The 72,089-nt window shown below is 38.7% G+C and overlaps 1 pseudogene; it reads left to right on the forward strand.

Moving 5' to 3' along the window:
• The first annotated feature begins 23,411 nt into the window (after positions 1-23,411).
• LOC100816679 (uncharacterized) lies at positions 23,412-23,996 on the forward strand (annotated as a pseudogene).
• The last annotated feature ends 48,093 nt before the right edge of the window (positions 23,997-72,089 follow it).

Genomic DNA, 72,089 nt, shown 5'->3' on the forward strand with positions numbered 1-72,089 from the left:
ATCCACTTGGTTGTTCAAAGAGAACAAGGGAGGGTACATCCCTTGTGGATCTTTGGCTTGTAAAGGATTTTACAAGGTTGAAAGAAATCTCAAGAACCATTGGGTTCTTGGGGACTGGATGTAGGCACGGGTTGTTGCCGAACCAGTATAAATCTTGTGTTTGTCTTCTTCTTCCCTACACTCTTTAATTTCCGCTGTGTACTTTTATTTGTCCCTTTTACTTTTGGTTAAGTTATTGTTTTTGTTCTTTACTTTCTTAACTTAGTAGTAAAAGCCTAGTTGAATCTAGTAACATTAAGAAGGATAATTGTTTAATTAGTCAAGACCGTTGATAACTTATTTATCCCCCCCTTCTAAATTATTCCGAGGCCACTTGATCCAACACTTTATAGGTCCTTTCAAAATTCTTAAAATAGTCAATCCTATGGCATACCAAATTGTATTACCCACGTCACTTTCTAATCTTCACAATGTCTTTCATGTGTCTCAACTCCGTAAGTATAGCCATGATCCATCTCATGTGATCGAATTGGATGACGTACAAGTGAAGGAGAACTTGACATATGAAACATTGACTTTGAGGATCGAGGATAGACGAACAAAGCACCTAAGAGGGAATGAGATTCGATTGGTCAAGGTGATCTGGGGAGGTGCATCAAGAGAAGATGCCACGTGGGAATTAGAGAGTCAGATGCGAGCAGCCTATCCATCCTTGTTTGAGTCAGGTAAATTTCGGGGACAAAATTTCTAAAGGGTGGGAGAGTTGTAACAACCTAAAATATTACTAGTTATAAATTTATGTTTAATTGTATTTATCGTGTTATATAACTGTATGGTTGACTTGAACGAGTTGAGGTATGGCTTGAATTAGTCATGTGTGAATTTCTTGATGTGGATGCTGAGTTATGTGGAGTTCTATTGAACTAAGTTGAAATTGAGATTTCAGATTTTATCCAAACCTATTTTAGTAAAATCACAATCCCATATTTGTTAACCGTTGGATCATCCTAAAATGTTGTGCGGAGCTTCCTAAGACATTATTCCATATCCTAACTGTTAGGAATGAGAAAATAAAAACTTTTGATGTCTCACTAAGCGCGAAGGGCGCTGAGCAAGAATTGGCCACTGTGCGAGCCATAATGCAGAGGAAGTTACGCTGAGCTAGAATTTGCATGCAGAGCGGGAAAAGTGGACTGCCACCTAAACCCTAACACCTCCTTCTCCACCACCCATGACCACCAGTGGCCGCCATGAGCCGCCGTTGCTTGCCTTCGAACCCCCACACCAAGAGGAACATTTTAATTAGAGTGGAATCCTCAAAATCCTCCGCAAGGATTTGGTGGAAAAAGTTTCCCCAATCCTCCATTTCAAAGCTTCTCTGAGGTAATCTTGATTTCTAAGCCATTCTCCTAGTTAGTTAGAGTTCCTCTCGGTGTCTCTTGTGTGTTGGGTACTGTAATAGGGTGTTTTTACACTTCCTTTGAAAAACCCTTGAAAATGAGACATTGTAAAAGTTATCTTTTTATAACATTGATGTTACTTTCGTGACCTTCACTGAACCCCGGTCACATTGGCGTGAGCGGAATTTCAAAATGATGTCTCCTTTTAGTAGAATCTGAAACACCCCTTAGCCCTTTATGTTTTGATAGGGTATTTGACTCCAAATGTTGTTATTAACCTTGTTTAAAAAATCTATATTAAATTTCCTTCAATTTGGCATATAGAACCTTGTGTTTGGACTAACGAGCGTGAATGAGAGAGACCTTTCAACGATGCAAAGAGGAACTAAAGGAGAGCTCATAATAGGTGAGGGGAGTTTATTATAGTTTACATCTTTTAATGTCAAAGTTGGGGTCAGGGAACCTAACTATGGGGATGTATGCATGTCCCTGTTGTATGCTGGTTTTCAAAAAAACAATGTTTTTGATTAATGGAATGCGATATATCTATTATTGATTAATAACATTACTATTAGACTTGTGTGGTCTGAAGACCTGGGAAGTATGAATCTAAGGCATGAACTAGGGATGTATGTATATGCAGAATGTGACTTATTGTTGATGTTGCTATTGATGACAATAATTGATATAAGGTGAGGGATGCTTATGATGATATTGATATGAGATGATGTTGTTATTGATGATTATGTCAATATGAGTTGATGATGTTATTGATGATTATGTTAATATGAGATGATGTTGTTGTTGTTGATAATGTCATTGAGATGAGATGATGTTGATGTTGAGAGTGTTATTGAGATGAAATGTTCATGATGTTGAAAATACACTATGATGATGTATGTTATGTATGTACATGGGGGGTGCATTGACCTTGTTGGATGTCCTTGGTGGGGGAAATAGAGTGGTTAAAGAGTTTTAAGCAACTTTGGAGGGGGATGGCTTAGAATCTTTAATTATCCACAGTCAATGATTGATGGTGTCCATGTTTCATACGTTGTGTGATGTGTTTGTACATGGGGGGTGCAGTGACCTTGTTGGATATCCTTGGTGGGGGAAAAAGAGTGGTTAAAGAGTTTTAAGCATCTTCGGAGGGGGATGGCTTAGAATCTTTATTTATTCACGGTCAGTGCATTGATGGTGCCCATGTTTCATACGTTGTATGTTGTGTATGTACATGGGGGGGTGGAGTGACCTTGTTGGATGTTCCTGGTGGGGGAAATAAAGTGGTTAAAGAGTTTTAAGCATCTCTAGAGGGGGATGACTTAGAATCTTTAATTATCCACGGTCAATGCATTTGATGGTGCCCATGTTTCATACTTCATATCACATGGAATAGTATAAACTTTGTCAGTAAGTACTTGTAGTTTCTCATAAGGAGGAATACTTATACTTGGGGGCATGTCACTCGATTTGGAACTCCCTTGAGACTCAGGCTGATCACCATGGGGGGGAGTTGCCTGTGCACGACAGGGTGACCTCGACACTTACTGTCTAGTTTTCCTAAGTGATAGTGTCGTGTGGACACGCTTAGGCTATTTCCTTGGGGATGGTACCACATTGCATTTGAGAGTTGAGGTCAGGTGCATGCATCATACTGAGCATGATTGGTTGGAACTATGAATTGATGATGACTATTTGTTGAGTGTGTGTTGGACTAGTGAATGTTTGTGTAAGCTTATGATATTTGTTAATGTTTTCTTACTAATTGTGGTTATTTGATTTTTTTTATTAATTTCTTTTATAATAAACTCACCCCTTGCAATTTTTGTACCGTGTGGTTGGTACCTATGATGATTGCAAACCTTTGTTCGTGGGAGTAGAATGACAACAGTAAAGTATGAGAAGTGAGATTCTTTTGTAGAGCCACCGAGCCGACGTGATGACGTTGGGATTATTTTGGGAGAGAGTTGTGTTTTGTTAATCAACTCCTCCATAGTTGGTTCCATGATTCTTTTTGTTGAATTAAAGATGTAAATCACAAATTTAATTATTTGTATGAACAAATTTACTTTCTGTTATGTGAATGGTGTGTATCGAGTTACTATTCCTATATATATGTGTATTCACTTAAGTAATGGTGTATTGTTTGGTGAAAAAATTACGTTCATTTTTCTTAAGAAAAATTAACGGAGTTTTCATTTAAAAATTGAAATTCTCGTGGTTTAGATTGGTGATATCTTAGCGATGAGGCAAGTCGTTACACACTACATAGGTTGCAAATAGGTAAACTATATTTATTCAACAAATAGACCTTCTCCTCCTATCCCTTAACTTTGCAACCCTCAGGCTACGTAGGTCTGAATGCCTTAAATGACTTTTGTTCGCAATTAAAATCAATCTTTCAAAAAACATAAAATCAATTTAACACACAAACTTTTAGACTTAAAGAACTACGTAGGTCTGAATTCCTCATCGCACCTAAGGATACGTAGGAGCAAGGGAAACACCCTTGTCGATCCCAAAAAATAAAGAAACATAAAAAGGGAAAATAAATAACATTGAAGTCATGTTTTTGCACGCTTGATTAAAGGCTGCCATCCTTGGTGATGGGCGCGTGGGGTGCTAACACCTTCCCCATGCGTAAACAATTCCTGAACCCTTATTTTCAAAATTTGCAGACCTCTTTTTGGTTTTTCTAACGTTTCCCTCGAATAAACGTTGGTGGCAACTCCGCTCATTTTCTCCCTTGGAGGCGAACGCTTTGGCTTATCTATTTTGCCTTCGTTGTCCCGTCGTAGGGTAGGTTGCGATAACTAGTAAACTGATATAGATCATAGATAGAAGTGTGAAATTGTAATTTCCTTAGTGAAAATCCCTTATGGAAGGAGAAATTTGTCTCTGCATAGTCAATCAAAGAAACCTTGTTACCAAAGCCCAACAAGTGGCCAACAAAGGTTGAAACTAGCAGTGTTGTTGATCTAGCAGTGGCTAGGTGTAAAGTACAATGGGGTTGTTGGCAAGTTGTTGAAATCCAATGGTTGACTAGTCCAACAGTAGCTGGTTGTGTTAGTGAAATCTTAACTTAACTTGAAGTGTGAGGATTGGACGTATCCCAAGGTTGGGGTGAACCAGTATAAAAATCATTGTGCATCTTCTTCTTCCTTTCTCAATATTGATTTTAAATTGTTGATTTGTTAACTAGTTTTTGGAAATTTTTAAGTCATAAAACTCTTTTATAAAGGGATTTAAAACTAAACCTTTTCATCAAAGTCTTTACAACTAAACAACTCTTTTTGAAATAGAGCTTTGAATTGTAAAAACCTTTTTTTTCCAAAAATTGCTTGCATTTTTGTTCTGAGCTCAGAACAGTTCTTCATTCTGAACTATATCTTTTTGAACTTATATCATAATACACTTTGTTTTTAAAAAGCAAGTAAAAGTTTGTGAAAACATAATTAAACCACCCCTTCCTGTGGTATTTTTGTCACTTCATAAAAAGGGTAGGTAGCTTATCTTATGATTACTAGTAAGGCTTGAGTCCCACATGTTGAATCCATGTGAATAAAATTACCAATTGAAGCACTAATTATGTAAGTTTTTTGAAAGCTATGTTGTTGTTGTTGAGTTATGAATTTGATGAACATTTGGTGGTTTAGATATCTTATTAATAAAAGGTGAAAGTTGAAACTTAAGAGACTTTAAGATATTGAAGGGATATGGGTTTTTGTAAACTCCTATGTGAGGACCTTGTCTTATGAGAGGACAAGTCACCCTTGAGAAATCCATTTGGGGATTTTGTAGAGTCTTGCTAAGAGGACATTATCATGTGAGAGGACATGCCTCCCTTTAAAATTCTTATTGACATTTCGTAGAGTCCTGTTAAGTAGACCTTTTTTTGTGAAAGAACATTTCGCCCTCCAAAGATACCGGTGAGATGACCTTGTATTGTGAGAGGACATGTCACCCTATAGATGAAACTGTACAATATTGCCTATTGACCTTGTGAGAGGGTAACCCTGTTTTGTGTACCTATAAAGGTTATAATGAAATATGATTTATAGGTCCTTGTGAAAGGGGAAAAGGTTAAAATATTTTATCTTAATATGTTATAATGATTTAAGTCCCTGTGAGAGGAAAAAGTTAAGAATGATTAAAAGATTGTTAGATTGTTTGATTGAGGTCATGATTGATGCGATTGAGTGATATTTATGCATTTTCTCATTTCTTTCATATGAAAATATATACTTGATACATAAGTTACATAGGATACTGTCATATACATGTGTTATTTGTTCTTTTTAGTTTGTCCTTGCATTTTTTTGTGTGTGTGATTGCAATGTTTGTGATGTTCGCTTTCATGATGGGAGCAAATGGCAGGACCTCGACCTTATGACCTTTTCTCTGTGGAGTTGCACCTTACCATCTAAGGCCTTGAGCAAGGATGGACCTTTATAGGTGATATACCTATATTTTGTTATGATAAACTATTGCTGATTCAATATGTACCTAATGAATCTATAGTAATAACCTATCATATAGAAATTACTATCACTATTGTTGATCTCTTACTTAATGTTGGACATACCCCTTTCTCAATTCCTCGTGGGATGGGAAACTCGTGAATATAAGGGTTTATATCATAGTGTTGCTGGTGGGCGTGGTTACGATTGTGGTCATGATGGTTTTGGTGGCTCTTCCTGCAATGGTGACCCATCATTTTCACCTTATTGCCCTTTGAAGGCGGTGATTATTAGTATTTTTTGTCAATAGGCCAGCTTACAGATTGAGTCTTTGTATCCCCCTCCCCTTTTGTATGTATTATAATGGTAAAGGATACACTAGTACTTGTAGCACACACTCCACTTGTCCTTTTGAAATACTTATACATTTTGGCCTGTATGTATATATTTAGATAGGCATGAGGTAGATACACTCTCAGTCAATACACTATAGGACATGGATGTATGATAATGATACAATAGACATGTGTATGATATGTTTGTGTTAATTTTGGGTGGTCGTAGGATTTCAATATATTTCATTAGACACCACAACACAAAAAATTAACTCACATTTTTCGTAATTATGTAAATAAAGTTTTAATTGAAACTAAAATGAAGTAGTAATATTTATAGCACAACAAGGTGTTACATTTGGTCATATTAAATCCTGGTTGAGTCTATTTGGGAACAAATGTATGGGAAATAGGTCTGTTGCATCTTTTGTAGTGATTGATGTGAAATCATTTCTTTATAGAAATAATTATTGTTTGCCTAAGTTAATGGATTGGAATCTTTGTATTCTATTTACGCAAAGAAATAATTGATGATGTTGTCTACTTTTGTAGGAGTTTAGATGATGATACCTTATAGAGGTAGAACTCCTCCTACAAGTGATTTTTCTCTGATTAATCATACCTTGGAGACCAATGTGAATGTCGTGACTCAATAACAAGCAGTGTTGGCTCAAAAACACCAAGAGGCTATGCTTAGGTGTGAGGAGATGGCTGTTAGGCAAGAAATGATTCCACCTAAATTTTAAGAGTTAGTGAAGTTTAAGAAGAATAATCCCCTACAGTGTAAGGGAGACTAATTCTGATACAACTGACCTTTGGATTCAGGAGCTAGAGAAAATCTTTAAAGCTATGAATTGTTCTGATAATCACGAGGTGACTTATGTTGCGTATATGCTAGTTGGAGAAGTAGAGTATTGGTGGCAAGGAGCCATAGTATTTTAGGGACACATGAGAGGTTGTTACTTGGGCTATTTTCTGGCTAGTGCTTGACATCAAAAGGAGTCATAGTTTGTGAGATAACGATGAGGATTGATGTTTGTAGCAGAGTATGCTATGAAGTTTGAGTATATCTTAAGGTTTAATGCTCAAGATGGAGATGATGCATGCAGATCCAAGAGATTTAAGGATGGGCGACTGAGACTTGAATTGCAAAGATTCATAGTTCCTCTATACATTACAGTGTTCCACTTGCTTGTAGAGAACAGTAAGATTATGGAGTTGGATCATCTATATTCAAGAAAGGACATCCAAAGCAATTTCCTTATGGTAGACCTCAAGATCGAGACAAAAGTTGATTATCTCACATTGGAAAAAAAAAAACAAATAACAAATTTTCATGTAGTTTTAAATGACAAAAAACAATAAGAGATTCAAAGAAGAAAATGTCATTCATTTTTAAAAAAATAGAATAATCCATGGACAATTTATGTTAGAATCATTAATTAGATTTGCCTTTTTATATGTAGATTTCATTTGCTATAGGTGATTCATGTAATAATTTGTAAGGCTTAAATATGAATTTAGTTCCTATAAGTTCATGTTTTTTTCTATTTTAGTTCTTGTAAGTTTTTCTGTTTATTTTTTAAGTCCATGTAAGTTTGTACTTTTTCAATTTTTAGTGCCTATAAGATTCTAAATTTTTCAGGAACGAAAAATTGAAAAAAGCATAAATTTACAGGAAATAAAAATGAACAAGATAATTATAAAGATCAAAACTGAAAAAAATGTAAACTTGCAATTACTAATTCATATATTTTCTTTTACAACTACTAGATTCATATTTACGCCTAGTTATATTTACAATTCTCTTATACTATATGTATGTTACTATTTTTTTTTATATAATTATGAATGTGCCAGTAAAGTGATCCAAATGTTGAGTCCCCATCCTCTATTTTAATTATGACAAACCAATAACAATGCAAATTATAAGGATGATGGAATATGTATGATGACTAACAAATCTGCTAAGTATTTTAGTGTTATATATACATGAAAAGCATATATGAGCAAGCATATTGATGAGTTCAAAACAAGCTTAGAAAGGGTGTATATACATGAAAAACATGTTGGATCAAGTGGCCTCAGAATAATTAAAAGGGGGGGGGGGTTGAATTAATTATTCCTAAACCTTTACAAATTAAAAATTTACTCTTCTAAGGCTTTTACTATGTTGTTAAGAGAATAAGGAGTAGAAGAGAAACTTAACCAAAAGTAAAAGCGGAAATTAAAATGCACAGCGGAAAGTAAAAGAGTAGGGAAGAAGGAGACAAACACACAAGAGTTTTTATACTGGTTCGGCAACAACCGGTGCCTACATCTAGTCCCCAAGTGACCTGCGGTCCTTGAGATGTCTTTTCAACCTTGTAAAAATCCTTTTACAAGCAAAGATCCACAAGGGATGTACCCTCCCTTGTTCTTTTTGAACCTAGTGGATGTACCCTCCACTAGAACTGATCCACAAGGGATGTACCCTCTCTTGTTCTCAGTCAACAACCCAAGTAGATGTACCCTCTACTTGTACCACAAAGGATGTACCCTCCAATGTGTTAAGACAAAGATCTCAGGCGGTTAAACCTTTGATACTTTGTGAATGGGGATACAAAAGAATTCTCAGACTGTGTCATTTTGAATTCTTTGACAAGGGAGATGGGAGACACGAAAGAATTCAGGTGGTTAGTCCTTTGTTCTTTGACAAGGGAGATGGGAGACACGAAAGAATTCAGGTGGTTAGTCCTTTGTTCTTTTGGAAAAGGGAGAAGAGAGACAAAAAAAGAATTCAGGCGGTTAGTCCTTGGCAAATTCTTTTTGGCAAAAGGAGAAGAGATGAAAAGAATGAATAGCACAAGTTTTCAAGGTTTAGAAAACCAGAAAAGTTTGGAAAGCTTTTGGCTCAAAGAAGAAGAAGAAGTTCAAAGAGATTCAAGGCTTGTAAAGGATTGTATAAGATTGATTGGATTGATATAAAATGTAAAACAAAGCCTTGCTTTTATAGACTCTTCATGTCTGGTCAAGAGGACCATTTAGAAGAGTTATGACTTTTAGAAAAACTTAAAACCAATTTGAAAAAGTCAAAAATCATTTGAAGAGTTACATCTTTTGATTTATTCAGAAACAATCACTGGTAATCGATTACCAAATCAGTGTAATCGATTACACAAGGCTTTTATGTGAAAGGATGTGACTCTTCACATTTGAATTTGAATTTCAAAGTTCAAAGGCACTGGTAATCGATTACCAAAACATTGTAATCGATTACAACTTTTTTGAAATCAATTGGAACGTTGTAAATTCATTTGAAAACTTTTTCAAATTCATTTTGCTACTGGTAATCGATTACAACAATCTGGTAATCGATTATCAGAGAGTAAAAACTCTTTGGTAAACATGTTTTGAGAAAAATCCATGTACTACTCAGTTTTTGAAAAAACCTTTTCATACTTATCTTGATTAAGTTTTCTCTTGATTCTTGGATCTTGAATCTTGATTAAGTCTTCTCTTGATCTTGATTCTTGAAAGCTTGATCCTTGAATCTTGAAGTGTTCTTGATTCTATCTTGAACATCTTGAACTCATTCTTTGATTGACCTTTGAGCTTTTTGTCATCACCTTTGTTATCATCAAAACATCTTTGAATCGTTCTTGATTCATCATGATGCTTTGCTTCTACAAAACATATATGAGCAAGCATTATGATGAGTTCAAAACAAGCTTAGAAAGGGTGTCTTAGAAGCCTCAAACGAAATGGTGCTAACTCTCATTGAAACATATTCACATCTAGAAGGATTAAAGCTCAAGTTGGTCAACTAAATAAAGAAACTTGAGGAATGAAGATGACAAAATGATTTGGATGATGACCCATGAAGATATAATATCTAGTTTTATTTTATATTAATAAAGATGTAATTAGATGTTTGGGTTGTTGGTGTGTTGAGTCCCTTGAGTGGCTTATAAGTTAATTAATAAAGCCACTATCTTGACATAATTACCACCATTAGTAGTGCATTATGACTGGGGAATTTTGGTATGCTATGGCCAACTATATGCATCTCATATTTGATGATGAAAGGAAGAACAAGGAAATTGAAATTTGGGATTATTCCAATTGGAGAGTAATGAGCCTCTTGGTTCTTGGATTAAAACCTTATTATTCTTATCAAAGAATCTTTCTTTGTGGTGAAACCTCCTTAACATATCAATCAAGCTTAGATTGTGGCATCATTTTCCATTTTCTATTTTTCTTCTCTTTTTGTTATGAATTCAAGAGTTCATGATGTTGAAATTATAATCCAATTTGGGTTCTCATAAGAAACTATCTAAAGAGAGAAAACTCAAGCTGCACCTCTGTTTGAGAAATTTGTCATTGTTGCTTCAACACTTCTCAGTGAGAGAGATACCTATTTCTGCATTTGTGTTTTGATTTGTAAACTTACATAGATAGAAGTGAGACTTGCTTATTTACTTATAGGAAATCCCTTCTTTGGTAAAGGAGAATTTTTCTTTGTGAAGTAATACACAAAACTTTATTGTAAAGTCCAACAAGTGGTTAGCAAGGTGAAAATCCAGTGTGTTATTGGTCTAGTTGTTAGCTAGTATGGAAGTCCAGTTGGTTGTTGATAGGTTGTGGAAATCCAGTGGTTGACTGGTCTGGAAAGTGGGTTGTTGTGTTAGTGGAGAATCTCATCCAGAAGGGTGAGGACTGGATGTAATCCAAGGTTGGGGTGAACCAATATAAAGATCCTTTGTGCATCTTCTTCTTCCCCTTTTCGTCTATACTATGTTGATTTTGCATCCACATCACATAATTGTTTTTAAAATATAAAGCCAGACCCCTCTTTTTAAAAGGAACCAAAAACTCAATTCCTTTATTTAAAACTTTTGCAATTAAACAATCTTTTTGGAACACAGTTCTAAGCTATTAGAAATATCTTTTCTAGAAATTATTGAACTTTCATTCTGAGCTTAGAACAATTATTATTCATTCTGAACAAATACTTTCAGAATTAACATCAAAATCATCAGTTGATTTCAAAAAGAATTATAACTTTGTGAAAACACAATTCAACCTCCCTTCTTGTGTTATTTTTTTCATTTCACCAATTTGATGGTTTTTTTTAATTTTATATGGATTCATGTTTTATTTGAATACTTAAATAATTTCCAGAAAAACATAATCGTATATCAAATCTTTTTAAACTAGGTATTGAAATTTGTTATATGTTGTTATATATAAATTAAAAATTTATTTTATCCCTCACTAAAATATTTGTCATGTATTCCACACATGCCAACACACTAATAATTATTTTAAAGTAAGACGTAGAGTGATAATTTAAGAAAATGAAAATCTTGTGAATTTTTTTTTCAACTACATTTTCAGGTTCTCTTTGTGCAAGTGAGGATGCTCTCTTGAATTTAGTGTTTTATTCATATTCTTTAACCATGCACATAATGATCATATATATATATATACACACATAAAATTTTCTTCAACATCAAGTAATTAAGTGATTTGTGTTTATAAATTTTGTATAATTCCAAAGAGATGATAATTGGTAGGGTTTTGGATAAGGTATTATAACTACAAAAAATTCGCTACTTAGCGGCAGTTCAAAATGCAACTTACCAGTGGTTATAACCACCACTATTTCTTCTTCCATTGATTAAATAATCGTCGTTGAATCTGGCAATGGAAAAGCATCTGAAAGGCGATTTTTGACCAACCCCAAAAATAACCGCGACCAAGCTTACCAACATCGGTTACAAATGGCCTTATGTTGATTCCAAGAACTAGCTAGTAAATACTTAACGGTGGTTTTAAACTCTTAGTAACATTATTTTTCAAATTTTACCTAATATGCGGCAACGGTTAATAATCGCTGCTATACTTACCAATTAAATATGTGTGTGTGTGGCTAACGTATATACCCTTATTTTTTTAGCATGAACGCATTAGCCATCTACTACTATAGAATATCTTAAAATACACAATGGTGTAACTTGCTAACACACTTATACTAAAAAATAAGGATGTGTATGTTATAAACCCTATTCATTGTGTATTTTAAGATATTCTCTAGTTATAGATTGCTAACGCACTTATACTAAAAAAAAACAAGGATGTGTACGTTAGCAAAATCCAAACTTATTTCACATGTAATTTTTATAAATTGGTTGTGGCAAATTACGTCAACATCAACTTGTAAATTAACCATACAATTGCAGCTGCAAATGCTAATCATATGCTATGAACCTATATATTTGTCTCATTTTATTCTCTCAAAAATTGCATGTGCAAGTGGCTTAGGGAACAAACGGGTAAACAAAATCCTTCTCATTTTCTTAACACTCAATTTCAATGAAAGACATTTTTTTGGGTTAACTTTTCTTTTCTAGTTTTCTTTCTATCCACTTTTGTTGTCATTCCTAAACAATAGAACTATTGATTTTCATTCTATATCTCATTCCTCTTTCACTTTTCATTGGTTTCTAAATATCAACAAATAAACAAAGTGATAATTAAATCGTTTAAGTTGCAAAGCTTAATTTTGCTACTCTATATTCAATTTTCTGCCTTGTCCCTCCCTAAATACAATTTTCCAATTATTGTGTCATTTATCTTGGTAAATCAATAGTTCAATGCCCCGTATTCATAGGCTAGTGAACTCTAAATTCTAGAAAAATAATGCCTATAATTAGCAGGAAAAATAGTAACAAGTGGGAAAAAAGAGAGCCTTGAGAGAGAAAAGAAATGGTGGGAGATAGGACTAGAAAACAAAGGGTTAGGAGAGATAGGTGGACGTTTAGCACTAATAGGACACAACTAACAACTTTTTTCTTCACTAATTTCCCGAAGGATCAGAATGAGGAAAACTTGTGGGGTACTTTTTGAAGGTGGGGAAAAGTGGGTGATTTTTTTATTTCACCTAGGAAGAACAGGTATGGGCAACAATATTGCTTTGTCAACATTGCTGAAGTAGAAGATTAACTATGATTGGAAAAAGAGTTGAGTCATATAACAATATGGAAGATATGATGTTACCAAAGGGATTACTAGACCAGGGGTGAAGGGGGGTGGGGTAAAACATCTCAGAGGAACAATGAATGATCCACAGGCAAGGAGGGGCGTGTCATACGCACAAATGGTGAGCAAGGGGAAGCCAATATGGGTGACCAAAGACAAAGGGAGCATAGGACAATAGGCTGTTAAGGAGACATGTGCCAAAATGGAGGAGACAAAGGTAGAATGACTTTATAAAAGCATGGTAGGATGGATGATAAAGGTGCATTCCCACTCAATGACAATCATTAGAGAAGCATTTTTCCTCAATGGGTTCTCAATAGTAAGGTTAAGATATCTTGGGGACAATATGATGTTGCTTTTAGGAGGGGAAGAGGATGTCATGGAAGATATTATGATGGAAACAATGATGTTAGTATAGAAAAATAAAAGAAGAGAAAGAAAAAAAGGGAAGAGAGAAAAGACACAAAGTTTAACATGGTTCAGCACACAATGTATGTGCCTACGTCCACGGCTACACTAGGAGAACTTTTATTACTTGCATATATAAAAGCTTACAAGGTGTCTCTATATATAACACTAATGAGACACAAGTTTTTACAAACCAAGCGATGTGGGACTAAGACTACAAAACTCTAACAATCCAAGCGATGTGGGACTAAGACCACAAAACTCTAACAATTCTCCCACTTGGGGTCTAAGTTCCAAACTCTAGCAGCTCCTTGTAAGCGATGAGTTCATCGACTCTTTACCTAGTGTAGCGCCTTCATCTTCAATTATCCTTGAAGGCCAACTGAGGCAATGCAAAGCCTCAGCTTGTCAATTGTAACAGCTTTAGTCAACATATCTGCTAGATTTTCTGATCCTAAAATCTTCAACAAAGATAAGTCTCCATCTTTTATCAACTCCTTGATAAAATGGTATCTTAATTGAATATGCTTGTATCTAGAATGGAAGACTGGATTCTTAGCAAGACTTATAGCAATTTGATTGTCACTAAACATTGAAGCATTATCTTGTTCTTTCCCTAATTCATTGAGAAAATTCTTTAGCCAAATCATCTCCTTAGCTGCTTCTGAGATAGCTATGTACTCGACTTTTGTGGTTGAGAGAGCAACTCTATTTTGAAGTTTAGACTTCCAACTCACAGCAATACCTCCCAAAGTAAAAATGTAGCCTGTGGTGCTTTTCTTGGTATCAAAATCTTCTCCTATGTTTGCATCTGAAAATCCCTGTAAAGTGAGATTGTTTTTTCGGAAGCACAAACACATCTCTGAAGTACCCTTCAGATATCTGAGTATCCACTTTACGCTTTCCCAATGCTCCTTTGCTGGATTTGATAGGAACCTACTAACAACTCCCACTGCATGTGCTATGTCAGGTCTGATACACACCATAGCATACATCAAACTCCCAACTGTTGATGCATATGGTACTCTTGACATGTAACACTTTTCTTCATCTGTCTACAGAGATTGCTTCTTTGAAAACTTCAAATGAGATACCAAAGGGGTATTCCTAGTCTTAGAATCTTCAAGGTAAAACCTATCAAGCAACTTGTGTATATATTTCTCCTAAGACAGTTTCAAAATTCCTTCTGATCTGTTTCTAAGAATTCTCATACCAAGGATTTGTTTAGTTGGACCAAGATCCTTCATTTCAAAGTTTTCTGCCAACTGTTGCTTCAACCTATTAATTTCTGCCATACTAGATCCTGCAATCAACATGTCATCAACATACACGACAAGGATAACATAACTATTAGTATATTTCTTAACATAGCAGCAATGGCCCATGTCACATCTGTTGAATCCTGAGTTGCTCATAAACTCATTAAACTTCTTGTACCACTGCCTCGGTGCTTGTTTCAAGCCATATAAAATTTTGTGAAGCTTGCACACAAGATTCTCCTTGCCTGGCACCTCAAAACCTTCAGGTTGGGTCATATTGATGTCTTCCTCTAAATCCCCATGCAAGAATGCAGTTTTAACATCTAACTACTCCAAGTGAAGATTCTCTGCAGCTACAATACTCAGAATAACTCTGATGGTAGTCATCTTTACAACTGGAGAGAAGATTTCTGTGAAATCAATTCCTTGTTTCTGCTGAAACCTTTTCACCACAAGTCTCTCCTTGTATCTTCTTCTATCGTCGGATTTTTCCTTTAGCCTATAGACTCACCTATTCTGTAACGCTTTCTTTCCTTCTAGAAATTTAGTTAAAGACCACGTCTTATTCTTTTGAAGGGGTGTCATCTCATCTTTCATCGCTAGCTCCCACTCAATAGTGCCATTCCCCTACGTAGCCTCACTGAAACATTCTGGCTCACCAGCATCCGTTAACAACAAATAATGCAATGAAGGGGAATACCTATTTGGTGGTACTGAAATTCTACTAGATTTTCTTAGAGGAGTTGATGGTTCTGACTCAACCTCTACGCCTGTACTCTAGTTTCTATTGGCTACATCACTTTCTAAAATTTCTTCAAGTGTTGCTTTCTCAGAAATTTCTGATAGTTTACCTGCACATGTAGATTCTGCAGAAAATTTGTCCTTATAAAATAAGTTATCATTAAAAGTAACGTTCCTGCTTCTGATAACTTTCTTGGTTTGGTCATCCCAAAACCTGTAGCCATACATGTCAGATATATATCTCTACTATTAGAGTCTGTCAGTATATATGAAACACAATAAAAAATTCTCAAATGTGAAAGTTTTACCTCCTTTCCAGACCATACTTCTTTGGGCAACTAGTAATTCAAAGGAACTGATGGTCCTCTATTGATGAAATATGCTATTGTGTTTATTGCTTCTACCTAGAATGCTTTAGGCAAGCCAGATTGGATCCGTATACACCTTGCTCTCTCGTTCAAGGTTCTATTCATCCTTTCTGCAACACCGTTTTACTCAGGTGTTCCTGGTATTGTCTTGATCATTCCGATCCCATGTTTTGAATAGAAGTCTTTAAACTCCTGACTATCATACTCCCTGCCATTGTCAGATTTCATACTTTTAAATTTTAGACCTGTCTGATTTTCAACTTCTGTTTTCCACCTTTTAAACACAGAAAACACATCAGATCTATTTTTATGAAAATAAACCCATACCTTCTGGTAGAGTCGTCGATAAAGGTGACATAATAGCGTGAATTTCCAATAGATTTCACTGGGGCTGGTCCCCAAACATCTGTGTGCACCAATTCTAGCCTTTCAACTTTAGGAGTCTTCCCTACCCTTGAGAAGCTGACCTTTTTCTGCTTTCCAAGGATACAGTGTTCACAAACACCAACATCAACATGTTTCAAGCTTGATAGCTTACCCTTTGCCCCCATAAGCTTCATTCCTTTTTCACTCATGTGTCCAAGTCTTTGATGCCACATGGTTGAATTATTGACAGCCTCAGTAACTCCTACCATATCCTCATCTGCAATCATGTAAAGAGATCCTCGCTTCTTTCCACGAGCCACAATGAGATTGCCTTTTGTTACCTTCCAAGCTCCATCTCCATAAGTGGTGTGATGCCCTTCATTATCCAACTGCCCTATGGATATTAAGTTTCTCTTTAAGGTAGGAATATGTCTGACATTGTGCAATGTCCATAGGGATCCACCAGAGGTCTTTATGTCAATATCACCTCTTCCGATAATGTCCAGAGATTTTCCATCTGCAAGGTAAACTTTCCCAAATCTTCCAAAATATAGTTAGACAATAAATCTTTAGAAGGAGTTGTGTGGAACGACGCACCTGAGTCCATGATCCATGAATCAACAGGACTATCCAAATTGCAAATTAATGCATCATCAAGTTCATCAGTTGCTGCATTTGTGGATTCATCATCATCGCGCTTCTTGTTTTTGTGCGACTTGTTCTTCTTTGGTGTCTTGCACTGATTGCTAAAGTGACCTCTCTTGTCACAATTCCAGCAAGTAATGTCACTTTGAAATTTTCTCTGACCTTTCCCTCTTGACATTGATCTGCCTCGACCATTCTGGCCCTTCTGGGTAGTCCTTCCCCTGCCTTCGGTATTCAATGCTGAATTAGAAACATGACTGGAAGATTCTCCTGAATCTCTCTTGCGAACATCTTTGCTTAAGATCAAGTTACGGATGTCACTAAGCTTTAATGTGTTCTCCCTTGTAGAACTACTAACTGCAGTAACAATTGTAGCCCAACTATCCAGTAGTGATGACAATAGAATCAATGCCTTCACCTCATCCTCAAATTTAATATGCACTGATTCCAACTGGGCAAGAATAGTATTAAATTCATTAATATGATCAGTTACAGAGATACCTTCTCCCATCTTGAGGTTGAACAACCGGCGCATCAAGTATACTTTGTTGGCTGCCGACCCCTGATAAGCAAGTTCCATTCTTCTTGCTTCATGTCGTCTGGCTTAACCCCTGATAAGGGCTGATACAACTTCTTTTGATATACATAATCCTCTATCTACATCTTTCAAAAGCTGAAATTTCTACCATCAAACTTCTCGATCTTCACCTTCCCCTCTTCTAATGCCATTGCTCCCACTGCCTTCACTAAACTGAGAAGACTCCCACTAGTTCCTTTAAACTAAGGAAATCCCATGGAGTAACCAAAAGCTCTTGATACAAAGTTTAACGTGGTTCTACACACAATGTATGTGCCTACGTCCACGGCTACACTAGGAGAACTTTCATTACTTGCACATATAAAAGCTTACAAGGTGTCTCTATATATAACACTAATGAGACACAAGTTTTTACAAACCAAGCGATGTGGGACTAAGACTACAAAACTCTAACAATCCAAGCGATGTGGGACTAAGACCAGAAAACTCTAACAAGTGAATGGTTGAGTAGTTGGTTCGAGACCTTTGCACCATGGCAGTCCCACTTGATACATGGTAACAATTTAATTTGGGTCCATCTAGTGGGGGTGCCCCTAAATATGTGGAATGAAGATGCTTTCACAAAGTTCATAGCCACGGTGGGAAGTATGAAGGAGATGCATAGAATCTGTACTCCCCAACCACAAGAACAACAAAAAGGAAGAAGATGAACTGTTCCAACAAACGCAAAGATGAAATTTCACAAAAAAAATTGCTCAAATTAAAGAGTACCAATAGTGACCGTGAATGGAGTATGAATAGTGATTGTGACTGCAACGATGTCGTTTCGACCAACTTCAAACATCATGGGTTGCATATGCCGGTATTGGACGTGATGAGGCGTTGAGGGGACGAGACGATGAGGGGACGCAAGTGGTGTTACGCGTGACTGGTTGGGGTCTGGGTTTGGTGGTGGTGCGATGAGGGGACGTGTCGATGTTGGAGGATGGGGTGGGTTGGGTGGTGGTGCGATGAGGGGAGGCGCCGATGTTGAAGGATGGGGTGGGTTGGTGGTGGTGCGATTAAGGAAAGTGAAGAGATGGTGGGGTGGCATTGGAACTCAAAGGAGTGGGTGGGAGGGGAAGGTTCTGGTGAAAAGATAGAGTGAAAAGCCAGGTAGGTGGAGAAGGTTCCAGAAAAAGCACTTTTTGAAGGAAGAAAACAGTAGTGGAAAAGGAAGAAAAAAAAGACTAAAGTGAAACCTTTTATCACATTTTTTAATTGTGGATTTTACCGTTGATTGTGAAATTTGGCATTTGTACCGTTATATGTTACCGTTGAATTTGTAGATGACCATTGTGTAGTTTTTATTTTCACTGTGTTGCATTGTTCACTATAAATTTGTGCATCGTTGAGCATGTTTTGTACAATTCATTTGTACTGCGTATTTTTTTTTTGTTGCTATCAAGTGTCAAATTTTTATTCTTTATAAATGGATCCCATTCAGTATAATTATCAATGTTACTATGGTTATTTGCAAAACCAATCACTCCCTACTAGTGAAAATTCTCAAAATCCACAGCAATATGTTATGTATCCACCACCCCCACACATGTGGTATATGCATCCTTCATCCAATGTAGAGCCACCTACCAGTGGTAGTTCTCAAAATCCACAAATTTATAGTCAACCATCAACTTTCACCAACTCAAACATGTGTTATAGGCCTTCTTTATCCAATTTGTGCCCCCTATCAATGAAATTGAATCACCTATCGGTGTAAACAATATTCAACTAGATGAAGGATATAAAAATTCAGGTGGAAAAAAAAGTCATATCACAATCTCAACGATAGAAGATGCCATTCTCGTGCGATAGTGGCTCAATATGTCAAAGGATTCAATTATAGGGGTCGACCAAACATCAAAGCAATATTGGGCAAGGATAAAAAATGTGTACAACAATGATGATGAGCGTCAAGGCAGACAATTTTGTGAAAGAAGTTGGACTCAATTAAAATCTCATTGGAACAGGATCCATCCTCCAGTTTAAAAGTTTAACGGGTGCTACAAACAAGAAAATAAACATAGGAGAAGTGGAAGTTCAAAGAAGGATGTTTTGGCGGATGCTCATATGATTTACTCACAAGATTGATGTAAAATTTATGTTAAAGTGTTAAAAAAGAACAAAGGTTTTTGCTTCTAGAAATTACTCGTTGTCTTCTAACCCAGAGATACCCATTGAAGTCAAAGAATATGATACGCCATCGCCAATATCTCACCCAATTAGACAAAAAGATGCAAAAAGGAAGAGCAAAGGAAAAGAATCTTCTAACACTCTCAATTTATCTGGCATAGAAAGTGTAATGAAGGACAAAAATATGAACATGTCAAAACTGATTCAGTTAAAGGAGGCACAGGAGAGGCGTTTGCAAGAACAGGAACGACGTATGGAGTATGAAATCTTCATGAAGGATACATCCAACATGTCCGAACAACAATGCAAAAACCATGAAAAGTTTTGTGACCATACTTGTAACACCCCATTTTTCGTAAATAAATTAAAAAGGTTTCTTATTCAAAAATAGTTTTAGAAAAATGATGAGGTTTTTATAATTAAATAAATAAGGAGAAATACAATTATTAAGTAAAATAATGATTTGAAGGAAAAAAATATTTTATTTATTCATTTGATAGGAAATAAAATAAAGTTCTTGTTTATAAAATAATAATAATAATAAAACAGAGTAAATAATAGGCTAATAGTACCCTAGCTATAAATAGAGACACGTTAGGTCAGTTTTCAGACTAACAATATGTCTCTACGCTTCCTCTTCCTCTCAATTTCGTTTTCCCTTCTTCCTTTTCCAAAACCCTCTCTTTTTCCCGCATACACCTAAACATGTCTCAGTAAAATGACTATCTCAGACTTGTTAACCATTAGATCTTCGTGAAGTTTGAGCACTGAATTCGAAACCCATTTACAAATATTCTAACCGTTGGAATTTGCTAAATAGTATCTGAGGTGAGAGAAATGCCCTTCGCATTGTAGCTTTCTCTTTTCCCGCGGAGACCCAAACCTGTTCCAGTAAACTCACGATCATGGACTCTTTAACCATTGGATCTTCCTGAAATTTTGACACCAAATTCACAATTCATTTCCTCACATCTTCACTATTGGTTTCTAAAATTAATATCTAGGGAGGTATAAATACTCATCGCACGCGGACAGTGAAATGAAGGCTTCAATCTTTTTTCCTTCTCTCTAACGCTTGGAAACCTTAGTAGAGCAACCAGAGGAAAAGCCTGAGGAATCTTAGGAAACCTTTAGAGATACCGCTATCACTGCCGGAATACACACGTGAGCCCTCTTAGAGGTAAGGGGTGAGTTTATCGCAATTGAGGGTTAGAATGAACATGTGTAGGGATCCTTAGACGATTAAATTAGGGTTTATTTTGAGATGTTTATTGAATTAAAATTTTCCTTTACGATTATAAATATGATATTTTTGTGTATGACATACCAATTGATGTCCTGATATGAATTGGTTGATAAAATTGAGTGCTCTTAGTGTTTTTGTGTTTTGTACAGTTCATAGATAGAGTTTGCATGCTAAAATATTTTCTGGGTTGGACCGAAATCAGGAGGGAGAGGCTTTGACAGACTCTTCAGACCTTGGGGGTAAATGCACTCGATTTGAGTGCTCCTTTAAGCCTGTGCTGATCCCACATGGTTGGAGCATTCTCGCAAAACAACATGACCCTGACTGGTCTTCCTATGATTTTACCTAGTGAGAGTGACCTGACTTACTAGTGCGTGGTTTGTCTTGTCATGTACTCCTAGGCGTCCGACGAGGTTTTTCACTGACATGATACCACATGGCATATAGGATTTAGTCTTAAGTGTATTTGTTGCATAACTCTTGTGTATTGATAAATATTGATTGATTTAGTGATATTGTGTTTCAATCCTTGAGTACATGAATGATGTGAAAATGAATGAGATGTGTTGTGTTGTGATGTGATGTTACGCGACAAAGTGGTGGAATGACATGAACCATGTTTAAGTAAGTCGTATTTTGTTTATATAATATGTATATCTACATGTTGTCTTGTTTCTCTCTATTAGTTAGGAATGTGATAGCTTGCTCCCTGTGTGTTGTTTGTGTTCTTGGGAGTAGATGACTAGGTGAATTGCTTTAAGGAACCTTGTGCTGAAGGACGTCAGGACATAATGCTCTGTTAGAATGTGACATTGGGGCATAGGTTTCTATATTAATTGCATGAAGTCTTGAACGACCTTGTTTTGAGTTGAGATGATTTTATCATTTATTGGACAAGTTATATTATGATGTTAGAAAAGTGAAGGTGAACGTTGTACCCTTTTGAAATGTTTTTATTTAAATGTGTTTTAATTAATTATAATTTCTTATTCCTTTTATTATTAGTACATATATGTGTAGGGTAGAAGGTGTCACAATATTAGGAAAAAACTAGGATATTAAATTTTTAGTTCTCATGCTAATGTTATGTTTGATATTTAATTTTAGCAGTGTAGGTATTTGTTGTGTCTTAAATTCAGAATTTATGTTGTAAAACTAGTCGTTATGAAAGTAGCCTTTATAAAATTGGCCGTTGCAAAACTTGTTGTTATGAAAGTAGCCATTGAAAAACTAGTTGTTATAAATGAAGCTATATAAATGTCCAATGTTGCATCATCTGGCATATTCTCATACAACATATTTTGTCTTATTTTAAACACTTTGGTTACCATATAATGAATCCAAACAACAATTTAGATGAAGTTTTAGATCAAATGATAGATGAGGAATTGGAAGACAACACTGATGAAGAAATCATTAGGTTGATACTTGAGAGCCAACAACAACTACATAGCAACACCACCAGGCATAGCTGATGCAATCCTCCCTAGGAAGGGACCAGTCACTAGAGCCATGAGCAAGAGGCTCCAAGAGAATTGGGTTAGAGCTGCTGAAGAAGGCCCTAGGATTCTCATGAACCTTAGGGTAGATTTCTGAGCCTGTGGGCCAAGGTTGGGTCAAATTATCTTTGTACATACTAGACAAGGATGTCATTATATTTGATCCTTGTATTTAGGGCTCCATAATGTAGGTAGGGTACCCTAGAAATATAGGATTTTTCAGCCCTTGTATTTTAGGGCACCTAGACTAGTTTTTGTATTATGGGTAGTTTTGTAATTTCACATTTACTAAGTGAATATTTGATGTGTGTGTTGGGAAATAAAATTTAATTGAATTGGTAGAAGCCCAATCCAATTAAATTTTAGAGGGGGAGGTGAGTATTTGCTTACTACAACCCATTGCCACATCATATAGTCACACTTTGTGCATGTCCTTCATGCTTTACATGACTCATGACACCTAAGCACACTTAGTGGAGAATCTTGGAATTGATCTTGGATTAGTGGGCTGAACCATAACTAAAATTCACTAATCATAATTAGTGAAATTTTGGCTCCAAAGTTTGGCTCCACAAATTCAATTTCAAATTCAAGTGAAATTTGAATTGAAATTCAAATTTCCCTCCAATTTTGTGTGACACTTAGGCTATAAATAGAGGTCATGTGTATGCATTTTTTTGAACTTTGATCATTGGAATATTAAACTTCAGATTTCAGAGCTCTTTTAGAGCACAAAATTTTGTGCTCTTCTCTTCCTCTCCCTTCATTCATCTCCTTCTTCCTCCAAGTTCTTATCCATGGCCTCCTATGGTGGTGAGCTTCTTCTAGACTCATCTTCTCCTTGAAGCGGCGTCTCCTCTCTCTCTTCCTTCTCCATTCCGCTGCCCTTCATCTTCCAAGAAGCAAAGGAAGCCATTGATGAAGAAGATCCTAGGTCTACAAGCTCCAATGGAGCTTACATCAATACCCAAAGAAGAAGTGGTACATCGTAATCGTGAAAAAGGTCATGATCGATTGTTCAATGACTATTTTCTAGAAAATCCTGTGTACACAGACATTTAGTTCCAAAGAAGGTTTTGTATGCGAAGGAATTTTTTTCTCCGAATTGTAGACGCGCTCAATAACCATGATGAATAATTTCAAATGAGGGTCGATGCACTACGTTGAAAAGGCTTATCTCCATTGCAAAAGTGCACAATTGCTATTCGTATATTGGCTTATGGATCACCTGCTGACAGTGTGGATAAATACGTTCAAATTGGTGAAACAACTGTAGTGGAATGCTTAGAGCGATTTGTATCAGGCATCTGTACCATATTTGGGAATGAATACTTGAGGAGACCAAATAACAAAGACACCAAACGAATACTACAAATGGGCGCGACACGCGGATTTCCAGGTATGTTAGGTTCCATTGATTGTATGCATTGGGAATGGAAAAATTTTCCAGTTGCTTGGAAAAACCAATTTTGTCGAGATGATCATTGCAACCCAACAATCATTCTTGAAGTCGTGGCATCACAAGACTTGTAGACTTGGCATGCATTTTTTGGAACCGCCGATTCAAATAATGACATTACTGTGTTAAATGGATCTAATGTGTTTGATGAAGTTTTGTCAGGACCTGTGCCTGCAGTGTAATTCACAGTGAATAGAACCCAATATAATATGGGATACTATTTAGCGGATGAAATTTATCCAAACTTTGCCACGTTTGTGAAGACCATCTCAATGCTACAAGGAGAAAAGCAAAAATTATTTGCACAACGACAAGAATTGGCAAGAAAGGATGTAGAATAGGTGTTTGGAGTGCTCTCGATTCGCAATTATATGTGGTCCGACACGTTTTTGGGATGCTAGTAAAATGAGGAATATCATCTATACATGCATCATGTTGCACAACATGATAGTTGAGGATGAACATGACACATATAAAAATAATATTGATTATGATAGTGTAGGTAATAACACTAGTAAAAATGTTCACCCTAGTATCAGATCAACATACCTCCAAATGAGAGTACAACTTCATGACAAACAACAACACCGCCAACTTCAAGCAGATTTAGTGAAGCATATTTGGGAACGTTTCGAAAATGAAAATAACAATTAATTTTATGCAATATTTTTTATTTTTCATCATTATGTTTTTTCAATGCATTGTATTTATTTATCTATTATTATGTAAAAATGTATTTATTAATGTTGCACATTTCCTTTTAATGTTATGTAATTTTTTATTTTTTATTTATATTTAATATTTGCTTCATTTATTCATGGCATTGTGGGGACTACAAAAGTGCTATGGGGACCACAAAATTAGAAATGATTAAGAAATTCATATAAAAAACTTGGAGATGCCCTTATGGCATATAGATTATAGAAGAGTGGGGTGTCATAAAAAGTTGTTGCTGTCAAGGTGTTGGAGAAGGAAGAGAGAACCAACAATTAAATAGGTCAATGGAAGGAGATTGGATGGAAGTGGTGTCGAATGAGTGGTCCGACGAGTCAAAGAATAAATAGAGTGTCAATGAGGTAGACAGATGGGAAAGGGAGTATGAACCAATGGATAAAGCAAATATCCAAGAAAAGAAATTTGAATCTAGCCAAAAAAGACACACAAATATGATGAACTCAGTTAAGGATGATAGGAAAGGACAAAACACATTAAATGGTGATGGGGTAAACTCATAAGGGGGAAAAAGGAATAGGTATGTACCCTAACTAGCTCAAATCGGTTAGAGGTAGGCTTCCTATTGAGAGAGGAAACTAATGGAAACTGCTTAGACAAAAAGAACAAAAAATGGGGAGTTCAACACTAGGCGCAAACAAAGGAGGAGGAACAAAGTTTTCAGAATTAAAGCAAAATGAGGAGCCATATTTAGATGTGGGTAGTTGAAGAAGGAAAACCTATTGCAGTAAGGATGTGGGCGAAAGCGAAAATAAAGGGAAAAACAGTGTTAGGCTAGAGGTGGGTACCTCAATAAATGGGCTAAGTATGTGTGGCCCAAATATTAATGAGAAGGAAGAGCGTAGCAAAAAGAGTTGCATGGATTTTAATGAAACGAGGGTACGCGAAGCAGGTGAAGGTGCAAAAAAGGAAGACAATGGAAAAACCAAGATAAAATTATAAAGAGATTCAATATATGGATGATAATATACTCTTTATAAAAAAGAATGATAGTGATTCTCTCATAGTGAAGACTATCCTAAGATGCTTTGAGATGGCATCAGGCCTCAAAGTCAATTTCCATAAAAGTAGCTTAGTAGGCAATCATGTGGACCAAAGGGAAATAAATATTTATGCAAGTGCATTAAATTGTGCAACAATTTGAATTCATTTTGCCTATTTGGGACTACAGGTGGGAGCGGATGTGTGGAAGATCTCAACATGGCAACCTATCATTAACAAGATGTGTAAGAAGTTGGCACCATGCCACTATAGACACTTATCATTTTGAGGGAGAGTTTGCCTTGTCAAATCGATTTTGTTCTCTATACCTTATACTTTTTTTATCTTTCTTTAAGATTCCAAAGCAAGTGGTTGTGTTGATTAATAGAATCCAAGGAAACTTCTTATGAGGTGCTATAGGAAAGAAAAAGAGTGTCATAGGTTAAATGGGAAATGGTTTGTTCACCAAAGGAGAAAAGAGGTTGGATATAGGAAATTTATCTATCTTTAATAGGGCTTTGGTAAGGAAATGGATGTGGAGGCTTGTGAGTGATAAGGAGGGCTTGTGGAGAGAGTTGTTGAGGGACAAGTATAATATAAAAAATTTTGATAAGCTCATTTTTTAGGGAGAAGTAGTTAGAGGATCTCAATGGTCGTGACCTTGTTAATATTTGTGAGATAGAGGGGGGTAGTGGTGGGTGGTTTCAACAAGAGATTGAGACAATGGTAAGAATGAGAGTGGGGTAAGCATCTTACATGGCACTCGGAGACACGTGTCAACCTTCCACGTCAGCCCTACTACAAGAGCGTGAATGCCTGACCCTTAGTAGTCAGGCTCCCGAACAAATAGGTTATCTCTAACCTATTAATATTCAAATTTATTTGAATATATTATCTATTAACAGGTAATTAATTATCTATAACGCCACACATTATCTACAAGGTACGATTATCTTTTACCTTTTATCTATAAGCAAATGTTTATCTCTAACAATATCTATAAGCTCCTGGCTATTATCTACAAGCAGTGAATTATCTAAAGGCTGCAACAGCCCCTACAAACATGGACTGATAACCATGCTCAACTAATAAATATAGGTTCCATCAAATCCCTCTACATGAACATTCAGTCACACACTCAGCACATGTGCCCCCCTCTCTCTATCGCTCATATGCGCTTACTTAAGCATATACTTGCTTTATTTTCCTCATTCATATTCTTACTTGAGAATCAGATTCCTTTGTTTTGCAAGTCTCCCCTTCTGTCAAAGGCATCTCTCCTAGCCGACGTGTGAAGTTTGAGACCCCACTCAACCATGTCCACCCTGACGTGTCACAGTTCCAGATTTTGGTTAGAAAATTTGGCACCCACCATGGGGCCGCGGTAAAACATACCCCGCGGCCTCTCATCAATTCTCTCATTCATCCATGGTTAGCACTCAGTCTGACATCAGACATGAGACCCCCTTCGTAGACCCACATCCTCATCCGATAGCTATGACAGACACAAACACTCTATAATAACTCCAAAACCGCATCACGAAGATGGAGCAATGCCATAAGGAAGAGTTGACAAAGCTAAAGGTTGACCATGACCAGCTGGAGGCTCATGTTAGACATCCACAGGGCGACAAGCAATCCACCACACCTTGCCTCAACGCACACAAGGGGAATCACACCCCCGACGCACGAGCAACACTTATGACGGCTTAAGTCTCACTTACATGCACCACCCAGTAGGGCAGACTGTTTGGGCGTACAGTCGTCTAGATCCAAAATCTCAACCCACAGCTAACATTGCATTCCATGCTCCTCACATTACCCCTAGCAAGTTCGCAGACAGTTTGTGCAAAAAACGACCCGATATCATGGACAAGTCGCGCAAGTGAGCCAAAGACTACATCCAGATGGAAGAAATGTTTAGATTCCGGAATGAAGTCTGCCAAGCTGGACAAAACTGCAACAAGCACAAAGCAAACACCAAGGTCAACTTGCACAAGTCGAACAAGAGTCATATGCCAGATAAGCGCCAGCCTCTCCCCAAAGGGCCCAAATACAAGCGTTACACACCTCTAACGGCCAATCGCACCACAATCCTAGAGGAAGCATTCAACCTTGGGGTACCCATTTGGCTACCCCAGACGAAACCTTTCAGGCCATGGTCAGACACAACCAAATGTTGCAGATATCACCGCGGTATTGATCATAACACCGAACACTGCTAGGCCCTAAAGGACAAGATAGAAGAACTTATACAGGATGTGTACTTAGCCTAGTTTGTTAAGATACCAAACAATCACCAAGCAAGAGCAAGACCCGAAGGACATCAAGAGGAGCAACGCAGGAACCAGGAAGCAAACATAAGAAGAATAGAAGACCGAGGCAGACAAAGACACTTGGAATAGTGGTGTCGCAACCTACATCATGACGGGACAATGAAAGAAAATAAAAGATAATTGTTTTCTAAGAAGAAAACAAAAGGGAGTCTCCACCAACGTTTATTTAAGAAAAATGTTACAAAAACAAAAAAAGGTCTTTGAATTTTGAAAAGAAGGGGTTTGGGAGTTGTATGCGCATAGGGAAGGTGCTAGCACCCCATGCACCTGTCTCAAAGAACAACAACCTTTAATCGAAGGTGCAATAAAAATGAAGTGACTTCAAAATTATTTATTTTCCCAAGAGCGGTAAATTTTTTGTTTTTTTTTCAAATCGACAAGTGTGTTACCCTTGCTCCTATGTATCCCCAGGTGCAATGAGGAAATGAGACCTACCTAGTTCTTTAGGTAAAAAATGTTTGTGTGTAGAATCTATTTTATCTTTTTTGAAAGATTTATTTTAATTACAAAAAAAGAGTCGTTAAGGAATTGAACCTTGAAATGGCGTTTGAAATTTTGAAAAGCAAAGGGAGTCATTAAGGCGTTGGATCTTGAAACGATCTCAAGTGATATTTGACGAAAAGAAATTTGGTTGTGAATTGACTTTTTTGATTTGGTTTTTTTTATTGATTGAATATCAACTGCATCCACCTATTACAAATAGGAAGAATATCCTAAAGCGCACGAGGCGAGTCTGAGACCCAGCATCACGCACTACGGAAACAAGCACCCTAGGAGAATTATCAGGCATGTCCGAGACTTAGCGTGGCAATCCTCGCGCTACGACTAAATAAAGAAATAGAATAATAAATGACAAAATAAGTGTCATACACAATGTATAGAAAAGAGCGCATGCAATTAGTTAAGAGAAAAGAATGGGCTAGAAAAGAAGCGGGGTGTACACTTAGTAATTAAGGGAGCAGGGTAAAATGACAGAGCGTAACATGATATATAAAAAAATGGCAACACAATGAAATATTAAAAAAAAATTGCAACGCAACGAAATACACAATCTCAATGACGTGTTACAACGAGAATATAATAAAATGTGACGGGAGTAATGAAAGTGCAACGAGAATTAAATAAAACATAAACGAGAAATAAATAAAATGCAACAAGAAATTAAAATGCCATGAGAATAATTAAATTGCAATGAGAAATTAAATAAATGCAACAAGAATTAAGTGGATTAAAAATGAGAATTAAATAACTAAAAATGCATCATGTCATTAAGCAAGTGCATTAAATCAATAAAACAAACAAAAACCGTCATTTTATTTTAATCAACATCACATATATTAATTATATGAAATAAATAAAAAAAATTAAAAAAATAAATTAAAATGAATAATTAATTATTGAAACTACTATTTATAACAAATTATTATTACTAACTGAAAAAAAGAATTAGCTAGTTTTAATTATTTTTATCTATTTGTGCAAATCGACGTAGTTAGTGAATTAGGAGGTGTAGGGAGTAGAATAAAACATGCCATTATTTGAAAGCAAAAGAAAGAAGAAAAAAAAGAAACTGGGCTTGGCCCATTAGAGACCCAACAAGCAAGGGCTAGGTAGCACTCAACGCACCCCTCGATTTTCTGCCTACACCATTTTTGTCTCAGTTCACCTTATTTACACATTGTTTCAAATTCGGATTGGGCCCAGTCCAATAAAAAGGGTGCTAATTACCCAACGCACTCCCATGTTCTCTCCTAGCACCATTTTTATTTAGTCTTGGTTTTTATTATTATTTCATATTAGGTTTGGGCTTAGGGTTAGGCTGTGTCATACCCTAATTTCGTCCGGGGACCTTTGCTTGATGACATGCGACCATTCTTTGGTCCTTGTGAGGTGCTTGGCACCCATCATTAGGCAATTTATGAAATTCCAGGACATGCCGAAAAACCAAAAAATATTGATGCACAATCCGTAAGTTTCCGTGACACATCGGAAATCAAATGGAAGCATCGTTGCATAATTAAGTGAGGTTCCGTAACATTCCGTAAGTCAAAAAGGGGATGATTATGTAATCCGCAAGGTTCCGTAACATTACGGAAAGAAAACAAGTATCGTTACGAAATTCGTAAGTTTCCGTAACTTTACGAAAAAAGAATCACCAAAAAACAGCAGAGGGGGGTGTACTTAGTAAAAATGGGGGTGCAAATAGCACCCAGGCCCATTTGGGCCCTCCAGAAGATTCCTCCAGAAGGCGGTTGCTTCTGGAGGAAGCAACCCTGCTCGCCTGGGCGAGCTGAGCTCGCCTGGGCGAGCTGGGCGGCAACCACCTCCCCTATTTTGCTATAAATAGGGGAGGGAGTGAAGAAGAAAGGGGTCCAGCCCCTTAGGCACTTCTCTCTCTTTCGAATTTGCTTGGAAAAATTGTTTCCGTGAAGAAAATCTAAGCCGAGGCGCTTCCGAAACGTTTCCGTAACGTTTTCCGTGAGGAATCTCGCAAAGGTTTGAACCGTTCTTCGACGTTCTTCATTCGTTCTTCATCGTTCTTCGATCTTCAACGGGTAAGTACCTCGAACCGAGCTTTTCGATTCATTCTATGTACCCGTAGTGGTCCACATTGTGTTTTGTGCATTTTTATTCTCGTTTTGTTTACATTTTATACCCCCTGTTGACGTGCTTAAGCCATTTTACTTAAGTCGTTTCTCGCTTAACTTAAAAATAAAATAAATTTCCACCGAACGTTTGAATTGTATTATCCATTAACTTCGGTTAAAATCAATTCCGACCGTTCGGTCGTGCCGTAACCACGTTGGAAATCAAAAAGAGGTAAAAAATAATATAATAATCAAAAAATATCTTTTTAGTAAAATAAAGCGGAAAATCAATCGGACGTTTTCTCTTTGGGATTTCTCATTCTTAATCGAATTGATTAATAACTAAAGTGAAACTAAGGCTAAAATCAACTCGCCTAGTCAAGCTCGTCCACAAAAATAGGCTTTTGAAGTTTGTCATTTCAATTTCTCACTAAGTAAAATGGATCATTTTTAAGGTCCAACGCCTTAAAATGATCACCTCTTAAGTAAAAAAGAATCACTTGATAAGAAAGAACTACGTAGGTCTGAGTTCCTCATTGAGGATACGTAGGAGCAAAAGCCCTGCTTTTGTCGACCACCCCAAGAGATCGTTAATGGTCCAATGCCTTAACGTTTCTCTCCTTTCAAAAACAAGAGACCGTTAATGGTCCAATGCCTTAACGTTTCTCTCCTTTCAAAAACAAGAGATCGTTAATGGTCCAAAGCCTTAACGTTTCTCCCCTTTCAAAAAACAAAAGACCGTTTCATGGTTCAACACCTTAAATGACCTTTTGTTCAATAAAAACATATTTTGCAAAAAAAGACAAAAACAACTTAACCAAACACTTTGTTCCAAAAGAACTACGTAGGTCTGATTTTCTCATCCCAAATTGAGGAATACGTAGGAGCAAAGGGAAACACCCTTGTCGACCTCAAAAAAGGAAAAATATAAAAAGGGTATAAAGGATATAAGAACATAAAAGGGAACATAAAAATCAAAGTCATGTTTGCACATTCGATTAAAGGCTGCCGTCCCTTGGGACGGACGTGTGGGGTGCTAATACCTTCCCCGTGCGTAAATACAACTCCCGAACCTTTCACTAAAAAGTTCGTAGATCGCGTCTTTTCCGGTTTTTCCGACGTTTTCCTCAAATAAACGTTGGTGGAGACTCCGCGCGTATTCCTTTCGTGGAACACGCATCCCGCGAGTCACGCGTCGCCCTCCCGCCGAAGGGTAGGTTGCGACAGTTGGCGACTCCACTGGGGACTGTTTTTTGAGAGTTAGGCCATTTAATTTTGTGCAATGTTTTACCGTGACTTACCCCTTTGTTGGTTTCCTTTCATTATGTTCTTGTGTATATAAACTATTTGTTGCTTTTAGTGTGTTTTAGAATGTATGCATGAGGTAAATATTTATTCATTTGATGCACACAAACACTAACACTATTTGCACACACTGTGAGTGAAAAAGGGCCCTATACCCGGGTTCATGGGAACATAAGGAGTGGAGGTGAATCTGTGATCATGCTAGGTCTCCGACTTGCTTGATTACAGTGAACCCTCATCTAGAGCTTTTCTCTTTGAAAACTTATTGTTGCTAGTAGTCCCTACTGCTGCAATATGTTCTTCAAAGGGGATGATACCTCTAGAAACCATCAAAAGAGATATAACTACCTTGGGGTTTATTGCTAAAAGCCTAGTTAGTTCTCTCCCTTATAGGTCCTTTAAATAGGGGCACGGAGCAAACACGCTGCGTGCCATTTTTCACACTGCCATGCATGAGTATCATATACCCTTTTGCTTATGTTCGGTAAATATTGTCATACTGTGTACATTCCCGCATGGTGTCTTTTGCATAGGCATTGCATATGGGTTCTTCTTGATCCCTACTGTAAACAAACCAACGGAGGGTCCGTGTCGCCTTCTTAAAAACGTGCGTTGGGGCATTTTGCTACCCCTAGACGTCGTATCTAAGAAGGGGACAAATTCCCCGGACCCCCGCATTCCTAGATTGCATCTGTGTCATATGCATTCCATCATGCATTCATCCATCCCACCCATGAGATATCGGAGTTTTGATTTGCACCAGCTTTTGTCTCACTTTAGTAAGCATGGGAACAAATCAAACCGGCAAGAGGTTCTACCAAGTCAAGGTCAAAAGCCCAGATACCACCAGTATCAAGGAATTAGGGCGGTTGATGGAACCCCTCCAAATGCAAGCCTTCCGCAAGACTTACGGAAAGATCTTAGAGTTGACCATAGCAGAGGTGTCCATAGAAGCCATTGCATCACTTACCCAATACTACGACCAGCCTTTGAGATGCTTCACTTTCGGGGACTTCCAATTAGTACCAACCATTGAAGAATTTGAGGAGATTCTAGGATGTCCTCTCGGGGGAAGAAAACCATATCTTTCCTCCGGGTGTCTCCCCTCTTTGAGCAGAATTGCAACTGTGGTCAGGGATTCCGCAAGAGGTTTGGACCGCATAAGACAGACTCGGAACGGCATAGCGGGCCTGCCACAGAAGTACCTAGAAGACAAAGCGAGGGGTATGGCCAATCAAGGAGAATGGGTCCCGTTTATGGATGTGTTAGCTTTGCTAATTTTTGGGGTCGTCCTCTTTCCAAACGTGGATGGTTTGGTAGGCCTAGCAGCAATCGACGCTTTCCTTGCCTACCACCATAGCAAGGAAAGTCCGGTGGTAGCTGTCTTGGCAGATCTATTTGACACATTTGACCGAAGGTGCGAGAAGAGTAGCGCACGGATCATCTGTTGCTTACTCGCCCTTAGTGTTTGGTTGGTTTCACACTTGTTCCAACAAGACACAAGACATCCATGTTCGCTCCTGAGCCATCGCTCGTGTACTGAAAAGAGGAGAATGGATAGGGACCAGCTCTTGGCCGGGATAGGAAGTAGAACAATCAGTTGGTTCCCCCGATGGAAGGAAGGAAAAGAAGGAGTCCTTTTCTCATGTGGAAGATACCCAAACATTCCGCTGGTAGGAACGAGGGGTTGTATTAATTACAATCCCACGCTCGCTATAAGACAACTAGGGTACCCCATGAGGGGAGCACCGACGGAAGAAAGCATGTCTCCTTTCCTTGTGAGGGATCTCGGCGTACAAAATTCCAAGACTATACAAAGAATCCATAAGGCATGGGAAACCCCGTTAAGGAAAGATCAAGAGCTTAGAGGCATTCGTAATGGCATCATTGGTGGGTACCACGAATGGCTGAAAGTTCGCGTACGAGGTTTAGATTGGCTCGCCAAGTTAAAAGTCGTCAGCGAAGAGAATTTTGAAGCACCGGAAGAGGACGAGGAAGTCCAAGCTCTCAAAAGCGAGTTAGGAAAGGCAAAACTCGCCAAGGAGAAGTTCAAGTTGGCTGCTACACACGTTCGGAAGGAGTATGCCGGGTTACGGGAAGAGAATGCAATTACCGCAAGAGCCCTTGAACGAGAGACCAAGAGGGCTCGCAAGGAAGAGTATGGCCGGAACAAATTTCGCGGAGCTCTACGGGGTAGCAATAGTGAACTCAAGTTGCGAAGGGAAGAAAGGGACCAGTCGCGAGCACATAGCATGGTTCTGAAAGAGGAGTTGATTGCTTGTTCAAGGTCCAAAAGAAGCTTGTCTCAGCGTTTATGCGAGACAGAGACCAACATGTTAGCTATCATCGCCAAGTACGAAGAAGAGTTAGGTCTAGCCACGGCCCACGAGCATAGAATCACGGATGAGTATGCTCAAGTATATGCGGAAAAAGAGGCTAGAGGAAGGGTGATCGACTCTTTACACCAAGAGGCAACCATGTGGATGGATCGGTTTGCTCTTACCTTGAACGGGAGTCAAGAACTTCCCCGATTGTTAGCCAAGGCCAAGGCGATGGCAGACACCCACTCCACCCCCGAAGAGATTCATGGGCTTCTCGGCTATTGTCAGCATATGATAGACTTAATGGCCCACATAATTAGAAATCGTTAGGAAACTTGTATGGTCTCTTAGACCTTGACTAGATATGACTTCCTTTTTGAAATAAAATGAGTTGGTCCCATGTTCCTACTCCAAAAAACTTGTGCAAATCAAATCACTCCTACATCTCATCTCTAGCATGCATTTTCTTTCTTTACCCACTCCTCACGTTTGGTTTTTTAGGGAAAAACACCATAACTAAACGCGCCGCAAGGGATCCCTATCGCACCAGATCCAAATCTAGAACGATGGGTGATCAAGAGGAGACGCAGGAACAGATGAAAGCCGACATGTCGGCTCTGAAAGAACAAATGGCCTCCATGATGGAGGCCATGTTAGGTATGAAACAGCTCATGGAGAAGAACGCGGCCACTGCCGCCGCTGTCAGTTCGGCTGCCGAAGCAGACCCGACTCTCTTGGCAACTACGCACCATCCTCCCTCAAACATAGTAGGACGGGGAAGGGACACACTGGGGCACGATGGCAGCCCTCACCTGGGATACAACCGAGCGGCTTACCCTTATGGATTGCCGCCCAACTATTCACCACCCATCTTGCAAGAAGATGCGGGCCACATTGCTTCTCCCGTCCATGAAAAAGAGCCTCCTCAGCAGCCCGACGAAGTCCATAAAGACCCTCAAGATTATGCTCGGAGGGATGTCGAGTTTTATCCCCCGATCCCCGAAGGGCCGGCACCAGGCACGTTGCCCCAACCCAACATTGCAGCATCGCCAATAGTTTTGTCTATGGAAGGGCCGCCCCCGGCAACTGAAGAAAGGAGGAAGCTCGATCTCCTTGAGGAAAGATTGAGGGCTGTGGAAGGATTTGGGGACTATCCGTTTGCAGACATGACGGATCTTTGCTTAGTACCCGATGTTGTTATTCCCCCGAAGTTCAAAGTGCCGGACTTCGACAAGTATAAAGGGACGACTTGTCCCAAAAACCATCTCAAGATGTACTGCCGTAAGATGGGCGCTCATTCTAAAGATGAAAAGCTGTTGATACACTTCTTTCAGGATAGCTTGGCCGGAGCTGCGGTAGTGTGGTACACTAATTTGGAAGCTTCCCGTATCCGTACTTGGAAGGATCTGATTACCGCCTTCCTAAGGCAGTATCAGTACAATTCTGATATGGCTCCTGACCGTACTCAACTGCAGAATATGTTTAAGAAAGAGGGTGAAACCTTTAAAGAATATGCGCAGCGATGGAGGGATTTGGCGGCACAAGTAGCTCCTCCCATGGTTGAGAGAGAGATGATCACCATGATGGTAGACACTCTGCCAGTGTTCTACTATGAGAAGCTAGTGGGTTACATGCCGTCCAGCTTTGCGGATCTGGTGTTTGCCGGGGAAAGAATCGAGGTGGGATTGAAGAGAGGAAAGTTTGATTACGTTTCCTCCACAAACGTGAACGCCAAAAGAATCGGGGCAACAGGGGCAAAAAGGAAGGAAGGAGATGCCCATGCCGTCTCTTCAACACCCGCATGGGTCAAACCCCAGCAAACACCTCATGGTACCCATCAGTACGCGCAACATCACCCAAGCTTCTCGGCTCATGCTGGGGACGCCTCTAGTTCAACACCCGTGCAGCCTAAGGCACCCACCCAGAGGGAAGCTCCCCAAGTTCCAACTCCGAACACGGCTCGACCGGCCAGTAATTCCAACACGACAAGGAACTTCCCTCCAAGGCCATTGCCGGAATTCACCCCGCTCCCAATGACGTACGAAGATCTTCTACCATCCCTCATCGCCAATCATTTGGCCGTGGTAACTCCCGGAAGGGTCCTCGAACCCCCTTTCCCGAAGTGGTATGACCCTAATGCAACTTGCAAGTACCATGGGGGTGCCCCGGGGCATTCCATCGAAAAATGCTTGGCCCTTAAATACAAGGTCCAACATCTAATGGATGCCGGATGGCTGACTTTCCAAGAGGATCGGCCCAATGTGAGGACCAACCCGCTCGCCAATCATGGAGGGGGAGCAGTTAATGCAGTTGAATCCGATAGGCCCCACAGGTCTAAACCGTTGAGAGATGTGGCAACCCCTAGGAGGTTTATCTTTGAGGCCCTACAAAAGGGAGGTGTAATTCCCCATAGTGGGTGTAAGGAGGATTCCTGTCTGCTACATCCCGGCGAGATGCATGACATGGAGACGTGTTTGGAAGTAGAGGAATTGTTACAACGGATGATAGACCAAGGTCGACTAGAAGTCGGCATTGAAGGAAAAGAAGAGCAGCATATATGCATGCAATCTACGGAGGGGAGTGGTGTTGCGAAGCCCAAACCCTTGGTGATATACTTCACTAAAAGTGCAGCCTCGCAAAAGCCCGGGCACCCCTTAATGGCCAAACCTGTTCCTTTCCCGTACCAAAATAGTCACGCGGTTCCGTGGAGATATACACCTCCGGGGAAGAAGGAAGAAGAAGTCACTGACGTCAGCTCGCTGTCAGCTAAAGTAACAAATATCACGGGGCTGAGCGGTGTGACCCGTAGTGGTCGTGTGTTCGCACCTCCGGACCTACCAGTCCAACCCGCCGACGTCAAAGGAAAAGGAAAAGTGGTGGAGGAACAGGATGGCGAAGCACCCCACGCTTCGAATAAAGATATGCCAGCAAAGGGGCCCCCAGAGAAAAGGGATGGTAGAAAGGAGGTGTCGCTAGAGGAAGCCAGCGAGTTCCTTCGGATAATTCAGCAGAGCGAATTCAAGGTTATCGAACAGCTCAACAAAACCCCGGCTAGGGTCTCGCTGTTAGAGTTACTTATGAGCTCCGAGCCTCATCGGGCTCTGCTAGTAAAAGTGCTGAACGAGGCTCACGTGGCCCAAGATATTTCGGTAGAAGGTTTCGGAGGGCTGGTCAACAATATCACTGCCAACAACTATCTTGCCTTCGCCGAAGAAGAAATCCCCGCCGAGGGGAGAGGGCATAATAAGGCTTTACACGTATCAGTCAAGTGTATGGACCATATCGTGGCCAAGGTACTCATCGATAATGGTTCCAGTTTAAACGTGATGCCTAAGAGCACTTTGGACAAGTTACCATTCAATGCTTCCCATTTAAAACCAAGTTCAATGGTGGTTCGGGCCTTCGACGGCACTCGCCGAGAGGTTAGGGGAGAGATCGATCTCCCAGTACAAATAGGCCCTCACACCTGTCAAGTCACCTTCCAAATAATGGATATTAACCCCCCCTACAGCTGCCTGTTGGGGCGCCCTGGATCCACTCAGTGGGAGTTGTGCCTTCTACACTCCACCAAAAGCTGAAATTCGTAGTGGAGGGGCACTTGGTCATCGTGTCAGGCGAGGAAGATATCTTGGTAAGCTGCCCATCCTCCATGCCTTATGTGGAAGCCGCAGAAGAATCGTTAGAAACCGCTTTCCAGTCTTTTGAGGTGGTCAGCATTTCCTCCGTGGACTCCCTCTTTGGGCAACCTTGTCTGTCCGATGCAGCGGTAATGATGGCCCGAGTTATGTTGGGGAACGGTTATGAACCCGGATGGGTTTAGGCAAAGACAATGGCGGCATAACTAGCCTGATAAAAACCCAAGGAAATCGTGGGAAGTATGGTTTAGGCTATAAGCCCACTCAGGCGGACATGAAAAGAAGCATCGCGGGAAGGAAGACAGTGGTCAAGCTCGCGTTGGAGACAAGAAAGTGAAGGAAGCCCGCCCTGCCACATAAGTAGAAGCTTTATAAGTGCGGGTCTGGGAGACGAAGGTCAAGTGTTCGCGATATGTGAAGATGATGTTCCGAGTACTTGGATTTGGTCCGACCATGCCCTCCTGATTTCCAGCTGGGAAATTGGCGAGTGGAGGAACGCCCCGGCATTTACGCAACAAGCATAATGTAAACCTTTACGGTTTTAAAAGCTCTATAGTTGGGCCTAGGCTTTAGAGTTTTCTTTTGTTAAGGCTTTGTGTCTTTTGTTTTTGAATTTATAATACAAGGATCTTTCTTCATCTGTTCCTGGTCTCTACCCATTCTCATTCATTTGCATGTTTACTTCTTTTTCTGAAACGGCAGATCGATGACGAGTCCCCCGAAGGTACTAATACCTGGGACCCGTCTATCAACTTCGAGCAAGAAATGAATCAAACGGAAGATGAAGGAATGAGGATGTGGGACTTCCCGGAACTAGAAAGAATGGTCGCCCATGAGGACCAAGAAATGGGGCCTCATCAAGAAGAAACAGAGCTAGTAGACTTAGGAATTGGCAGTGGAAAGAGGGAAGTAAAGATAGGTACAGGCATTACCGCACCTATCCGTGAAGAATTAATAATCCTGCTAAAAGACTACCAAGACATCTTTGCTTGGTCATACCAAGATATGCCCGGTTTGAGTTCTGACATTGTGCAGCACCGATTACCTCTAAATCCCGGTGTTCCCCAGTAAAACAGAAATTGAGGAGGATGAAGCCCGAAACATCCTTGAAGATAAAAGAAGAAGTGAAGAAGCAATTTGACGCTGGATTTCTGGCCGTCGCTCGGTATCCAGAATGGGTTGCCAACATCGTACCAGTTCCTAAAAAGTGGGAAAGTACGAATGTGTGTAGATTACCGGGACCTGAATCGGGCCAGTCCCAAGGACAATTTTCCTTTACCACACATCGATATCCTCGTAGATAACACGGCCAATTTCGCTTTATTTTCCTTCATGGACGGTTTCTCTGGTTACAATCAGATAAAGATGGCGCCCGAGGATATGGAAAAGACTACTTTCGTCACCCTGTGGGGACGTTCTGTTACAAGGTGATGTCCTTTGGACTCAAGAATGCCGGGGCAACTTATCAACGGGCCATGGTAGCTTTGTTCCATGATATGATGCATCAAGAGATCGAGGTCTACGTGGACGACATAATTGCTAAATCTAAATCGAGGAAGAACACCTTGTCAACCTGCGGAAGTTGTTCGAAAGGCTTAAGAAATATCAATTAAGGTTGAACCCCGCTAAGTGTACCTTTGGGGTCAAATCAGGGAAATTGCTTGGTTTCGTTGTAAGCCAGAAAGGGATAGAGGTAGACCCCGAAAAAGTGAAGGCTATCCTTGAGATGCCAGAACCCCGTACAGAGAGGCAAGTCCGAGGTTTCCTGGGGCGCTTGAATTATATTGCCAGATTCATATCGCAGCTCACAGCCATTTGTGAGCCGTTGTTTAAACTCTTGCGCAAAAACCAAACTGATCGGTGGAATGAGGATTGCCAAGAGGCTTTTGGAAGGATCAAAAAGTGCCTAATGAATCCTCCCGTGCTTATGCCACCAGTACCTGGAAGGCCTCTCATTTTGTATATGACAATCTTGGACGAGTCAATGGGGTGTATGCTGGGGCAACATGACGAATCCGGGAAAAAGGAGCGCGCTGTTTACTACCTAAGTAAGAAGTTCACGACCTGTGAGATGAATTACTCCTTGCTCGAAAGAACGTGTTGTGCTTTAGTATGGGCGTCCCATCGCTTAAGGCAGTACATGCTGAGCCATACTACCTGGTTGATATCCAAAATGGACCCGGTTAAGTACATCTTTGAAAAGCCAGCTCTCACAGGACGAATCGCCCGGTGGCAAGTCTTGCTATCTGAGTTTGATATAGTCTACGTCACCCAAAAGGCGATAAAAGGAAGCGCTTTGGCAGATTATTTGGCTCAACAGCCTCTTAACGACTACCAGCCCATGCATCCGGAATTCCCGGATGAGGACATCGTGGCCTTGTTCGAGGAAAGGTTGGACGAAGATCGGGACAAATGGACTGTATGGTTTGACGGAGCGTCAAACATTCTAGGTCATGGCGTTGGGGCAGTGTTGATCTCTCCGGACAATCAATGTGTACCTTTCACAGCCAGGCTAGGATTCGACTGCACCAACAACATGGCCGAATATGAAGCATGTGCCCTAGCCGTCCAGGCAGCAATTGACTCCGATGTCAAACTACTCAAGGTGTACGGCGACTCAGCGTTGGTAATCCATCAGCTGAGAGGAGAATGGGAAACTAGAGATCCCAAGCTGATACCCTACAAAGCCTACATCAAGGAGTTGGCTGAGACTTTCGATGAGATCTCCTTCCATCATGTTCCCCGCGAGGAGAATCAAATGGCGGATGCACTTGCTACGTTGGCATCTATGTTCCAGCTAACACCGCACGGGGACCTACCCTACATTGAATTTCAGTGTCGTGGCAAACCCGCACATTGTTGCCAAGTGGAAGAGGAACGGGACGGAAAGCCCTGGTATTACGACATCAAGCGATATGTCGAAAGCAAAGAATACCCACCAGAGATTGCCGACAACGATAAAAGGACATTGAGGAGGTTGGCAGCCAGTTTCTTCATGAGCGGAGGCACACTGTATAAGAGAAATCACGACATGACACTCCTGCGATGTGTGGATGCCAAGGAGGCAAATCACATGATCGAGGAAGTCCATGAGGGCTCGTTTGGAACGCACGCCAACGGGCATGCTATGGCCAGGAAGATCTTAAGAGCAGGTTATTACTGGCTTACCATGGAAAGTGATTGTTGTGTCCATGTGAGGAAGTGCCACAAATGTCAAGCATTCGCAGATAATGTCAATGCCCCACCACATCCTCTGAATGTCATGACCGCCCCTTGGCCTTTCTCCATGTGGGGAATAGATGTCATCGGGGCCATTGAGCCCAAGGCCTCGAATGGTCATCGCTTCATCCTCGTAGCAATAGATTATTTCACCAAGTGGGTCGAGGCGGCTTCATATACCAATGTCACGAGGAATGTGGTGGTCAGGTTCATTAAGAAGGAGATCATCTGCCGATATGGTTTTCCAAGAAAGATTATCACGGACAACGGCACCAACCTGAATAACAAGATGATGGGGGAAATGTGCGAGGAGTTTAAAGTCCAGCATCACAATTCCACGCCCTACCGACCAAAGATGAATGGAGCCGTGGAAGCGGCCAATAAGAATATCAAAAAGATTATCCAAAAGATGACCGTGTCATACAAGGATTGGCACGAGATGCTCCCATTCGCGTTACACGGTTACCGGACTTCAGTGCGAACGTCAACTGGGGCAACGCCATTCTCATTGGTATATGGGATGGAGGCGGTGTTACCGTTTGAGGTAGAAGTCCCGTCATTAAGGATCTTGGCAGAATCCGGGTTAAAGGAATCAGAGTGGGCTCAAACACGCTACGATCAGCTCAACCTCATTGAGGGTAAGCGCTTAACGGCCATGAGTCATGGGCGCTTATACCAGCAAAGAATGAAGAGTGCATTCGACAAGAAAGTACGCTTACGCAAGTTCCATGAGGGAGACCTTGTGCTAAAGAAAATGTCCCATGCTGTCAAGGACCATCGAGGGAAATGGGCCCCGAACTACGAAGGGCCTTTTGTTGTGAAGAGGGCTTTTTCCGGAGGAGCCCTGGTGCTTACCAACATGGATGGCGAAGAGCTACCTTCACCCGTGAACTCTGATGTCGTCAAACAATATTATGCTTAGAAGCTGGGGCAATTAAGGATGTCGCTGCATGTTCTTTATCTTTATGCGTTTTCTGGATTTCCCCCAGGGATTTCCTGTCTGTTGTATCTCTCGTTACAATCTTTCAAAGAAATGAACGTGGATTCGAGGCTTTTAGTCCTCACGTTAGTTTCACACCTTGCATTAATCTGTGATCACCTGAGCCCTTCCGCTCAGTTTATGGGATCCCACAAGCGCTTAATTAGAATTGAACCTGAACCAACTTCCCCTAAATTTTCTGCGTTTGAAAACATTCATGCATACGCATACACATACGCATGTATATTGTTGTGGTAAAACAGGGGCAGGATCACCTTGGGCTACCTTCTGGAGTAGAGACAAAACATGAACGACAGAAACCAATCGAGGTAGGGTAATGACACGGTCAAGATTGGCCATACCTGGTTGTTTATTACTTGCAGGACGAACGCAAGCGGGGATGGGGTCACGACCGACCGATCGTTGCCTTTCTCTGTGCGAAACGAGCAGAGAATGTCGCTGCAAGGCAGCCCCGTATCCTTTGTATTTTGCAGCTTTCTTTTACTATTTGTTTGTTTTAAAAAGAAAAAAATGATAACAATAATAAAATAAGTAATCAACGCCTAATTCTAACCTAAGTAAGTTCAAGTTAGGCAAGATGCTAATCCATGAGAAGGGAGGGGCATGTTTAAATGTTCCCTTCAAAAAAAAAAAAAAAAAAAAAAAAAGGGTGCAGGTTAGCTCGCCTGGGCGAGCTGGGCGAGCCTGGGCGAGCCACCTCTGCACCAAAATATAAAAGTGACGAAAGGGGGGACGTTTTTTTCATTCAAAAACTTCTTTTCCCCCCTTTCAAAAGCCATACCCACGGGATTTACGAGTTTGCAGTCTTAGGGTCATCACTTTTCGCATTTTTTGATTCCGTTCCGCGCTTTTGTTCATCACCAACAAGTAAGTATTCCATCCCTAAGCTTTCTAGCTTTTCATTGGTGTATTTTGATCTCCTTTTGGTGCTCTAAATTGTGGGAATGTGCTCAAATATGTGGGGCAATTTTGGTTTGTTTTCTCGCTTGATTAAGTTGAATTGGGGGTTTGTATGAGATGGCCCTAGGCCTATAATGCATTTTGAAGTAATGGGGCATGCCACATTGTCCCCGTCCTCTTGCTATTGATGCCTAAACGCGCGCCCACCAAGTGTTCGGTGAAATGCCTCAATGGCATTAGCGCGTGATTTTTTGTAGGGAAACAAGCCATGGGGCAATTTGGTTTGCACATATTTTTGGGACATGCATTCATTTTTGAAAAGAGCTAGAGTAATGGCCCCACATATATCCTAGTCCTAGAAACTGAAATTTTATGCAAAAAAGAGCACAAAGGGAGGTGCATGTTGGGTAAAGTTACCCTTTTTTTTGGCCAGCAATCAGCTATGGGCCACGCTACAATATTTTCCCTACGCCTAGATGTTTAGGAATGGGGCTCGTCATGAATGTGTAGGTTTAGAATAGGTAGCAAGATACCTTTGGCAATTTGCACTTTGGGTATGAATAGCAAAATACTTGAATGTATGTATATACAATTTTTGGTAGTCAAAAATGTCTCACAAAAAATGTATATAAATGTGTTGCATGTTATGTGAAGAAAACATATTACAAAAAAAATATATACCTTTTAATTTGAATACAATTTTTGTCAGCAAAGGAAAATATGCTTGAATTTGCATGCGGCATTAAGTAGCAAAAACTTGAAAAAAGAGCATGAAATGTAGCACCTTTTTGTGAAGATAGTCAAGATTCATCATGAAGTTTGCGTATGTATAGGTATTAGAAATACCAAGATGTGCACATGTGCAATTTTTGGTACCCCAAAATGCTTTGAGTACGCATGTATGTAAATTTAGCCAAGGAGATGTGTGTGATGTAAGTAACAAATACACCTTGGAAGTACGTGTAAATAATCTAGGTAACGAAGCTGCCTTGATTGTGTATGGGTGCATTTTTCTTAGTTAATAGAATGTCTTGTGCAAGAGAACGTTCGTAAGGAAATATGCGCATAAGCTTGCTCTAAATTTACATTGATGTTTGTATTTATGGGAGGAGGTTATATGCCATTTTTGCTTTAAGAGTAGTGTCCCACTGGTAAAATTAACTTTCCAAATGTTTGCCTTCGCAGGAATGGCCCCGAGGAAGCTTGCCTCAAAGAGGTCCAGGAAGGACAAGGCGGCCGAAGGAACTAGTTCCGCTCCGGAGTACGACAGTCACCGCTTTAGGAGCGCTGTACACCAGCAGCGCTTCGAAGCCATCAAGGGATGGTCGTTTCTCCGGGAGTGACGCGTCCAGCTCAGGGACGACGAGTATACTGATTTCCAGGAGGAAATAGGGCGCCGGCGGTGGGCACCACTGGTTACTCCCATGGCCAAGTTTGATCCAGAAATAGTCCTTGAGTTTTACGCCAATGCTTGGCCAACAGAGGAAGGCGTGCGTGACATGAGATCCTGGGTTAGGGGTCAGTGGATCCCGTTCGATGCCGACGCTATCAGCCAGTTCCTGGGATATCCGATGGTGTTGGAAGAGGGCCAGGAATGCGAGTATGGCCAGAGGAGGAACCGGTCTGATGGGTTCGATGAGGAGGCCATCGCCCAGCTGCTATGTATACCGGGGCAGGATTTTGCCCGGACTGCTGCAGGGAGGCGAGTGCGAATCATGCGCACCAACATGACCACCCTGACCCAGATATGGATGACGTTGCTCCTCAGCAACATCCTGCCCACCGATCATAATTCCGACCTCCCCATGCCTAAGTGCCAGCTGGTGTACGCCATCCTGACACGGATGAGCATCCATGTGGCTCAGTTGATCGCTGATGCCATCTATATCTTTGCAGGTATGACACCCACTAGGCACCCTTTGGACCCAGATAAGTCCAACAGGGCTCTGGGATTCCCCGCACTGATCACAGGACTCTGCCAGTCGTTCGGAGTCCCCGTTGCACCTACCAAGGTGATTCGGCCGCCCATCACCCGGGCTTTTATTGAGAAGTACTGTACCCAGAGACAGGCTCAGGGTGATGCTCCACAGGCCGCATGCGCGCCCCCACCACCTCATCAGGCTGGCCAGGCTGGGGCATTTGACATGGAGCAGTATTTACGGCATTTGGTTCGCCGGCAGGCGGCCAACCACCGAGCACATGTACGGACCCATGATTGTCTGTACCAGATGAGCCTTAGCATGCAGAGCCAGGGCTTCGCTCCTTTTTCATGCCCTACTCCAGACCAGTTCAAGGCAGAGGTTGCATGGCCCGGAGATTGGCCCGAGGCCCAAGCAGGAGAAGCACCCCCAGAAGCTCCCGGCGATGGAGAAGAAGCCCACGAGGATGAGGAGATGGCTGATTTGCTTGACTTCTTGGGAGGGAGTGGAGACACGTGACTGGGAGATCCCCAGATTCATGTTTTCTTTCATATTTCTTTTGTCATTTTTATTCTATGTTATTGTTTTGACTTGAGAGACTAACGTTTGTTTTTGTTGTTTCGATTGTCATTTTGTACAGTGCATACATTTTTGTTTAGATTGTTGCGTTAGTATATGACTACTATCAATGATGTTTGAAATTCTGGAACCGTGTAGAGTTCTTCGTTTAGGAACATCGTCCAAAAGTATATATGTAAAATAAACAAAAAAAAAATCATGATAAAAATAAAAATAGAAAAGAAAAGAAAATGAAATGGAAAAGAGAACAAAAGGGAAAGAAGAGGGCAAGTAAAGAAAAAGAGAGCAAATAAGAAAAAAGAAGAAGGCAAGTAAGGAAAAAGGTGGAAAAAGAGAAAATAAGTTGTCTAGCTGAAAAACCAACATGCTTTTGAAAAGAGACGATTTCCAACTTTTCTTTGAAAAAATTCATTGATCATAACCAATTTTTGGAGAAAGTGTTTACACCTGAAGGGTGAATGCTGTGAAATTTCCCCGGACGCCCGAAATGGACTCGGATGAATGCACAAATTGATAAAAGAACATATTTTGGAAACATTGGGTTGATTTAAAATAGAGGAAATGAATCCTGAGCCCTAGCATCACATGACCATAAAAATTTGACACTTGAGTGTCCACATAGGTGCATGCATGACCAGTTTTGCATAAAGTTTCCAAATCATCATTTTTGCATTTGTGTCATGGAAATAATGTGGGGCATCCCTTTTATCCTTGAGCCAAACCAAACCCCGACATGTATCATGTCTAGCCATTCTACAAACCTTGAGCCAAAATCCTGACTCACCATAATCCTTACCCTCGGAAGCAAAAAGGAAAAGAAGGAAAATTTCCAATCAAAGAGAAAGCTAAAAGGAAAAGAAGGAAAATTCCCCAATCAAAGAGTGGGAGAAAGCAAAAAGAAAAGAAAGAAAATTCCCAATCAAAGAATGGGAGAAAGAAAAAAAAGAAAAGAAGGGAAGAAAGCTCCTGATCAAGGATCTAAGGAAAGACAGAAGAAATGTGCAGAGAGGTCTTTGGACCGGACAATATCTGAACAATACAGAATTGTCACCAAATGAACAAAAAAAGGGAAGGAAAGGAAACCACGACCTAAAATGGTCTTCTCCCTTTAATTACCAACCAAAATCCCGTGCGCTAGCGACCCTTTTTTCTCGCCCCGCACTAAACAAAAAAAAAAAACAGAAAAAGAAAAAGCCAGGAAAATCAAAAGCCAAAAACACACAAAAGCCGAAAGAAGAAACCACCAAAAGAACCCATTCCCAAGGGAAGCCCTATTGATCCATGATCACGTGTGTAATTTTTGATTTGATAGGAAATAATTTGCAAAGTCAAGTCATGACATATCTATGGTTCGGAATTAGGATGAAACACTTACCTGTGCGAGATTGATACACTTTGAGTGGATTTCTTCTATTTTTGTCGAACCCAGTGTTTCCTCTAAATGGTCATTTAGAAACGAAATGCTAACATCCAAGATCTCATTTATGGTTATGGGGGATCCGATCAGCAGACTCTCCTTCCCTGGTAGGCGCATTGTTTGTCACTCAAAAAAGCATATGCTGCTCTAAATCAGTTGGAATATTTGTCTCTTTGCTAAAGCATGTTTGCATTTTAGTGGAGAAAACACCGAGACTTTTTCAAGTCTCACAAGTTATCCAGAACTACGTAGGTCTGAGTTCCTCATTGGAGGATACGTAGGAGCAAGAGCCTCGCTTTTGTCGACCACACCGCCTTTTGTCGCCATGACTCAAGAGCTGGTAGCCCGCGGAGACACCTTACGGTTATCCGCACCTCGTCATTCAGTGACCCCAAGTGTGATTCACGAGCAGAGACCAATATGGTCATCTGCGCCCTTTCCGGAGATGTCAGCATTTTCCGATGGAGACTTTTCAAGTCTCACAAGTTATCCAGAACTACGTAGGTCTGAGTTCCTCATTGGAGGATACGTAGGAGCAAGAGCTTTGCTTTTGTCGGCCGCCCCATAATCTTTGTCATACTGACCCTGAGGTCATGTGACGCGCACCCTTTTGTCATCCAGAGGCGGCGGGCCCGATGACAAGCAGAGACCAAGTTTGGTCATTCTGCACCCATGATACGCGGAGATACCTTATGGTTATTCGCACCCTTTTGTCATCCAGAGGCGGCGGGCCCGATGACAAGCAGAGACCAAGTTTGGTCATTCTGCACCCATGATACGCGGAGATACCTTATGGTTATTCGCACCCTTTTGTCATCCAGAGGCGGCGGGCCCGATGACAAGCAGAGACCAAGTTTGGTCATTCTGCACCCATGATACGCGGAGATACCTTATGGTTATTCGCACCCTTTTGTCATCCAGAGGCGGCGGGCCCGATGACAAGCAGAGACCAAGTTTGGTCATTCTGCACCCATGATACGCGGAGATACCTTATGGTTATTCGCACCCTTTTGTCATCCAGAGGCGGCGGGCCCGATGACAAGCAGAGACCAAGTTTGGTCATTCTGCACCCATGATACGCGGAGATACCTTACGGTTATTCGCACCCATTCTTTTGCTATCTGTAAGACAGAACGCTTGATAGCATGCAGGGGCTGACACAGTCTTCTGCACCTTTTGTTCCTCCGGGAACAACAAAGTCATTTACATGCGGAAATTTCATGGTCGCCCGCGACTCTCGTCAACCGAGAGGAGCGAAATTAGTGTCATACACTGATTTTCGGGGACCTTTGCTTGATGACATGTGACCATTCTTTGGTCCTTGTGAGGTGCTTGGCACCCATCATTAGGCAATTTGTGAAATCCTAGGAACGACAAGTCACGGTCACCCGCGACTCTCGTCAACCGAGAGGAGCGAAATTAGTGTCATACACTGATTTTCGGGGACCTTTGCTTGATGACATGCGACCATTCTTTGGTCCTTGTGAGGTGCTTGGCACCCATCATTAGGCAATTTATGAAATTCTGGGAACAACAAGTCATTTGCATGTGGAGATTTTATGGTCACCCGCGACTCTCGTCAAATCGAGAGGGACGAAATTAGTGTCTTATCTTTACTTTTCTTTTATCTCCAATAAAAGACAAGTAAAGAGGGGCAACTGTCATACCCTAATTTCGTCCGGGGACCTTTGCTTGATGACATGCGACCATTCTTTGGTCCTTGTGAGGTGCTTGGCACCCATCATTAGGCAATTTATGAAATTCCAGGACATGCCGAAAAACCAAAAAATATTGATGCACAATCCGTAAGTTTCCGTGACACATCGGAAATCAAATGGAAGCATCGTTGCATAATTAAGTGAGGTTCCGTAACATTCCGTAAGTCAAAAAGGGGATGATTATGTAATCCGCAAGGTTCCGTAACATTACGGAAAGAAAACAAGTATCGTTACGAAATTCGTAAGTTTCCGTAACTTTACGAAAAAAGAATCACCAAAAAACAGCAGAGGGGGGTGTACTTAGTAAAAATGGGGGTGCAAATAGCACCCAGGCCCATTTGGGCCCTCCAGAAGATTCCTCCAGAAGGCGGTTGCTTCTGGAGGAAGCAACCCTGCTCGCCTGGGCGAGCTGAGCTCGCCTGGGCGAGCTGGGCGGCAACCACCTCCCCTATTTTGCTATAAATAGGGGAGGGAGTGAAGAAGAAAGGGGTCCAGCCCCTTAGGCACTTCTCTCTCTTTCGAATTTGCTTGGAAAAATTGTTTCCGTGAAGAAAATCTAAGCCGAGGCGCTTCCGAAACGTTTCCGTAACGTTTTCCGTGAGGAATCTCGCAAAGGTTTGAACCGTTCTTCGACGTTCTTCATTCGTTCTTCATCGTTCTTCGATCTTCAACGGGTAAGTACCTCGAACCGAGCTTTTCGATTCATTCTATGTACCCGTAGTGGTCCACATTGTGTTTCGTGCATTTTTATTCTCGTTTTGTTTACTTTTTATACCCCCTGTTGACGTGCTTAAGCCATTTTACTTAAGTCGTTTCTCGCTTAACTTAAAAATAAAATAAATTTCCACCGAACGTTTGAATTGTATTATCCATTAACTTCGGTTAAAATCAATTCCGACCGTTCGGTCGTGCCGTAACCACGTTGGAAATCAAAAAGAGGTAAAAAATAATATAATAATCAAAAAATATCTTTTTAGTAAAATAAAGCGGAAAATCAATCGGACGTTTTCTCTTTGGGATTTCTCATTCTTAATCGAATTGATTAATAACTAAAGTGAAACTAAGGCTAAAATCAACTCGCCTAGTCAAGCTCGTCCACAAAAATAGGCTTTTGAAGTTTGTCATTTCAATTTCTCACTAAGTAAAATGGATCATTTTTAAGGTCCAACGCCTTAAAATGATCACCTCTTAAGTAAAAAAGAATCACTTGATAAGAAAGAACTACGTAGGTCTGAGTTCCTCATTGAGGATACGTAGGAGCAAAAGCCCCGCTTTTGTCGACCACCCCAAGAGATCGTTAATGGTCCAATGCCTTAACGTTTCTCTCCTTTCAAAAACAAGAGACCGTTAATGGTCCAATGCCTTAACGTTTCTCTCCTTTCAAAAACAAGAGATCGTTAATGGTCCAAAGCCTTAACGTTTCTCCCCTTTCAAAAAACAAAAGACCGTTTCATGGTTCAACACCTTAAATGACCTTTTGTTCAATAAAAACATATTTTGCAAAAAAAGACAAAAACAACTTAACCAAACACTTTGTTCCAAAAGAACTACGTAGGTCTGATTTTCTCATCCCAAATTGAGGAATACGTAGGAGCAAAGGGAAACACCCTTGTCGACCTCAAAAAAGGAAAAATATAAAAAGGGTATAAAGGATATAAGAACATAAAAGGGAACATAAAAATCAAAGTCATGTTTGCACATTCGATTAAAGGCTGCCGTCCCTTGGGACGGACGTGTGGGGTGCTAATACCTTCCCCGTGCGTAAATACAACTCCCGAACCTTTCACTAAAAAGTTCGTAGATCGCGTCTTTTCCGGTTTTTCCGACGTTTTCCTCAAATAAACGTTGGTGGCGACTCCGCGCGTATTCCTTTCGTGGAACACGCATCCCGCGAGTCACGCGTCGCCCTCCCGCCGAAGGGTAGGTTGCGACAGGCTGGAACCGGGTCAAGGCTAACCCGACCCAACATCTGTTCAGCTAGCAAGGGAACCCTTCATTCCTAAATCTCCGCAGTGATGCAAATTGAAGCAGCACGTACCAGGGGGCCACTCGAAGGGGCGACACGGTCAGATCCGACGCAGCATGGCAGCGATGGAGGGGCCCGCGAGTACAATGATGGTGAAGTCGAAACTACTAGCGAACAAACTCGCGGAACTCATGCGATAGAGAAAATGCCTTGTGTCCATGGTGGTTTCATGCGCACCAATGGCACCATCATGAAAGGGTGGTGCCTCTTGCATCAACCCCACACTCAAGCTTCAAAACCAAACAACAAATCAAAGGAACCAATCCTCAATAAGATGAACGAAACTCCAAGCATATTCATGGAAATAAAACGCAAACCAAATGAAAATAAAACAACAACCATGATGAAAAGGAAGTATGCACAAGCATCAAGCATAATCAATTCATTGTTATGGTATATGAAAAGGTCAAACAAAGAATAAAATAAATAAATAAAAAAAGATGCAAACTCAGAGGAAAACATAAAAGGGACCAGAGGAAGAAAAGAGAAAAACAAACGAAAGAATGGGGTACCTGAGTGACCCCTTCGCCATGCGCTATAATCGGTGCCAAACATCGCAATTCGATTGGTTCCCCTTTATTTCCTGTAACTTACTCCGTTCTTAATTTATTGCGTCCCTTTTTTTTTATCCCTGTCTCTTTGTTTTTTCTTCTTTTGCTGACTTCTTTGTTTCTTCGTTCTCACCGCCCATGTTCTTCTTATCTTTTAGCATATATATATATATATATATATATATATATATATATATATATATATATATATATATATATATATATATATATATATATATATATATATATATATATATAACTATATTGATAGCGCTAGAATTCGCTCCTTCCTTGCGAAAGAGAGAAAGAGAGAGAGTCCAGAGGCGTTTAGAGGGACAAGCGAGGTATTTGCGCTTTCTTTCACTTACTTACATACACACATATACATATATATATATATATATATATATATATATATATATATATATATATATATATATATATATATATATATATATATATATATATATATATATATATATATATATATATATATATATATATATATATATATATATATATATATATATATATATATATATATATATATATATATATATATATATATCTAAACCTCTACCTCAAGGTAAGGTACTTTCCAAATTATTATTTATTTAACTTAACTTTTACCAAACCCTTACCGTAAGGAAAATGTTTTTTTTAATTCCTTCCTTTACTTATTACCTTTTTTTTATTTTCATGAATATTCTTTTTTTTAACAAAACTAAATATTATTGCTTTTTTTAACTTAATTATATACACATATATTTAAAGATATCTCACTAAATATTTGAAATTAGCATGCATATCTTTATTTTATTTATCTAATATCACTGCTATATTTCCATATATATATATATATATATATATATATATATATATATATATATATATATATATATATATATATATTCTTTTTTACCGTTAGCAATGATAAAAGCATTACACCCTGATGAAATTAAGGTCTAACAAGTGGCATGAGCGACAACCTCCACCAGAATAGGAACTCGCTCAACACATCAGAGGTGTAATCAACACCATCGTGGGCTGCTTTTCCTATGAAGGATAGTCTAGCCAGTCCCGAAAATGACATCAGCACACTATCCGGGACATCAACATTAATTTTGTAGACACACCCTTACAACGAAGTTTCCCCCCTATCACCTTTACGGACAGGGATTTCAAAGGCATCAATCCCGTCAACCAAGACGACCCAGTGAAGACAATATTGGATTGAGTGGCCTCGGAATAATTAAGAAGGGGGGGGGTTGAATTAATTATTAATGTGTCTTAACTAATTAAAATTTATCCTTCTTAATATTACTAGATTCAATTAGGTTTTACTACTAAGTTATGAGAAAGTAAAGAACAGAAACAATAACATAGACAAAAGTAAAGCGGAAATAAAAAGTACACAGCGGAAAAGTAAAGAGTGTAGCAAAGAAGAAAACAAACACAAGATTTATACTGGTTCGACAACAACCCGTGCCTACATCCAGTCCCTAAGCAACCACCGGTTCTTGAGATTTCCAATAACCTTGTAAAATCTTTTACAAGCAAAGATCTACAAGGGATGTACTCTCCCTTGTTCTCTTTGAACAACCAAGTGGATGTACCCCCCACTTGAACTGATCTACAAGAGATGTACCCTCTCTTATTCTTAGTATTACAACCCAAGTAGATGTACCCTCTACTTGTACCACAAAGGATGTACCCTCCAATGTGTTAAGACAAAGAATTCTTAGGCGGTTAGTCCCTTGAATCTTTGTAAGGGGAAACAAAAGATATCTCAGAAGGTTAGTCCTTTGAAATCTTTTGTTTAAAGGGAAGAGGAAGAATCAAAAGAATTCTCAGGCAGTTAGTCCTTTGAATCTTTTGGCAAGAGGGAGAAGGAAGAATCAAAAGAATTCTCAGGCGGTTAGTCCTTTGAATTCTTCTGGCAAGAGAGAGAAGAAATGAAGAAGAAGAATAACACAAGTTTTTGGCGAATGAAGTTTTCTTGAATATAGAAAGTATTGAACAAAAACTCTTAGAAGAATGCTTTGAATGAATAAAACAAATATGAAAGTTCTCTTTTTAAAATTCATGTCATGGTCACATATTTATAGTCATTTGTTGACTCAAGTTAAAAGTTTATGACTCTTGGAAATTTCTTCAAAACTAGTCACTGTTTAAAAGTTGTGACTCTTTTGAAAACTAGTCACCTTAAAAGTTCTGACTCTTTTGAAAACTAGTCACTTAAAGGTTGTAACTTTTGAAAAAATCTTCAGAAACAAGTCACTTTAAGAATTGTGACTTTTGGTAATTTATTTTTCGAAATAAGTCACTGGTAATCGATTACACATCAATAGATGTGACTCTTCATGTTTAAATTTGAAAACCAACATTTAGAAACACTGGTAATCGATTACAAGTATTGTGTAATCAATTACACAAGTTTGAAATGATTTGAAAATGTTTTATCACAAGTTATGACTCTTGAAATTTGAAATCTAACATTTTAAAACATTGGTAATTGATTACATGCTTATGGTAATCGATTAATGCTTTGTAAATCAATTTGAAAAGAATTTTGGCTACTGGTAATTGATTACTTCCTTCTGGTAATCGATTACCAGAGAGTGTAACTCTTGGTAAAAGATTTTTCTTTGAAAAATTCTTTTGAACAAAATTGTGTTATTCAATATTTTGAAAAACTCTTTTAATACTTATCTTAATTGAGTCTTCTCTTGATTCTTTACTTGAATCTTGAATCTTGATTGATGGACTCTTTGATTCTTGAAACTTGCTTTGATTGAACAACTCTTTGATTCTTGAAACTTGCTTGACTCTTGATTCTTGACTTGAGTCTTTGGCATCATCAAAATAATCTTGGAAAGCATTGTTTTCACAATCTCCCCCTTTTTGATGATGACAATCCTAAAATCAAGAGAATACATGCAAGTTTTGTTCTATCATTCACTCATCTTTTTCTCCCCCTTTCTTTTTGAATTTATGCTTAATTTTAAAGCTTTGAAAATATAATATCTTGATTTCTAAAATACTCATTTTCTCTCCCCCTTTGGCAACATCAAAAAGCCAAAGTGCGTTGTAACATAAAATCATACACATATGGATAAACATACAAGAAATGTATTCATACAAGAAAACGGAGAAACTTATAAAAAATCAAACAAGATAATAAATTATCCACAAATCATAATAAAAGCATATGTATCAAATAAGTCACAAGACATCATAACATAAAACAAATCATTTGTCTAAGTCACTAACATCTAGAAGTCCTAATTCTCTTCTAATGGTGTAGAAAGAATCTTTGGGTACTGGTTTTGTGAAGATGTTTGCGAGTTGGTTTTTTGTATCTACAAATTCTAGAACACAGTCACCTTTTAGGACATGATCTCTAAGAAAATGATGTCTAATTTCTATGTGCTTGGTTCTAGAGTGGAGGACTGGGTTCTTAGATATATTTATGGCGCTTGTGTTGTCACATTTTATGGGAATATGGTCTAATACAATCCCATAATCAGATAGTTGTTGTTTCATCCACAAGATCTGTGCACAACAACTACCAGCAGAGATGTATTCTGCTTCGGCTGTGGATAATGCTACACTATTTTGCTTCTTGCTGTGCCAAGAGACAAGAGCAGACCCTATGAAATGACATGTGCCACTAGTACTATTCCTATATGTTTTAGATCCAACAAAATCTGAATCTAAGTATCCTATTAAATTGCATAAAGAATTTTTAGGGTACCATAATCCTAAGTTAACTGTTCCTAAGAGATATCTTATGATTCTTTTTACTGCAATTAGATGTGAAAACTTTGGATTTGATTGAAATCTTGCACACATGCACACACTAAACATAATATCTGGCCTACTTGCATATAAGTAAAGTAGAGATCCAATCATACCTCTATATTGTTTTTCATCAACGGGTTGACCGGACTCATCTTTGCCAAGGTAGCAACCAGTGCTCATAGGAGTAGCCAATTGTTTTGAGTTTTCCATTCCGAATCTCTTGATGAGTTCCTTGCAATATTTTGCTTGGTTGACAAAGATCCCATCATTTGTTTGTTTGATATGTAGTCCAAGAAAGTAATTTAACTCACCCATCATGGACACCTTAAACTCACTTTGCTTGTCAATAGAAAACTCATTGCACAAAGATTCATTAGTAGATCCAAAGATTATATCATCAACATAAATTTGTACCAATAAGATATCATTATTCTTCTTCTTTATGAATAAGGTGGTATCTACCTTTCCTCGAATGAAATTCTTTTCTAATAGGAATTTACTTAATCTTTCATACCAAGCCCTAGGTGCTTGTTTTAACCCATAAAGTGTTTTCTTTAATCTATAGACATGATCTAATTTTTGTGAGTCTTCAAACCCAGGAGGTTGTTCTACACATACCTCCTCTTAGATTAGACCATTTAGGAAGGCACTCTTGACATCCATTTGATATAGTTTAAAGTTCATAATAGATGCACAAGCTAAAAGCATCCTAATGGCTTCTAATCTAGCTACGGGTGCAAAGGTTTCTTCATAGTCTATCCCTTCTTCTTGGTTGTACCCTTTTGCAACTAGTCTAGCTTTATTTCTAATTAATATACCATTTTCATCTAGTTTATTTATAAATACTCATTTTGTTCCTATAATGGGGTAGTTATGTGGTTTCTCAACTAGTTCCCAAACATTATTTCTCTCAAATTGATTTAACTCTTCTTGCATAGCAACTATCCATTGATCATCTATTATGGCTTCTTTAAAGTTTTTAGGTTCTATCATAGAAACAAATGCCATGTTATTGCATAAATCTTTGAGAGAGTGTCTAGTTGTTACCCCTTTTGAGATATCTTTGATGATATTGTCAAGAGGATGATTTCTTGAGGTTTTCCATTCTTTGGGAAGATCATCATTTTCTTGGGCTATGTCATCTTGACATCCTTGTTTTCTTCATTTGATTGTGCATATCTTCCAAAGAATCTGCAATATCATCAAGAAACTCCTTTCTCGGAGAGGTAATATTAGTTTCATCAAAAGAAACATGTATTCATTCCTCAATTGTCATGGTTCTTTTGTTGTATATCCTAAAGGCTTTGCTATGTAGGGAATAACCAAGGAAGATGCCCTCATCCACCTTAGCATCAAATTTACCTAGGCTTTCTTTACCATTGTTTAGGACAAAACATTTACGTCCAAAAACATGTAAATGAGCAATGTTTGGTTTTCTATTGTTAAACAGTTCATATGGGGTTTTCTTAAGAATGAATCTTATTAAGGCTCTATTCATAATATAACATGTGGTGTTGACAGCTTCAGCCCAAAAATATTTTGGAAATGAAGTGTCATTTAAAAGGGTTCTAGCTATTTCTTCTAAAGATCTATTTTTCCTTTCTACTACACCGTTTTGTTGGGGTGTCCTAGGTGCAGAAAAGTTGTGTTCTATGCCATGTTCATCACAAAACATTTCAAAATCCTTGTTTTCAAATTCACCTCCATGATCACTTCTAATGGAGATGATTTTGAGACTTTTCTTATTTTGGATGACTTTGGCAAGTCTCATAAATGCATGAAATGCATCATTTTTGTGAGTAAGAAATAAAGTCCAAGTATACCTAGAATAATCATCAACAATTACTAATGCATAGTAACTACCACCGAAACTCATGACTCTAGAGGGTCCAAACAAATCCATGTGCAGTAATTGTAATGGTTGAGTGGTAGAGACAATATTTTTAGATTTAAAAGATGCTCTTGTTTGTTTACCTTTTTGGCATGCATCACATAATTTATCTTTTTCAAACTTTAATTTTGGTAAACCAACAACTAGGTCTTTTGAGATTAATCTATTTAGATGATCCATGTTAATGTGAGCAATTCTCTTATGCCACAACCAAGGATCACAAACTTTACTTAAAAAGCATTTATCATTTTCAGATTTTTGTTTCAACTCAATCATGTAAACATTATTTTCTCTTAAATCTATATGCTCAATGTCTTTGTCATGCTCATGCTTGATAACACATTTTTCAGAATCAAAAGATACTTTATATCCTTTATCACATAATTGACTAACACTTAATAGGCTATGCTTTAAACCTTCTACAAGTAACACATTTTCAATGGTAGTAGAGGAACTCGTACCTATTTTGCCGACTCCAATGATTTTTCCTTTGTTGTTGTCGCCGTATGTAACATGTCCACTTTTCTTGGGGAAAATGGTTGTAAACTTGGATACATCTCCCGTCATATGCTTGGAACATCCACTGTCGATGTACCACTTCTTCCTTACAGATTCTTCCTCGTTGTTCTCATGAGATTTTGTCATGAGACATAAGTTGGCTTGGTCTTCATCATGATCTTGAAATGATTTCAGATTTGACCTATACCTGAAATTACTTTTGAAAAATGGAGAATTTAAAGAGGCCATTTATCTTGAAGTTGTGAAACTTTTCTCAAGATACCTTCTCTGATACCACTTGTTGGATCGAGTGGCCTCGGAATAATTAAGAAGGGGGGGTTGAATTAATTATTAATGTGTCATGAATAATTAAAATTTATTCTTCTTAATCTTACTAGGTTCAATTAGGTTTTACTACTAAGTTATGAGAAAGTAAAGAATAGAAACAATAACTTAGACAAAAGTAAAGCGAAAATAAAAAGTACACAGTGGAAAAGTAAAGAGTGTAGGGAAGAAGAAAACTAACACAAGATTTATACTGGTTCGGCAACAACCCGTGCCTACATCCAGTCCCCAAGCAACCACCGGTTCTTGAGATTTCCAATAACCTTGTAAAATCCTTAACAAGTAAAGATCCACAAGGGATGTACCCTCCCTTGTTCTCTTTGAACAACCAAGTGGATGTACCCTCCACTTGAACTGATCCACAACAGATGTACCCTCTCATGTTCTCAGTATTACAACCCAAGTAGATGTACCCTCTACTTGTACCACAAAGGATGTACCCTCCAATGTGTTAAGACAAAGAATTCTTAGGCGGTTAGTCCCTTGAATCTTTGTAATGGGAAAAACAAGATATCTCAGGCGGTTAGTCCTTTGAAATCTTTTGTCTAAAAGGGAAGAGGAAGAATCAAAAGAATTCTCAGGCGGTTAGTCCTTTGAATCTTTTGGCAAGAGGGAGAAGGAAGAATCAAAAAAATTCTCAGGCAGTTAGTCCTTTTAATCTTTTGGCCAAAGGGAGAAGGAAGAATCAAAAGAATTCTCAGGCGATTAGTCCTTTGAATTCTTCTGGCAAGAGAGAGAAGAAATGAAGAAGAAGAAGAAGAATAGCACAAGTTTTTGGCCAATGAACTTTTCTTGAATGAAGAAAGTATTGAACAAAAACTCTTAGAAGAATGCTTTGAATGAATGAAAGAAATCTGAAAGTTCTCTTTTTAAAATTCGTGCCATGGTCACATATTTATAGTCATTTGATGACTCAAGTTATAATTTTATGACTCTTGGCAATTTCTTCAAAACTAGTCACTTTTTAAAAGTTGTGACTCTTTTGAAAACTAGTCACTTTAAAAGTTGTGACTCTTTTGAAAACTAGTCACTTAAAGGTTGTGACTTTTGAAAAAATCTTCAGAAACAAGTCACTTTAAGAATTGTGACTTTTGGTAATTTATTTTTCAAAATAAGTCACTGGTAATCGATTACCATTGTAGTGTAATCTATTACACATCAACAGATGTGACTCTTCATGTTTAAATTTGAAAACCAACGTTTTGAAACACTGGTAATCGATTACAAGTATTGTGTAGTCGATTACACAAGTTTGAAATGATTTGAAAATGTTTTATCACAAGTTGTGACTCTTAAAATTTGAAATCTAACATTTTAAAACATTGGTAATCGATTACTGCTTTGTAAATCAGTTTGAAAAAAATGTTGGCTACTGGTAATCGATTACTGTCTTCTGGTAATCGATTACCAGAGAGTAAAACTCATGGTAAAAGATTTTTCTTTGAAAAATTATTTTAAACAAAATTATGTTATTCAATATTTTGAAAAACTCTTTTAATACTTATCTTAATTGAGTCTTCTCTTGATTCTTTACTTGAATCTTGAATCTTGATTGAACAACTCTTTGATTCTTGAAACTTGCTTGACTCTTGATTCTTGACTTGAGTCTTTGGTATCATCAAAATAATCTTGGAAAGCATTGCTTCCACAGATAAACTACCCCATCAAGTAGGTTTTGAGAAAGCGTGAACTCACATAAAGGATGGTAGCTTGGTCTGTTGAATTGTCAAAATTCGACATTCAGTACAAACCACACAGCCCCATGAAGACACAATTCATGGCTGAATTTCTAGTAAGATTCACTGGAAACGACACAATCGCCCCAAACTAGTGGACCTTTTAGGTTGACAGTCCATCCACGTAAAAGGAAGCGGGGCAGGGATCATCCTAGAAGGCCCTGACAATATCACTTTAGAGCAAGTCCTCAAGCTCAACTTTAGAGTCTCAAACAACCAGGCAGAGTACGAGGCACTCATTGTAGGTCTGAAGCTAGCAAGAGAAGTCAGAGCCAAGAGGCTACGATGCTACACAGACTCGCAACTTGTCCAAGGACAGGTTGCCAACACATACTAGGCCAAAGAAACAGTGTTACACAAGTACTATCACATAACGTAGTCTCTCATTGACAATTTTGAATGTTTCAAAATGTAATACATCCCAGGGAAAGCAATACCTGAGCAGGCCTACTCTCCAAGCTGGCTAACACCAAGAAGGTCGGGCACCTCAAGACCATCATCCAGGAGACGCTCCAAACTCCTACCATAGATGTTGAGGAAATTATGGCTGGAGAAGAGGAGAAACCAAATTGGATGACCCCCTACAAGAACTTCCTAATTCGGGGCATCCTGCCACCAAACGAGGATGAAGCCCGACGCATCAAATAGAAGGCCAACCACTACATCATCCTTGATAGCAAGCTATTCAAAAGAGGGTTGACAAAAACCCCTATTCAAATGCCTAAACAGTTAAGAGGCAGACTATGTCATGAGGGAGACGCTCCCTAGCCACCAAAGTGGTATGAGCTGGCTACTACTGGCCAACACTCAGGGCAGGCGATTCCAAGAGTTTGCAAACATGCCACACACTCCTCCTGACGGACTCATATGGCATAGACGTCATAATCCTGTGGAAGTTGAGTAACCATCGACAAGGAGACTACTGTTCCAACAACAGTACAATGAAGAAAACATGAGGCTGGAACTTGAAACCATCAAAGAAGTTCAAGAAATGGACAAGATTAAAGATAGAGCTGCCAAACTTCGAGCAGCTAGAAGATACAATACAAAAGTTCAACCGCGAGTTGGATGACAAAGCAATTCCAAGAACATGGAATGCCACCCACCTAATGTTCTACTTCAGCTGACCTACACTCCAAACCCAATGTTTTACTTTTTTTCCTACTCAGGTCTTTTGTCCCAAAAATAGAAAAATCAGGGTTTTGGCTTGAGGGGTTTTAACGAGGCACATCTGGGACAGCGAAGGAATTTGTATTCAATCACATACATTAAATAAAATTCTACATCATTTCCTTTTCACATTTCTCTTATCAAGACAAGAAAACCCATAGTTGTACCTTTGAGGCTTTTAAAACCCAAGGTTCGTCCTTAGTGAGCCTTTTTTCTTGCATTATGACTCCAGTACATGCCACCTACAGCAAGTGACATATGCCACCCACGACATGCATGCATGAGCATACTACCATGACTCTAGTATATGTCACCCACGATGAGTGACATATATGCAAGAGCATACTACTAAGCCTCCAATACGTGCCACCCATGGCATATGCACACGAGCATACTACCATGACTCTAGTATATGCCACCCATAATGAGTGACATATATGCAAGATCATACTACTAAGCCTCCAGTGCATACCACCTATGGCGAGTTCATACATGCAAGAACGCATGAATATCATGACTCCAGTATGTGCCATCCACGACGAGTGACATATACGTTGGAGCATATCACCACATCTTTAGTGTGTGTCACCCACAGCAAGTGGCATGTATGCAAGAGCACGGTGCCCAAAACTTAGGTTGGACAATTCCCTAGTCAATCCTCTAAAGGGCTCACAAAATCCAAGGTCCGTCCTTGGTGAGTCCTACTGATTCAAGAGCACAACACTTATGTTGCACACAAGACTTGTCAAACTAAGCTCTGTGCTTGCTGATTCTTACAGGTCTACAAAATCCAAGGCCCGTCCTTGGTAAGCCTTGTCACAGCTCCATAGGCTTGACAAAACCCTGGGCAAACACGTCCTTGGCCTAAGCCTTGACAAACCCAAGGTTACCCTTGGCAAGCCCTCTTCATTACTCAATTCCATCTCCATAGTAACTCAAGGTACGCAAGGTGTATCCTTAACAATCTTTTCTACTCCTAACTTTTATTTGTGCTAGAATGCAGGCTTATCAAAAACCCAAGATCTACCCTTGGTATCAAAACCCAAGGTCTGCCCTTGGTACAAAAACCTAAGGTCCACCCTTGATACATACTTCCACAAAAACCCAAGCACCCCCGTGGTCCTCTCACATGCAGCAACTACGACGACCACTGTCAAGGGTCCAAGTTCAACCAAATGAACTGTCACCCCACTATTTGGCAACACCTTTAATTAGGTCAAAGCCCATACTCACTCCTCACAACCATCAGAGAAGTGTTTTTGCAAGTCAAGATGAACCACCACCCGATTGCATGACAAGACCTTCAATTAGATGTAACTCACACTTAACTGGTCTAGCAACCTATCCCCACACAAGTTAGGCAAGACCTTCAACCAAGGGCAAGTCAAAACATAACTCTTCACAACCATCAGGGGAGAAGCTCCACAAAATAAAAGAAAGCCTTACCAAATGGGTGATAAGACCTTTAACCAGATTGAAATCAAACCTGAGGTGACTCCGCATCATTCTACTCTTTACAAGACCACCACGGTCCTACCTCTACACTTACAAGGTCTTGCTTTCTACGTTATCTAAATGATGACGGTCTATTCATATGATCACAAGTATGAAGCATTGCAAAGATAAAAGCAACATACATACACACAAGACATACACAGTTCAAAATTCGTCATCAAAGGAAAACATATGCATTGAAGAAAAATAATTTTCATAGTTACAAAGCCTATGCGGCCAAATTTCAACAAAGAAGAAAAAGATAAAGACAAAGGTAGCCTAGACACAAGGATCATCACCTTGCTCCACAGCACCTTGCCCTACATCAATAGCCTCCTCTTCTACAACAATCTGCTCCTCATCAAGCAGGACACCAACCTTCACATCCTTGAAGGGATCAAAAAGACCTAAGTCAAGGTCCTTCGCAAAGAAACCGGCCTGCTTGACAGCCTTTTGAAATCCTTTCTCATGCTACTCCACGACCTCTTTATTGTACAGAAGTAGCTCTTCCTTAAGCTCTCGTCTGGCCTCCTTCTCCTTGGCAGCCCTCGGACTCCTCCAACCTGGAATCTGACTCCTTAAGTCGAGCCTCTAAATCAACAAGTACTTTGGCTAGCCCATCCCTCTCAGCCGCCAAGCTCTCCACTTTTCCACCCGGGTCTATTTTCTCAGCCTACAAGTCCTTGCAATGACTAAACAATTCATCACCATTCAACAAGGTGTGCAGCAACTTGACAATACACCACCAACTTTGGCAGACAGTTGGCGGTTCGATCTTATGGCCTCAATAAAGCAATGACAGCATTGTCCACCTTAGGGCCTTCCACTCGCCAAAGAGTCTGAGCAATAGCCCTCTACTTGGCGACCTCCGCCTCCAAGGATGCCACCTTTTGCATAGCCTCTTGGTGCCACAGTCCATTCTCCTCCAAAATCACCAAACTTCATTGGAGAAAAACTTTGACAGAGTCGGTAGCATTTTGCACCTCAGCCAACCTAATAAGGTTCTTGTCAAAGGCTGACACAAAGACAACCGGGATCTTCTGTTTTGTCTTATAAGTTGTACCCCACAGTGAGTCAGCATCACTAGAGGTGTACAAGTGATAAAGTGAGATGTGAGGGCGAGAGGACGAAATAGGCGACGCCACCACCGCCAAGACAGTAGAAGGAGAAGCCACTGGAGACGTAGAGGAAGGAGGAAGCACCGTGGGAGCGCCAGTAGTAGCCACACCACCACTTAACAAAGGTGCCACAATGGTGGATGACGACGCCACAATAGAATCAACCTGAATGGTTGGCACAACAGCTTCAACGACAGTAGAAGTAGGTGAAGGAGCAGGAGTAGAAGAAGTAACAGGAGTACTAGCAATACCAGGAACAAACTCTATAATCGGTGGAGCTAAAGGCACATCTTGCACAGTCGAAGGGTGACCCACAATGGGCATCAACCCTGCAGCCTGCCTCAGGGCACGAAGACTCATATGGGCCTTCGACTTCTTGTGGCCAGACGGCCCAACAGCATTATCCCTCTTCGTCTTTTCCAAAATAGAGGAAGGAGCACTGGGGGTGACCTCAACAGCAACAACAATAGCAATAGGTCCAACCTCTTTAACAGGTTGACCCCTTTCTCCAATAGATGGACCTGCCATAGTTATCAAACTCTCGAGTTAACTCGCTAACTCTTACGAGTTTATGAGTCCACTTGTCCTGTACGAGTTGACTCTGAAGTAAAATCTTTTTTTAGTAGACTATGGGTAAACTCTATAAACTCTAAGTAAACTCGGTAGACTCTCGAGTTTACCACAGAGTCAACGAGTTAGCAAGTTGAAAAAATTAGACCAAAATGTAAGTCATTTTTTATTATTTTCTGTCTGTTTAGCATTCAACATATATTCATTTAGCATGTTATTCTCAAATACAAAATTCTCACCTTTAATAATATCAAACTCTTGTTCTCTAATAACATCAGACTCTCGATGATAATGATCTACCATTACTATAACCTCTACAAGTTATTGTCTAGTAGTGATATATTATTACTATACTTAGTTATTTAAATATTTTGAGCTTTATGATTTATTTTTTTGCTTTATTATATTGTTGAAATGTTTAATTAGTATGTTATTTATAGATATTTTGTTATTATTTTTATATGAAGTAGACTCTTATAAGTCTAAGAGTCGAGTCTGTGGAACTCTCACGAGTCTGCGTAAACTCTCGAGTTTGATAACCTTGTGACCTGCAATTCCCTCACATTTGTTGAGGTTACCACACCCAACACCGGATAAAATTTGTCCATACTTGGGGGTTTGACAAACTCGCCACCCTTTACTTGTCAAGACTACTACCCCGAACATCAGATAAACTCACTCGACATTGGACAATCTATTCCAGCATTGAACAACCTCTTTCACCCACAACCTAACTTAGAGCTTGGGGGGCTTATGTACTGTCCAGGACCCACAAAATCTAAATGGCATCTCACATGGCACTCAGAGACACATGTCAACCCTCCACATCAGCCCTGCTACAGGAGCGCAGACGCCTGGCCCTTAGCAACTGGACTCTCCAATAAACAAGTTATCTCTAATCTATTAATATTCAAATGTATTTGAATATCTTATCTATTGGCAGGAAATTCATTATCTATAACGCCACACATTATCTACAAGGTATGGTTGTAATGATCCGCCTTGTCGCTATGATATCACCATTTTAAACTGCATAAATTTCAATTTTTGAATGAAAACTATGTTAATTTGCTTATAAAAAAATTAGAAATTTTTTTGCAATATACATTCACAAAACAATGCACAATTACTTCGATGAATATATATATATATATATATATATATATATATATATATATATATATATATATATATATATATATATATATAGTTCATACATATAATTAAATTTGTGATTTACATCTTCAATTTAAAAAAAAAATTATAGAACTAGTTACAGAGTAGTTGATTAGTAAAACACAACTCTCTCCCAAAATAATCTCAATGTCATCACGCCAGCTTGGCGGCTCCACAAAAGAATTTCACTTCACGTACTTTACTGTTGTCTGTCTGCTCCCACGAACGAAGGTTCATGATTATCACTAGTACCAATCACACTGTACAAAAATTGCAAGGGTGAGTTTATTATAAAATAAATTAGCACAAAAACCAAATGGCCGTGATTAGTAAGAAAATATTAACAAATACCATAATTATACACAAACATCCATTAGTTCAATATACACTCAACAAGTGGTCATCAACCTTCCATAATTCCAATCAATCATGCTCAGTATGATGCATGCACCTGACCTCAACTCTCAAATTCAATGTGGTACCATTCATCAGGAAATAGCCTAAGCATGTCCACACGACATTCTTACTTAGGAAAACTAGGCAGCAAGTATCGAGGTCACCATATCGTGCATAGGAAACACCCCTCTATGGTGATCAACCTAAGTCTCAAGTGAGTTCCAAACCGAGTGACATGCCCCCAAATAAAAGTACTTACTGACAAAGTTTATACTATTTCCATGCAACATGAAGTATGAAACATGAGCACCATCAATGCACTGATCGTGGATAATTAAAGATTTTAAGCCATCTCCCTCCAAATATGCTTAAAACTCTTTAACCACTATATTTCTCCCACCTAGGATATCCATCATTGTCACTGCACCTTCACGTACATACATAACATACATCGTCACAATGACATTTTTAGCATCGCCAACATCACATCTAAATGTCATTATCAACATTAACATTGTCTCATCTCAATGTCATTATCAACATTAGCATTGTCTCATCTCAATGTCATTCTCAACATCAACATCATCTCATCTCAATGACATTATCAACAACAACAACATCATCTCATATCAACATAATCATCAATAACAACATGTCAACATCATCTCATATCAATAATATCATAAACACCAACATTGTCTTGTATCAATTATTATCAATATCATCTTCAATAACATCATCATTCTCTATCAATATTATCATAAACATCAACGTCACATCATATCAAATAATATCATCAGTAAATCACATTCCGTACATACATACATATATAGTTCATGCCTGAGATTCACGTTTTCCAGGTCTTCAGAAAGCACAAGTCTGATAAAAACAATAATGCCATTTATCAATAACAGGTGTTTCGCATCTCATTAGTCGAAAACATTGTTTTTCTTGAAAACCAGCACACACAGGGACAAAGTTACATTCTCATAATTGGGTTCCTTGACCCTAATTATGGTATCAAAGACATAAAATTATAATAAACTCTCTTCACCTATCGATATCTCTCTGTTAGTTCCTCTTTGTGTCACTCAGAGACCTCTCTCGTTCATGTTCATTAGTCCAAACACAATGTTCTATATACCAAATAAAAGGAAATTTGGTATAGATTTCAAAAACAAGGTTAATAACAACATTCGGGATCAATTACCTCTGTCAAAACATAAAAGGGCTAAGGGGTGTTTCGGATTCTACTAAAAGGTTACAAAAATAACATCAATTTTATAAAAAGATAACTTTTACAACATCTCATTTTCAAGGTTTTTCAAAGGAAGTGTAAAAACACCCTATTTGTACGTAGAACACAAGAGACACTAAGAGAAACTCAAACTAACTAGAAGAAAGGATTAGAAGTCAAGTTACCTCAGAGAAGCTATGAACGAAAGGATTGAGGGCTTGTTTTCCATCAAATCCTTGAGGTGGATTCTAAGGATTCCGCTCCGATTAAAATGTTCCTTTTTGTATGGTGGTTGAGCGGCAAGCAATGGTGGCTCGTGGTGGGCACTAGTGGTCGTGGGTGGTGAAGAAGAAGGTGTTAGGGTTTGGGTGGGCGTTTAGAGAGAGGAAGAGTGAAAAATTGTGTTTTTCACGCTGAAGAATGTATTTATAATTTGCAGATCTTGCTTAACAAGCTTGTCTCGCTAAACAGGAGTTCACTTTTGGCGCTAAACGTGACAGTTTGCGCTCAATGCAATTTCCTCTTGGGTTAGAATTGCGCTTGGCGAGCTTCTCGCACTAAGAGAGAGGTGAAAAGTTGTTAATTTACAAATCTCAACGGTCAAACCGTGGGGGTGAGGGTTAAGAACCTACAATCCAAATTTGAAGATGATCCAACGGTTACTGAATATAGGATCATGGTTTTACCAGAATAGGTTTAGGTAAATTTTGAAATCTCATAATTTCAACTTAGGTCAATAAAACTCCACATAACTCAACATCAACATCAAGCAAATTGCACATGACTAATTCACACCATACCTCAACTCATCCAAGTTAATCATATAATCAAATAACATGATGAATACATTTAATCATTGATTTACAAGCAAATGGTTGTCTCTAACATTGTCTATAAGCCCCCGACTATTATCTATAAGCCGAAAATTATCTACAAGGCTACAACAGCCCCTACAAACAAGGACCGATAACCACACTCAACTAATATAAATACAGGTTCCGTCGCACCCCTCTACACGAACATTCAATCACACACTCAACATACTTTGTTTTGCAGGTCCCTCCCTCCCGTCAAAGGCACCTCTCCTAGCTGACATGTGAAGTTTGGGACACCACTCAACCACATCCATCCTGACGTGTCACGGTTCCAGATTTTGGTAAGAACACTTTGCATGGGTCTTTCGCTAGACTCAGCCATGATCAATGGACAACACTAGTGAACATTCTTAATAACCACAAGCCCATTTCATCGCAAGAAAAACTCACTAGTAAGCAAGTGAAAAACTCATGGTTGCTGGATACAGGAGCTTCAAATCACATGACAGGTGATATAAACTTGTTAACAAAAATAATGGGTAAATAACTACTTTTGTCCCTCAATGTGTAATTGGCTAACAAATGCATCCCTGAAAGATGAAAATACAAAATTGAGTCCCTGAAAATATAAAAAGTGCGACAAATATATCCGACCATTAACTTCCGTCCATCACCGTTAATAAAATAGCCTATGTGGCACGGAGGGACAAATTTGTCACTGAAATGATTGCCAACATGGATTGCCAACATAGGGATATATTTTTCATAATATTTTTTGACTTTTTGTCTTCCCGCTTCGCTAACAAATGTGTCCGTGAAAGATGAAAATACAAAATTTAGTCCCCAAAAGTGTAAAAAGTGTAACAAATATATCCGGACATTAATAATGAATTGTATAGGAGAGAAGCTAGGGAAAAAGGGATTAAAAAACAGTAAAATACAACTTAAGATTTGAACTCTTATACTTTGATTATCTGTCTATTTATCCATCTATCAAATTGTTAATTAGTTTTTTTAATTAATTAATACTACTTATTTTCCAAAATAAAATAAATTTATTTAGTTTTATGATATAAAAAAATTGAGTTACCATTTAAAAAATGAAAGTCTTTTATTTCTTGAATTTTTTTGTTTCTTCAATTAATTATTAATTTTTATTACGTACTCTGCCACAGTATGTCACATGGAATGCAAGGTCGTTGTAGCCCATAAATCAGCAAAAGATACAAATTTACGTCCCAAAAGCAAAGAATAAACCTCTGTATTAGTTTTTTTTTAAGTTAAAATTTGTATTAGTTTGAGCATTATAGTATTTTTTATTTAAATTTATTTGGGTTCTTTATTTGTTAGTAATTATTTTAATTTCATTCATATTATGTATAATAAGTGTTGTCTCGAGTGGAAACACATGAGATTTATCGAAGGGATTCTTTCATATTTGAGGTATATATATACATTTTATTGATTAAGGAAAAAGACTTATAATTTCACTTTAGCTTTATCTAGTTAAAATTTTGTGAGGCTTTTTTTTAAAAAAAATAGTTGATTAAATTATTTTTTAAAAATAAATAAATAAATAAATTTGGTCCCGCGGCCAATTGTATTTTTTTTACTCAAAACTCTCGACATATTATTTTCAATCTAAATATAAAGATACTTAAGTTGGAATTAGGATATGGAATAATTTTGAAGATTAAAAGTGAAAAATTTAGTAGAAATTTAATAAAATTATAAGATATAAGATACTTTTTTTTAACACCAAAGATTAAGGTTTGATAAGGAAATCAAAATAATAATAAAAATATATATTAAAAGACAATTTAGAAAATATATTGCATAAGTCCTAAACGAATAGGAGCAGTAAATTACAAAAACACAATAATAATAATAATAATAATAATAATAATAATAATAATAATAATAATAATTAGTCACAATCTATTATTAACGTTCGGATATATTTGTCGCACTTTTTATATTTTTGGAGACTAAATTTTGTATTTTCATCTTTCAGGGACGCATTTGTCAACAGAGCAGGAAGACAAAAAGTAAAAAAAATATTGTGACAAATATGTCCCTATGCTGACAATCCATATTGGTAATGATTTCAGTGAAGTTAACGATCGAATATATTTGTCGCACTTTTTACACTTTCAGGGACTAAATTTTGTATTATCATCTTTGAGGAACACATTTATCAACAAATTATATATTGAGGAACAAAAGTGACTATTTACTTAAAAAAAAATTGATGTGTCTCACCTTGTCGTGTTGGGTTGCGTGATGGAAGAAACACATTTGCCAATATGGAAGGAACGGTAAACTTTGGCAAAGGCTTAGTCTTGACCAATTTTTTGTATTGCCTAATTTAGCTTGTAATCTTATTTCTGTCTCGCACTTGATACATGACTCAAACTGTGCAGTAACTTTTTCTGACAAATTATGTGTGAATCAAGACCACACTTCGAGGACAGTGCTTGGCTTAGGTGAATAACGGAATGGAGTTTATCATTTTCGCACAATGACCTTTGTTCAAACATGCAAAACAAGTGGAGGTGATTAATTCACCATGTGGCATAGACGTATGGGTCATCCTTCAAGTCAAATATATAGTTAGTTTACTTCATAGTATTCATTCATGTTGGTGAGAAAAATAAGCATGAACAAGTTTGTGATATTTGTTTGAGAGCAAACGAAACAAGAGATGTTTTTATTCCTAATCAGAATCATAGTCACACAATTTGCGGTTCGTTCCGGTACGTGGTACGGGTTTAGATTTGTGGTCTTAGGAAGAATTGATACGCGGGGTGTATACATAACCGGTAAGCTTCGGTACACTATTTAAATTTTTCCTATGTTCTAATATATTAATTGATACATTAACAATAAAAAAATTCATCTAGTTGAAAGTTACATGGTGAAGAATATAAAATATCTTGAATAAAAATTAACTTGAAGTATATACTTCATTGTATAAATTTTTAAAAGTTAAGGTACTTTTTGGTTAAATTGTTATAAGAGTTTTGTTTCTCCAAATTATACACGTAGCCAACTCATTAATTTTAATCCTTCACGGTTATCATTGATTTTATTTTATGGAAACGGTAATAACAAATAATTATGAAAATAGGACAGACTTTCCCTTTCTTAAACAAAATTTCAACCGCCTCACATGTAACTAATAAGCGAATTTGCAGGAACTAGAACCCGAATTGGTACGCACGTACCCAATTCGCGCGGTTCGCAAAGGAAATGTATGAATTCTGTAACTGTGGTCAAAATAATTAAAGCCAAAGAGCCTTTTGATTCAATACATTGTGATGTTTGGTGACCTTATCGTGTTCGCTCCTGTCACGGTGCTTCCTATTTTCTAACTCTTGTAAATGATTTCTCTCCTTCAATTTGGCATATAGAACCTTGTGTTTGGACCGACGAGCGTGAACGAGGGAGACCGGTTAATTAAATTTTAAGTGTTGAGAGGTCATTTTGTTGAACAAGGAATAATTCATCAAACTTCCATGGTTGACACTCCTCAACAAAATGGTCGTGTCCAAAGAAAACATAAGCACATTTTAAATTAATTAAAGTCCCTACGAAGTATGTTTGGTCAAAATCCCACTTCTTCTCATATTCGCATCTTTGGGTGCTTGTGTTATTGATCATAGTGCAAATTTTTTTTTATTTCAACAAATACTTTTTAAAATATAACTTATTTTCTGGTATATATTTTTTGGACACTACTAAAAAAAAGGTCTTTTACATTGATCAAAAGCTAGGTTCAACAACGATGGAGGCCCGTCTTTGATTACAACATCGTTGTAGATCTTGCCCCAATCTACGACGGTCGCGAAAACACCGTTTTAGAAAGCGTTAATTCCTATGACACGTCATGATCGTGCTTGAAAGTTCGATTTCAAAGACATTGATTACGTCAGCAATGACATCGAAACAAACCCTTTCTAGGTCGGTGCTTCGGTGCTTACATCAGCATCGACGTAGAAAGAAAATTAATTATTTTTTTTATAAATTAGGTTTTATTTAATAATAGAATATTTAAAATGTTGGTAATTATATAAAAAATTTAAAATAAATATAATAATATAAAATTACGTTAACTAAAACCTAAGTATAAGCTCAAAATTTATAAATTATTATTGTCAACTAATTAATATTATAAGTAAATATATTTTTTGTACTATATATTATGGTTTTAGTTAATTTAATATTATATAAATAAGCAACATAATGATAAATAATTATCAACCAGTATTTGAAATGTAACTTAATTATATTAATAAATAACAATAATTAAACATAATATAATATAATATTAAATAAAGTAAAACCTATGTATAAGCTGAAACTATAAAAATGATTATTATAAATAATAACTACATATAATTTGTGTACTATATATTATGGTTTTAGTTAATTTAATTTTATATTCTTAAGCAACAAAATGATAAGTAATGATTATCAATAAAATTAAATAATCATTTAACAGTTGTTCAAATCTAAGTTAATTATATTAATAATTAACAATAAACAAAATTATATTCTATTAAATTAAGTAAAACTTATGAATAAAGACTAATAAATTATAATAAGTATTACCAATGTTATTTTAACACTACTAAAAAAATGAGTTTTAATATCGTTCTATTAACATCGGTTATTTGAAAATCGATGT

This window comes from Glycine max, chromosome 14 (assembly GCF_000004515.6).
Source record: "Glycine max cultivar Williams 82 chromosome 14, Glycine_max_v4.0, whole genome shotgun sequence".
Lineage (NCBI taxonomy): Eukaryota > Viridiplantae > Streptophyta > Magnoliopsida > Fabales > Fabaceae > Glycine > Glycine max.